The sequence below is a fragment of the Emydura macquarii genome, unplaced genomic scaffold, assembly GCF_026122565.2.
Source record: "Emydura macquarii macquarii isolate MOO-44397 ecotype Brisbane River unplaced genomic scaffold, CSIRO-AGI_Emac_v2 contig_1253, whole genome shotgun sequence".
NCBI lineage: Eukaryota > Metazoa > Chordata > Testudines > Chelidae > Emydura > Emydura macquarii.
Genome location: NW_027131390.1, coordinates 23,978,227 through 24,050,315, shown reverse-complemented (window position 1 = coordinate 24,050,315; position 72,089 = coordinate 23,978,227). Strand labels below are relative to the sequence as shown.

Sequence of the window (72,089 nt, the reverse complement as noted above, 5' to 3'; positions counted from 1 at the left end):
TTTCTACCCCCAGAGTAAAGAGCGATGCATCCAACCCCGAGGGGCAGATTGTCTCTCCAGCGTGGCGGGCACGGGCCGGGGTCGGGCAGCTGCCGGCACGAAGCGCCCCGCACCTCGCTCGGCTGCCCGGGGCGCGCTCTGCCCACGACCCCGCCCCCTCTTGCCGAAGGGTCCCCGTGGCACCGACGTGCGAGTGGGCAATGCCCGGCGCACGGCAGCTCCGAGCGCATCCAAGGGAGCCTCCCGCGCCGCAGGGAGCCCGTGGCGCTCAGGGTCCCTCAGCCCCCCCGGGTCTCCAGCAGCACGCAGGGGGCCGGGCAGACCAGCCTCCCCGCGGCGCTGGGACAAGCACGCGGCGCGCAGCCGGGACTCACCGGGCGGGAAGCGGCGCCTCCGGCTCTCTCCGTCCGCGCTCCCGCTTCCGCCCCGCAGCCGCCTCCGGGCGCGGGAGGCGCGCCCCTCACCGCCCTGTCCGCTCGGGGCTGGCTCAGCCTGCGCCGCGGAGGGCGCCCGTCCCCCGGGGGTGCGGGGAGAGACACGCACAGGCGCCGGGACCCGCCGGCCCCCCCAGCGCCGAAGCGAAGCCGAGCCCGCCGGGGCGAGAAGCCGAGACAGAGTCGCCGCCGCTGCTGTCCGCGGCCAGCCTGGTGCTGAAATGAGCCCCCGCCCCCTCCCCCGGCTCAGCCCTTGTAGCGTAAACCCGTGGCCATGGCAACCCGGCGTCACACAATTTAAGGTAGCCGGCACCGGCGCGTGCCAAGGCAGCCCCCCGCGGGCTGAGCTCCCGCGCGGAGCCCCTGCTGGCCGGGGGCCGCAGAGACCCGGCCGCCCCTTCCCCCGGCGCTGCCCTGGCGGCCAGCGCCGGCATCCTACGCAGCTGCTACTCCCGCACGGCCGAGCCTGAGTTTCCGCCTGTTGGTTATTTTGTCGCCTACCCAGAATAATCCCACCCCCCGCCCCCCAGCCCCAGAGTCATTATTCGCGCTCTCCTGCCTCTAGCAGCAGCGTGGTCTTTAATATGCAAAGGCTCCTGTGTGCCTTGTGCATTCCCATTGCCCGGCGCCAGGATCTGGCCCCCAGGACAACAGAGCAAGGCGTAAGGAGGCAGCGGATTGGAAACTGATGAATGAAACACAGGAATCGCGCAGTCCTGCCTCAGCTGCCTTGTCGGGCAAGGCGAGTAAAGGAGGACTGCAAGAGTTACAGTGCTTGGGACACAGTAAAACGCCTTACAGAGCTTCGGGGCACACATTTTTACCAGCATTTGCTAGCAAAATAAAGGTTCCTGGTGTTACATTTCTTAATGGGGAATTATTTGTAACTATTTAGCTTCTGTTCTGGTCCAGAAAAGGTGTGGGGTTGGTTGGAGAAAGCTGTGAATAGTAAAGGCAATTCTGCTGAGTGGGAGTGCTCATTTGAGCTAAAACCAGAACCCAGCAGCTTCCAAAAAAGATCACTAGAGAGCTGAGGGAGGAACTTCAGACTGGCCACGTTTTCATTGCCAGATATTGCTGCCTTGATAACCACAAAACTTTGTTAAGCTCTGTCTAGTCTTATCTAATTTGTCCCTTGTCAACTTAATTTTAAAATGTAAAATTGGCTGCCTGGGGTGCAATTCATCACAGGGTGCACAGGGCTCTTATAAGGCCTTTCCATAGAGTCCTAGACATGTAGGACTGGAAGGGACCTCAGTAGGTCATTTAGCCCAGTTCCCTACACTCAAGGCAGGACTAAGTAATTCCTGACAGGTGTTTGTCTAACCTGTTCTTAAAAACCTCCAATGAGGGAGACTCCACAACCTCCCTTGGTAATTTGTTCCAGTGCTTAACTACCCTGACAGTTAGGAAATGTTTCCTAATGTCCAACCTAAACCTTTCTTGTTGCAATTTAAACCTATTTGTATAATTTAAGCCCCACCTGGCCTTGAAATCCTTCCGTAGGGCAGAAGGGTGAATTTCACCCATATACAGAGGGCCAGCACAAAGCCTGTGTACCATGTAATTCCTATGTAAGCCTTCAAATAGATCTAAAATAGAATTTATGGGCTAGCTCTCTGGACAGGGGCAAATTTCACCCTTATAGGCAACTTTTCTCCCTGAGAATCCAACCCCAGTAACCGGGCAGTGTGTTGAGGACCTCCACATAGAGAATCCTCCACCCCAAACCATAGAATGGAACAAGCCACTTGACAGAGAAGGACTAATAGAGGCTGGAGTAGTGTCAATATACCCAGCACCTACAAGGAGGGAAAAAATGGAGGACCCACTTAGTAGTAGGTACTCTGGTCTTTCTGCTGCTCATTCCCCCTCTGCACAATGCCATGCAGAGATTCTATGGTTTTGGGGTACTTACTGAACTGAAGGTTTTTGTGTTTGGTTGAGGCCTCTATTTGCTATGGTTATACAAATAATGAAAACAAAGTCAGATTCCCATTGTGCTAGTTATTGTACACACAAGAGACAATCGCTGTCCCAGAGAATTTACAATGTAAATAGACAAGACAGAGAGAAAGTAAGAGGATCATTATCCCAGTTTTACATATGGGGGATTGAGGCCTAGATAGACCAAGTGACTTGCCCAAACTCACACAGGAAATCTGTGTCACAGTCAGGAGCTGAACACAGGTATCACAAGTCCCTGGGCAGCTAGTTGGCCATAAGAGAATCCTGCCTCTCATAGAAGAGATCTCCTGCATGGCTTTGCAAAATCTTGCATTCCTGGTCCCAGTAAATCTTGTCCCACATTGGCTTTGCTGTAAGAGGGCCCCTCTATACATGCAGGATATGCCCCTCTCTTTGATGTAATATGAGATTTGACTTGTTTGATTTCAATTGTAAATGGCAGATTATGAAAATCAGTCTTTCAGCAATGAGTTTATAAATGTTACTATCTATGATCAATTACCTAATTGACTGGATGGAATAAAATCTACACTGAATAAGGTTACAGTATTTGTGCTTTTTAAATTAATCTATATCTGCTATTGTAATATTAAATGTCTTAATTTTGTTGTTGTAACATCTTAGTTTGCTTGTTGAACTACAGGCAACTAAAATGGGAACAATTTATTTTCATGTACTGAGACAACACCAAATAGCTAAGACATAAGTCATGATTGCTTTTGAAAAAAGGCAGATTTAAAACTGCAGTGACTCAGACCAATGGACATACTTGGGGAAAAAAGGTTTCATCGATATATTAAACCATATTTTACTACAACTACTTAAATAATATATTGGACTGCATATGCATTGGTAGACACTTTATCTACTCTTTGGCTGGCTTTTGGGCATAGTACGGAATCATGATTTTCACCTTATATCTCAGCAGCTGCACGGTCCTTTGCAATGAAATCTGGCACATGTTAAACATAAAACCTCCAGATCAACTGTTACTTTTTAGGACCCTTAACAAACAAAATCAATATCTCTTTTCCCTTAACAAACAGTTTTGCACACCCTGTGATAAGTGCTGTTGCAGTAAAACTGCATAATTTTCCAGGAATTTTAAAATATTTCTTGGGAATGGACTTCTTTAACTCTTAAGGTGCCATAAGTAAACAATAAGTGCCCCTCATTACTTTATATTTTTGAGTTGTCCCCATGAAAACAAATTAGAAGTGAGATGTTTTATTGCTTCCAGATATTCTTAAAACTGACATTTAAAGCAATTTTCAGTTTTAAAGTTCTATTTTCCAACAAATTGGACTCTGTAGTAGCTGTCCTGTTGAAGCCTAGTTAGAAGCTAAGTAGTTCTAAATAAACAAACATTTCAGTATTGATGAATTCCATAGCAGTTATTCCACATACCCCCTCAAACCAACCCCTTCATCAGAATGAAGCCTGCAGGTCTGCATAACACAATTATCTTCCATAGAAATCAAGTGATTAATCAGTCAGATTAATTAGTTAATGGTTTTACTGCACTTTGAAAATAAGGAAGTACTAAATAAGGGCTAAGTATTAGTCATTTATGTATTTATTTATTATTTAAATATCATTAGGCAGTTGCCCAAAATGCCAGGTGGCTGGGAGGGAGAGCTCCATTCAAAATATAGGGGTGGGCTTTCTCTGGATGACTGACAGGTCTAATTATGATGTCAGCCAGTCAGAGTGTGTATCTTGGAAATGTGCCTCTACCTTCTTAAGAGTTGTAGAGGAATGGAATGGTTAACTCATTACAAGAAGTAATTGTCACCTCCTAATCAATGGTTGTGAATAGGCCTCAAGTACTCTAACTGAATAGACTTTGCTTATACCTACCTTCCCCATTGTTGTTCCTTACCCTTGGATGTATATATATATCTCCTATCTGATTTCTATTCCTTACATCTGACGAAGTGGGTTACAGCCCACGAAAGCTTACGCCTGCAGAAATTAAATTTGTTCGTCTTTAAAATGCTACAGGACTCTGGTTTTTTTTAAATCTAGGTTTCTGTCCTTTCCCCTCTGATTTAGGAAAGCATTTATACACATGTTTAAGTCTGTCCCTGTTTAGCAAAACACTTAAGCACATGCTTAGTTTACTACTTATGGAGTAAATTACTACTCACTGTGAATTAGAGTGCAAGGATCTAGCTTGACTCCTTATTATTTATATCAATTATTATAACCTCCTTTAGTCATCATTTGGCCAAGTGACACAGGACCTTTGATTTCTTGCTGAATAAAATTTTGGATGTGCAGCCAGTTTCCCACAAAAGCCTAAAATTATATCGTCAGACTGCTTTTATGAATGCACAACTCAAAGTGCCTGCACTGAGGATATAGGGTAATATCTTTGATGATATAACAGCTCTTATGTCGTCCTAAACATTTTCCCTAGTTACAAAGTTTTGGAAACAGCCTCAGTTTCAAATTTTCTCAGATTTCTTGAGGATATAGATGTGGGGATTTTGTTTGAACCACTGTAAAGAGAGGACCCAAATATAAAGGTCAGAGCCTGATATGAACTTCCATAGCGCTCAAGTTTAGATCTTGATTACAAAAAAGCCCTCCCCCCACCCAAATTATGCATACCTATAGTGGAAAAAAAAGTTTATCTTGTTACCTTTTAAAAATTCCACCAAAGAAGTACATTTTACTTCAGAAGCTCCAGGATTCTACATAATATAATGTATTTTCTGTTCCAAAAGTGGTTGTAAGAGGAAATAAACCCCTGACATAAATGCTAAATTAATACAAGAAAAATCAAATGCAGCTTCCAGATTGCAACTTTAGACATTCACTTGCTGCTCCACAAAGCGGTCCAAAACATAAATCAAAGAGATCGTGCTCTCCAGGCTGCCACAATGATGTCATCAGATTCCACACAGTGCTGTCATCCCATTCTATGCTCTCCCTGTTGCTACAGCAGACTTTTTGTTGCTGAGGGCCCTAACCTCAAATTCCAAAGGACAATTTTCACTGTCCTTTCCTGCTCATTATCTGTTTATTTTTTATTTAAATGGCATTGTGTGATAATTAGCTCTCAGTGAGGAAGAATGAGTAGCAGAGAACCATTTAATGTGCACGTCTCTTTTAATGAGAGTGGAAGAAGTGCTGTCCCCTTTGTTTAGAGTTTCTACAACTCCTATTACCTGATTGGACTTCTGTGAAGTTTTGCTTTTCAGGATGAAGAGAAGAGGATGTGGTTTTCCACATTCCCATTTATGTTTATTTGTGTTTCTGTATGCACATCAGATGAGAATGGGAAGGATTAAGGTTATCTTTCAGTTCATTCTAAATGTATGTGCTTTTAAAATTCAGGTTTGTTTTTCTGCTACTGCTGCTTAGAGCGATAGCATGAATGAGAATGTTATGACGAGAGATTAAAAAGACTGGGACTATCCAGCTTGGAAAAGAGATGACTGAAGGGGGATATGATTGAAGTCTATAAAATCATGAATAGAGTAAGAAAGTGAATAAGGAAGTGTTAGTTATCCCTTTACTATCATAAGAACCAGGGATCAACCAATGAAATGAATAGACAACAGGTTTAAAACAAACAAAATGAATACTTCTTCCCACAATGCACAGTCAACCTGTGGAACTCATTGCTAGGGGATTTGTGAAGGCCAACACTATAATTGGATTAAAAAAGAATTAGATAATGGAGGATAGCTCCATTAGTGGCTATTAGCCAAGATGGTCAGGGATGAAACCCCATGCTCTGGGTTTCCCTAAGCTTCTGATTGCCAGATGATGGAACTGGATGACAGGGGATGGATAATTGCTCTGTTCTGGTCATTCCCTTTGAAGCATCTCACTTTGCTCACTGTCAGAAGACAGAATATTGGGCTAGATGAACCATCGGTCTGAGCCAGTGTGGCCATTCTAATGTTCTTATGGTAACAGTTAGACCCTTTGTCTCAAGTCTTTTCCTGCCCAGAGGCTCAAGCTTTGCTCTGTAAGTAGCTAGAGATTTTTGTCATTGTGCTGAAGGGAAAATGTTTGAAAGGCACAAACATAAGCTGTACAAAAAAAATCAGTATTTTAAAACTTCTGCTCAGAAAATTGTATATATATACTGATGCAATTTGCTACCATAACCATTTCAGTTTGAAATAGCTTCTAATTTGTAAGAAAGGGGAAAAGACACATTCAGAGCACTATAGACAACAGGTTTTGCAGATGTAACAGGCAACACACTATAAGGCAATTCAAAGGGTATATGTATAAGGTTTAATTTTAAAGAGAATTTAAATTGGTACGTTCTGCATGAAATATATAAAATATACTTCTATTCAAAGACATGCTGTCTTCAGTCTAGTCCAGTTTGAACAGAATTGGGTTTGGGATGAATACATGAAACCCAGAATAGTGCTGTTTGTTTGAAAGGGCAGGGAGATCCTCTGGCTTGAACTAGAAGAGATTCCCCAACACCTTATTATTCAGAAAGAGGATGAGCAATGTGATAGAAGATGTAGTTCCCTATGCTGTGAGTCAAGTGAGAAGTCCAAGATGCAGGAATGGCTCCAGGAAATTTACCTCTCTTTTTTCCATTTTTTGGGTTTCACAGAGACACACATAATCATAGTTTTTTAAATATAGCTTTAACAATACCCCTTGTCAGGCTACATGCTTGAGAAGGAACTGGATAAAGTTTACTAAAATAGGAAAGAAGCTGATAATTCAAGCACAAAGTGGTCACAATAAGTTCAGTTCTGCTTCATCTGCTCTGGGATGTCTTGAGAAACAGGAAAGAATCTGGGGTCATAAACCTGATTATCCTTCTAAATGCAGCACACATCATTAGATAGTAGTGGAAACACACATAATCCAGTGCAGCATGCACAGTACAGCATATAAACTTAATTACATGGTTACATGAAAAAAGAAAATCCTGAGTCACGTTTTGATTCAAACAGTATGGTATTATGATGAATCAGCAAATTGCTATTGCTTACCTCCTTAAACGTCAACAGTGCGGAAGTCTGGAACAATTTAAACTAATCTGACTACATATATAAATAGAATGAATCCTCACCAGCTGAATTTGAGTTCAGTGGAAACTATTATCCCCCTATGATAAGACAATTGGAGAACTGTTCTATCAGAGGCAAATAAAAGAACTGCTTGGACCTCTAACCTCCTCATGTGTTTATAATATTAGTTCAAGAAAAAAGCGTTAACACTCAAGAAATCCGAGAGAGAGATTTCCATATATTGTCTACTAAACCATTCAGAGTCAAATTTTGGTCTTATTTACAGCTGTACAACCACATGGCAGGAAACGGGACTGCATAGACATAAATGTTTTGCTCTGGTTGTTTTAGCTGTTGGGGTCAAGTCCTCCTTCCTGTGCAAAGCACAAGGAATTTGGTTTTGTGCGAAGGAGGTCCTGTAACAGCTGGGGGAAGAAATGAAATCCTGCCCTGCATGCTGCAGATTGACTGTGGAGTCACTCTGATGCCACTGCTGCCCCCCTGCAGTTATTGGAGCTACATGGTTAGTATTGATTGATCACTCCTAAAACCAAATACAATCCAACATCTTTCCAATATTCCTTCCCAAAATTATAATGGATGGAGCTTGTGATGCTGCCTGGATTAGGGATGACCATTTATAATATTATTGATATCAATATTGCAAAATTACAATAATTCATATGAGAGATGCCATGTCAGGTACCATTGGAAAAGTCATGATTTGCTAAGACTGATAAGCATGTTTATGTGTATGTATCAGTTCTGTATTATAAATTCTAAATATGTATGGTATATTTGTATTTCAAACTTGTTTTGTGTTTCTGAGTGACACCCCAGACAGGATGGCAGCAGTTGCTAATCCTGTTTAATGGCCCATTGAGGGAACTCACAGGTACAATGAGTCCAGTGAAAGACCCATGCCTTATGAGTCACCGGGGCATGTAAGACCATATCTAGGGACAGGGGACTCTGAGGCTTTTCCATGCCATGTGTTGTATGGCTGTGTTTGGGACAAACCACATGACAAAGGGACATAAAAGGCAGCTGCACCATCCCTATCTTGCTTTCATTCCTGCTTCCTACCTCTGGATCAACTCATCTACAACTGAAGCTGTGAAACAGAGGACTGAGACTCATCCAGCTACTGGATGTGCACCAGAGGGACTGTACAAGCCTGCAAACTCCACAGTTCTGCTGAGAATCTGATATATATGAACTTTAAAGCCATTTGTAAATATCTGATTGCTTTGATCATTTAACGTTTAGCTTCTCATTTGTTTCCCTTTATAATAAACCATTAGTTTTAGTTACTAAAGGATTGGCTGTCAATGTGGTATTTTGCATAAGATACAAACTTATAATTATCTGGTAATGTGGCTGACCTTCTGGGGATCAGGAGAACATTTTTGGTGAAGAGAATAGGGTTTTAATAACTGGTCTCTTTACTGGACCTAGCTGCTAATTGGGGGCCAGAGACTGAAATGCAATAAAGGGGACTGTATAACTTCTTATTTTTACCTTCTTGATAACCAGTGTGGGGGATCAGAAGCACTGTTTGTAACTGGGCAGAGAATCTAACTGCAGTGTTAGCCACCAGTTTGGGAGAATCTGCTCTCCTTTTGCAGCCTGTCTTGACCTTGCCATTTTCAGGGGACCTACCCTAGGCACATTCGGGTCACAGAGCTCTCTTGGAGCATAGCTCTGTAGCACAGGGGATGTGGAGCTTTCTGTTGGTTGTCCTCATCTACTTCACACAATATTTCTGCAGTCTGGACCACACAAAGCCACTGACAGGAGGCAGAAGTTTTCATTAAAGAATAAACAGCTTGTTGTAGACTCTGGGCTATATTTACTAGTATGCTCCAGTTTTTTAGTGCTGCTACAGCAATGTAAAGCAGCTGTAAACTCAGGTTAATCAGCCACTGAATGATTACCCTTGCACAGGAGAATCCTCGGGCAACAGAGACTTGTCTTGCTTTCTCCTGGCCCCTGGCACAGGGGGCATATCTGAAGAAGTAAGAGGTGTGGTTGGGATATTCCTGCACCCACCTGATCCCTAGCTGCTGTAGCTGACTCTGGGGCTATCAGCAGATGGTGCAAGACAGAGCAGCCTGAATGCTGCTTTAACATGCTAGGAAGTGGATTGGAAGTAGGATGGCCCCAGAATTGGATTTTCCTGCCCTCTAATCATGTAATGAGTATAGCTCAGCCAAACTGGATAATCTGGCCCACCGTTTGTACAGTAGTTAAGTGAATGCCTCTATCCTTTGCCATGCTAAATAGCTCCAGCTCAATCAAATATACTGAATGTCTTCTTTAAAATAATAATAAAATTTTAGGGAGAAACAATTCTGTTATTTCCTATAGGCACAGAAAATAAAGTATCCCTTACTTTTGGAGGACAGACCTCACTTATGATGTAATGTTTATTAATTACTTTGATTTGCTTTTACTAATTTCCTTTTCAGTGTATATTTTAAGCAGATAGTGACTTCTGTGGAAGAGAGCATCAAGATTTATTGATCTGAGGTATAAATATTGACCAAAGTGAAACTGAAATTGGCATTTAAATTGAGAAACAATAAATCTGGAGGTTCACCGATACACAAAGTCAATACACAGTATGTATTAGCACATGCATGTGTGCATATTCTGAGGGCCAAATCCTCCTCTTAGTTACACACATGAAAATTTGTAAAAACCCACTGAAGTCAACCAGGTTGGGTGAGTGTAAATGAGGGCCAAATTTGGCCACACAACTCTAATTCTGTATTCATGCTATTGGCCAAAAAGTATCAGAGCCTCCTGGTAAGGTGTCACAGGGTGGCTGGCTCCTTTAAGGGGAGATGGGCCCAGCCCTACCTGTCACATAACCAACTTTCCTCCTCCAATGGGGATAATGAGAAGGGTCAGGTGGCCAAATCAGGCTTAGGGTAGACAAGGAATTGGCCTTGAGAGAGAAGGGACTGCAGGGGGTGTTGGCAGATCCCTGCACATAGTGAGAAGGCTCCTGTAGGGAACCCTGAGTCAACGGGGGAAGGATGGGTGCCTGCTGTTCTCTCTCAATCTGGTGAGGAATAAAACAAAGAAATAGGCAATCAGCTAAGGGAAGGCTGCAGCTGATGGGGATTAAAACAGCCTTCAGGAGAAGGACTATGGGGCTACTTTGTGAGGAAGAGAAGATAGCAGAGAACCAAAGAGGATAGTTCCACAGGTAGGGGGAACTGGGCTCTGCTGGGGACTGGGCAAAAGAGACTTTCTTTTGGACTTAAAGTGGACCCCCAAGAAGAGGAGCTTTGTCTACTTTTGGACTCTTTATAGTATTATTAAGGTGCCCTAGGAGAAGCGGAAACTGTTGCCATCCCAGGTCATGAGGGTTTGCAGTGGAGGTGGTGACCATATTTTCATGGGATTTGAAGAGTTTCTTAAGAAAATTACTGAACAGCTGGCAGAGCAGATAACAATTCCTGCTTTTTGAATTCGTCATCCTCTTCATCCGAAGGTACTGTATTAACATCCAAAATTCTAGTCATCGTGCAGCCTGGTATGCATGCCAGTAACTGAGACTTACTCACCCAAGGCCAAATCCTTAAGTGTCCTTTCCAGTCAGCCAAGGTCACAATACAATTGAAAATAAACAATTCTTAGGTAATGATGGTGGGGAGGAGAGGGGAAGACCTCCCAGCTGTAGGGAATCGTGGAGGAGAATTTCACTATGCCCTGTGTACCATACAAGCAACTGATGTCATGGGTGTCCACAAGGAAACATGAAGAGGGATAAAAAGTGGGTGTGTTGCCTGCACATGGGAATGCAAACCGTGGTTCCAAGTATAGTGCAAATCAGCACAGCACAAACTACACAGAGTAAGAGGCAGCAGGTGTTTCCATACCCTGGCCCCCAATATCTAGCAGGATCTATCTGCAAGTCAAGTATCTGAATACTTAGGCAGGCACAACATGTTGGGTCTAAGGATTCTTTTCCTGAGTTCCAACAATCTGCTACAGAATTCCAAGCAGACAAAGCTTTTCTGTTTAGGATTGGGTCCCTACTGAATAAGTGTAACTAGACTGTCACTATGATTTTACTCCTCCAGGATAATGCAACTAAAAATAAAATGGCTGTGATGTGTTTTACTGTAAACGATTTATATACTTTGAATCCAGTGTCACTGAAAAGTGACTGACTACTAAAAGCTACTGTAATCGTGATTTGACTTAAATGTGCCCAAAGTTAAACACAGAGACAGAATATTTTATACAAGTAAAATGTTTAAAAGAATATAGATCTGTGTGGCTGATCATTATATTAAAACAAATGACATTGTATATATTTGGTTAAATCACATACATTTTATCATATCAATGTAGAACTGGTAAATAGTAATAATAATACTTAGCATTTCTATAGTACTTTTCATCAATAGACCTAACAGCACTTTACAGAAGTGGGTAAGTATCACATTCCCCATTTGATGGGGGAAATTGGGGCACTAAGAGTCTTTGTGATTTGCTTATGGTCACACAACAAATTAATGGTTCCCAATTCCAAATCCTTGGCTTTAGCAACTAAACACACTAAGATCAATTTGCTAATCTAATCCATGCCCTTGTCTCTAGTGTTATGTCCAGACTACTCTTAAACATGCTTTGAAATAAAAGTTTTACTTAAGAGTTTTACTTAGTATAGCTTATTCTCATATGGAAAGGGCAATAAGCTACATGGATATAAGGCACCTTTATACCAATATAACTGCATCCATACCAGGGGTTGTATTGGTATAACTGTATCAGTATAAAATCACATCCTTAACTGAAACAGTTATTCTGGTACAAAAACTGGATGTAGACTATGACTTATTTACTTCTTATGGGCAATATCCTGCATTCCTTACTCAGACAAAGTCACTGTTGAAGTCAATGGAAGCTTTGCTGTATTTGGCCCTACAGTAACGGGAAGAAATATTGACATTTTGGGGGCTTTTCTAACATTTGATTGTGATTAAATGTTTAAACATTTCAAGGAATGAGAGGGACCAAACCAGCAGTCTAGCCAGCTCCCTTTAGCTAGTTCCTTTCTCTGTCTACTCAGAAGTTCACAGCAGATCTAGCTGACCTTTCGGTGCCAACACAGATACACAAGTTGGTGCATTGTTTGTCCCCTATGCATACCTATCCAATAGGAATAGAGAAGGAACACAGACCACGTCTGAGACTAATTACCCTTTTAGTTTCCTGGTGAAAATATTGCATAAAACACCTATATAGCATATGTTATTTGAAAAAAAAAGTTTATTAAAATGTTTGACTGTGAGTTTTGCCACTAGTTGTATTCCTTACTACAGAGCTTATTAACAGGAGGGAGAAGGGAAAAAAACCCAGCATACTGACAGATGAATTAATTAATGCTGTGCCATTGTGCCTTCCTCCTTAGCTTTTAGAAGTGAGGGCTTGAGGAAAGGTAGCTGAATGTAAGAGAGGAGTCACCCACATAGTCATAAAAGTAATTCCATACACACATCGAGAGAATAAATGACTGATTTTGATTTTTTTCCCCCCTAAATATCTCTTTAGAAGGGTTAATTTAGGAAATCAGAGGAAAGATACAAATCTGCTGATAGTGATAGACAGCCTGCTTATTATCTCCCTGCACCTTATGCCAATTCTTTGAGACTTACATTTTCAAGTCTACTGCTGAAGTGTAGGACATTTTGCTAGCACTATAGATAGAGGGTTATTGTACTAACTGATCTGATTTAAGTTTCTCCTGCTGAAAAGAAAATTCATCTGACTTTGTGGTTAAAAGCTAGGCAAATACTATCTTGAGGGTACAAGCAATGTTGCCTCTGCTTAAGCTTTCTCCAGTATTGCTCTCTGGAGATGCCTGTGCTTAGCATCCAGGCTCTTCCTGCCTGGTGAAGACCAGTGGAGAAGAACTGGAGCCTACCAGTGGTGTTGACTGTCAAATTCTCCTACCAGCTCAGCTAGTCTGGAAGATCTCTGGCTCTGCCATTAACAATATAATACCTTGCTCTTAAATAGCATTGATTGTTAGGAGAACTCAGTGCTTTAGAAAGGAGGGCTGTACCCTTATCCCCATTTTACAGATGGGGAAGCTGAGACCTGGAGAGGTAAATTACTAGACCAAGGCCACACAACAAAGCAGACCTAGGAATTGAACACTGGTCTCCTGAGTCTGTCTATTGCCTTAGCCACCTAGGCCTTGCTTTTGCTGAGTCAGCCAGAGGCCTGGCAGGTTTCTATGTAAGGTGAGATTTACAAGCAGAGCTCTCAACAATACTACATTGAGCGGTACAAACCGTCCAGTCAGCAGTCCTCATTCCACTGCAGTGGGTCCAGGAGCTCCCCTCCAGAATATGGATTGCTTCCTAGAATGGGAAGGTGGAAATACTTCTTCCTTCTTTAGCTCTGGGTCCTGCCCCTCTTCCCCTTACCAGGGGATGAAGAGAAGCTTCTGAGGGGAGAAGCAGAGTTGCATAGGAACTGGAAAGAGTTTTCAGGCAGGGAGAGAGGTGACAGGAGAAAGGGGCTAGGCTGGCACACTTTACACGAGTGGGGAGAGGAAGAGTGTTTTGTTGCTTATGGTGCAATGCACAATAAACTCTAGGTGTTTCACATTCTGGCTATTTTGATAGCTTGTGTCTATCACTGGCAGGTATTAAGGATGACAGGTATGAATGCAAAGCCTCAAACAGTTCCCTTCCCTCTTCTGCATATCCACAGTCCCTGGCAGACTCCTGCCTGCAACACCCTCCCATGCTCTGGCAACCCTTTCACCTATTTGTGAGGTCTTGGGTCATCTAGTACACTCTGGAGATGCACAGTATATGGATGCCCCTAGAGGAAATATAGGAACATAAGAATTCCCATAATGGATCAGATGTGAGGTCCATCTAGTCTAGTATCCTGTCTCTGACAGCAGCCAGCAACAGATGCTTCAGAGGAAGGTATCAGAAGCCTGTGGGATAATCTGCCCCATACATGGATCTCACCCTGAACTGTAATGAAAGTGCTGCATCAGGGGAATGAGTTGAATCAGTAGATAAAAGGATGACTGGTCTGGACTGGAGGCTAAGTGGACTAAGGCCAGGACAAGAAAGCAACTAGAGATAAGGGAGATCTGTTAAGGAATCTGTGGCTGATATCCTGGATATAATATTGTATATGAGATTCCATCATCCAGCAGATTGTGAAAAGTTCTACCTAAATAAACTATACAAATATAATCTGTAATTCTTTCGCAAGACTGTAGGTTTGACTGCAGGAATAAAACAAGAATAGCTAAGCAAACTTGTGAAATGTCATCTAAGTTCAGTCCATACTTTTAGTACAGACCAATCCTTGCAGGGATAAGGAGAAGAAGAAACAAGCCTTTGTAGCTGAACTTCAGCATGACAGGAACTGGAATATGTAAAGTAATAGGCAATGTCCTGTGCTCTAAATCTTTTATTGGAGGCACACCCAAATGTGACACTTAGCATTCCTTCACGCAGTCGCCAGCAAAATGTGAGAACTCCTAAAATTAATTAGTTGCAAAACCTCATTTTAAGTCAGGTTAAATCTTCATCATCACTGACAATTTCCAAATCTTCCTCTAAATCAAATGACTTTGGGTCAGATTTTGGTTTCCCAGTGTGGGTATGTAAAGAGGAAGATGGTACACAGTGACCTTACCCATTTACACAGCTTCACAGAATCTTGTTGCCCTGGGATCAAGGTATAGAGATTGTTACTATGGCCAGATATGTTCCTGTTATGAAAGGGTAGGTTAAATTTGGACGTTGCCAAGGCCTCCGCTATCTGAGGCAGAGACTAGGAAGAGTGCATACTGCATCTCCAAAATGAGATGCAAGAGTCACTCCTAGCATCACTGCCTCTAGTATGCTCAGAAACATTGTACCTGCCACAACGCCCCACAAGCAGAATGGCTCTGGTCATTGTCTCTGGTGCAGTGCATTTTTGTACGTACACTGCTAGCATGGTTTAATTTGAATTTGTTCCTGGGGCAGGATGTTTCAATAACTGCTCATGTTTAGTGTTAGAAATATGTAAAAATGTATTTGGTCAGATGGGATATGATCAGAGCAATAAATAATTGATTTGACCAACTTAGTGTCTTTTTCTCATTGCTACTTATTCACAAGCAGCTTACAATATTCTTGACATTATTTGCTGTTCAGTATTATTTGCTGAAAAAATTCTGCAAACAACTCTCAGTAAATAGGTTATTTGCAAGCAATTCATTACAGATATTCAATAGTCAAAGTTTGAAATGCAAACTGCCAGTTTTAATCATGGAAAAAAAAAATTGCTAAAGCGGCTTCCAACTAGAGTTGTGCAACACTTGTATTATAAAACCCAGCTACGTGAAACTCTCAAATTCGGATTTATGTAAAAACTCAGTCCAGATTAGTTGAATGGTTTGTGAAGTTTCTTGAACATTCACATGAACCCTATCGTGATATAAATTTCACATTGAAACTAGGTGAATGTTGGTGTTTCAGTTGAGTTTCACTTTGTGTTTGGGGATTTATTTGAATCTGAAACCCAGAGTAAAACTCAATATTGGGACTAATCTTTTGCAGATGAGGACTGAGTAAAAGATCACACAAGGCCCAGTGAGCAGAAATAACCCCATTTTGAATTATCTCCTTATTTCCATATAAATGACAAAGTACCTGATCTTGTAGGTCCAATGGTCAATGGTGCTTGCTCTGGTTCTGAGTCAGAAGATGTTGCTTCTTACAGAATTAAGGCATAAGTTTGGATATGCCAGAATTAAGGCTGCCTAGGCAGACTTAATTTGGCCTGTGTCTATAAGTGCATGTAACTAAAGACTGTATCCTAATGAAAACACTCAAGGGGGCTGAATTAACCTTGTATAGACAGCCTAAATTCTGGCACTTCCAAACTTCTGTGTGCTTGACTTTGCAACCTCAGTGTTCTTTTAACATTTTTAAATGTAATTTCTGGTTTAAAAAATAATGTTTAAATTTTGCATCATGTGAAACTGTGTTCTTAATGTCCACAGCATAGTACTGTATCACTTGGGCTAACAGTAGCTAGTAGAAGTAAGAGGCTCCCATCTTCTATGTGGAGCTGTCATTAGAGGCATATGGAAGCACAACTGTGGTAGTCAAATCTATTTTCTAGACAGCAAGGGAATGTTAAGTCTCAGAAATAATTGGTTCAGCTCCAGGTTTGAGAGGGGAGTGTGGTATAGTAGTTACAATCCCTTCAGTCCATGTTCCCCCAGCCTCTGCCTTTCCTTCCACCCCATGACTCCCGCCTTTCCCTCCACTCTATACTTCCCCCTTGTTTCTATTTCCTCCTGTGCCTGTCCTCACCTCTCAACCCCCACTTGTAACCCCCTTTGTCATTGTTCCTATCCCTCTCCCTTACCCCAGTTCTTCACCCATCGACACTCAAATCAAGCTGCTTGTACAGTGTCTGGGCACCAGCAGGGGAAGCATTGAGAGCACAAGAAAAAGTCACTCAGTTCCTCTGCTCAGTATCACAGTGGCACGTAGGCAGCCCAAAACAATTGTAGAGAAAGTCCTGCTCACCCCCTCCCTAGGAGGGGACATGCCCCATCGGTCTGGGGGGGCGTGGCGCATTTGCAGTCTGGAAAACAGGAAGGAGTTGAGGGCTAAAGCATGCTGGATACATAGCGCTTTCTTGAGTGTCAGAGGGTCACATACATTCACTGGCTATCAGAATTAAATGAGAGAGGGAAAAAGACATGTTAAAAACTGTTCTAAAAGGCTGTGAAGAGCAGATTGGTGGCTATAATTAAGTCATGTGAGAGAAGGCTCAACACCACCCCCTTTTAATGATCAAAGTTCTAATGTGTGTAACAAGACTCTAATTCAGGAACACTATAAAAACACTGCAGGGAGCATAACCTTTGGAACACTACAGATGACTACACCTATCCATAGTGCTTTTTACCATGGAGATTGCTGGACTCCTGTCAATCCTCCTCCCCCTTCCTCGCTCCTTCAGCAGGGAAAGGAATGAGATAAATTGATATTGGTGGGGAAAGGTAACAGTCAAAGGAAAGGAGGGGTACAAGAAGAAAGTAGGAAGGGTAAAGGAAAAGATATGTGAAGTACTGACTAATTGTTGACTGCATGTGCTGATTTGGAACAAGTACCTATAATAAAAACTTTAGCTTTTCCCCATCCGAATAATCCATGTGCCAACTACCATATTGTAAGGAGAAGAAAAGAAGAATTAAGTCCTTGACAAAATTCTCCATATGAGCAACATATGTGCTAGTATTTGGGGGACAGACTCTGCCCTAAATCACATCCAGTGTAGCCCCTCTAGAGTTACTGAGTTCCTTAGGATGTAAGTTAGGGTAGAACTTGGCCCTGGGTGACTCCATCTGCAATCAAATGGAAGATCAATATGACTTGACAGGTATGCAGCTGTGCTGCTCACACTGACTTCAGAGCCCATTTGCTTTTCCTATGCATGACATCAGCAACTCATGAGTCATTCTGAGTAGACAGGAACAACGTTAGTGGTTTTCACATTTATAAATTGGAAAAGCTTGGACCACATTATATAGTATCTCTAACAGAGAAATGGCCTAGAAAAACAGTAAAGCATATACAGTAGGTTTAGTCTCTTCAGGGGAATTCATATATTTAAAAACATTCCATGCATTTTGTGACCATTTACTGTGCTATGTATTACTGTAGCAATCACAGCTGAATAGTCAAAAGATTGCCTTTTGCTCTGTTTGTCAATCTTTTACTGAAGAAACACCCCCAACTGTTTGATCAGTTTTGAGAGAATGTGTTTTCCATATTTTAAATGCTAAGTGAATAACTTCTGAAAGGTATGGGATTGACAGCCCTGCTGACGCACATCCTCTCTTGATTCACAGAGCTGGCAGAGCATGAATCACAGAACTGCGGGCTTCCCCACACTGCTCTGTCAGTGTGTTTGAATTCTAAATTGGAAGGGCCTCCCTGGCTGCTGTGTTGAGGCTGCCAACAAAAGTGCCAACCAGAGACAACTGCGGTGATAGTTTTGAGAGGTTGAAACCACCTGCTCACTTCTAGAGCTGAGCAAAACTCAGTTGTGATTTGCAGAGGTTCCTGCCAGAGCTCTCAGCTGTAGGACATTCCTGCTTCTGTCTGCTGCACAGCATTCTCCTCTGTGTTCCCATGAAGGGATGCTGGCTGACTGGAGGATGGGGGAGAAAAGGTTCTGGCTGCTGCAGCTCTCCTAGGTTTCCTGCGTCTCTCTGCCTCCACTTCCCCCGACTAGGGAAGGGAGCTGCCCAGGCAATGACATCAGATTTTAGGTAGGAGAAAGAGTGAAGCAGCTAGATCTCTGATTCTAAAACTATGGGCTGGGACCCAAAAGTGGGTCTGGGTTGCCAGAGCCAGCATTAGACTTGCTGGGGCCTGAGGCTGAAGCCAAAGCTTGAGGGCTTCTGCCCAGAGCGGTGGGGCTTGGCCCCCCCACCCCCCCACTCCTGGGGTCATGTAGCAATTTTTGTTGTCAGAAGGGGGAGAGGGCAGGGAGGAATGAGATCTGACTCTGAGCTGATAGGCTCTTTTTACTTCCTCCCATCCAAGCATCTGTGTCTCAGGAGGAGATGGAGCTGACAAAGAACCCAGAAAAACTGCAGTAGCAGCAGAATCAACTTCTCCATCATCTCCCTGGAGGGCAGCAGCAGATTAAAGGTCCACAGGCTTCAGTATGTAGTGCAACACTTACACTAGCCCTAAAGTAAGGGTTGGGGTCTGTTTTTGATTGGCAGGTGAGGGGCAGTCAGCAATAATGGGGGATGAGGCAGCTGGAATTAACTACATGTCACTGGGTTGGCATGAGTGGCATAAGTGGCTTACGAAGTGACTTTGGGGACAGTTACAGCAGGGACCCTCCTTTCCCCCTCCAGCTTTTCTTCCGCTGGTGCCCAATGAGACACCTGCATAGGAACCTCTTCCCTAGCAGAGCCTTCCAAATAGCCCCAAAGTGAAACAAGTGTGTTTCTTTGTGCATTGCACCATAAACAGTGGTTTTTGTCTGAAATGTGTTTGGAGACTGCTTTCTCACCTTGAATCAAGACAATCAGGTATGCAATCTGTAAACCTGTTGCAATTAACCGTGTACAGTTTGCAAAACAGCCTTACTTGCTTAAGGCTGTCTTCTCCCTGTGTAAATCAAGTTTTTAATGTAATCTTTCAATTATGGTGCAACATGAAATAAAATACATGGCCACCTTTTGGTCACTTTTTACACATTTCAGTGGCATGTGTCACACACAGGCAGGCTGAGGATTGAGAGGCACAGTTCATGCCAAGCTTCACTTTTGGTTTCAATTCAATGGGCTCACACCGTTGGAGTTTCACCCTGACTTTCAGGTTTAATCAACCCCCAAAAACTGAAAACTAAACAGGCTCAGTTTCATGTGAAAACCCGTGCAAGCTACGCTTCAAACAAAATCATAAACCACGCCTATTGTCATGCAGATTTAGCAAATTGGGGTCTGGTTTGTAACAAAAGCAGGCAAGATGGACATGATTACAAGATTTTAAATGAAAAGTTCATACAGCTCCATTCATCTCATCTTCTATCAAAGAGAATAACTTTAATTCATTTCTGAATGGGGCTGGATTTGGATTGGTAATTTACAGGTGAAAGCCTCATTCTCCATTTACTGACCCATCCAATCCTCATAGTCTCTGTCACATAATTTAATGGCCCAGATCTGTCACACAATCTAACAGTTTTTCACTGCTCAGGCAATGCAAAGTGGCCAGATTCTGGCTGGAAATGGCCAATGAAGAATTTCCCTTTTAGAGACAAACTCCCTTCTAGAATAATGCTGGTGAAGTCAGCTCAACCAGCAGCCTGACCACCCCCAACCCTGGTGGAGGGAGGCTGGTGAGGGAGACGGATATGGCAGAGCTCCATTACACTCATTCTCCACAACCCTTAGCGGCTCTCATTATTACCGGGACTGGCCTGGAACTGAATCAATGAGAACTGAACCCAATATGTAACTCACCCCAAGATTCAAGGTTTGGTACACAGAGACCTCAGCCTACTTAGCGCTATGGCAAATATGTTACACTAAAAATCCTTTCTAACCTTTTATTAAAAACACAGAAAAAACCTAAACATTCGAAATGTAAAATATTAAGGCTTTCATTTTAACCATGTCCTTTGTTCTCTTTCCCTTTAGCGGTAGAGAGTTTTCAGAAGGAAAAACCCACTTGCCTGACAGTTAATTAGATGGTATGAAAGATGGTAATCACTGTCCTTTTGGAGAAAAGAGGGAAAAGTTAGCTGAAATGGGGTGGAGCTGCAGGTGTTAGTCTGATCCTGTTTCCTAAAAGACAAAACAAGACAAACACACTAGGGAAAGAAAAAGAATAACAAAAATAGAAAATCCAGCTTCTGACTCACTTGCAGCCTCACTGCTGAGAAAACACAAGCAAAGCACAAGGTCTTATCGACCACTCATCCAGCCGTTGAGGGCATTGCTTTTTGCAGCCTCTTTCTGGTTACAGCAGTGTTGTAAAATATGCAGTTTTGGCAAGATAAGCCAGACTCTCATTAGACAGAAGGCAAAAAGGTAGGAATTGGAAAGAAATAAGGTGAGGAAGGAAAAGGACACACTAGGTAGGGGGGGTGTGTGACAAAGTCTTATTCTAAGACCCTGTCTACACTTACCTTGGAGATTTGGCGGCAGTCGACAGGAGTTACGCAAGCTACGCAAAAAACTTGCGTAACTCCCGTCGACTTCTCTGCTTCTCTTCTGCGCGCCGTCTTCACTGCACTGCGCTGGCAGGAACCGTGCTCCCGTCGATGCAGCGCCACACCACTGGTGAAGGTGGTCTTAGTACCTCGATTTCTGGATCGACTGAGCGGGTCTTCACTGACCACTCAGTTGATCCAGAGAAATCGATCTGATGCCGCCATCAGTGTAGCCGTAGCCTTAGATAATGCTTGGGAATTAGCCAGAGGTGGTGGAGGTGGCAATGATATGCGGGTCCCTTTCTCTAGCTCAGTCTAGTCACGCCGTCTCTCAGGATCAGGATGACAAAGGCCCAGTGATGTCACAGTGGGTCCAGGAGATGATGGGTGGTGGCAGCCATGATGATGAAACTCACATCTTTCTTGCCTTTAGTCTTTCAGTCACCTAGCATTGCAGTAGCCTTTGTCTGTATTTTCCCCCCAGTCTCTTTCTGAGGACCCCAAAAGGGAGTGATGAGTGGAATAGCCCATCCCTCACTATTTCGTCCATCAATCAGGTCTAATTTCTAACACACCAATTTTGGTTCAGTGATATCTGATCTCACGCTTGTTTACCGGGTATGATCTTAACACAGTTCTTGAATTATATCACTAGGCCTTTTTGTTTGGAATAACGCAAGTCTTTCTGTCTTGCTTTTGCAACTTTTCCCATCAACATTTTTGTTGTAAGTTATCGTGACTTATGAAAAGAGCCCTGCATGTATTTGTATCCGCATCCAATCAGCGATCTGAAAACATGGTCCACAGATATCCTCATCTGCAGATGCAGATATGCACAGATAAAAAGCAGGTATCTGCGATTTGTACAGCTCTACTTATGAATTTTCACTTACTTTTTACAGTTGAACTCACATTTAGAGTAAATCTGTAGGCCCAGGACTCAAGTCCCCGCTCCATCTGATGAGGAGAAGGGATTTGAACAGGGATCTGCTACCTCTCCGGTGCATGCCCTAACCACTAGTTAGAGCACTAGTTGGAACAACTTTAATAGGAGAGATGGAGAGAGACCCACATCAGAATATTACTTAGCTCGGTGGCGAGAGTACTCATCTGGGAGGTGGCCGATCCCTGTTCAAATTCTTCTATTCATCAGGCAGAGGGGGGACTTGAAGTGTGTGTGTGTGGGGGGGGGGTGTCTCTTACCATCCTGGTAGAGTGCCCCAACCACTAAATTATAAAAGGAGCTCCTCCTCCTCCCCACCCCATATCTGTTTTGTGTGAACACACTTGAGGGGCCTGATCCAGAGAGTGGGCACTGAGCATGCCTAGAAGATCGAGCTCCACATAGGACATAGGTGGCCATATGCCTATCTACCTTGGTTTGTGAATCACTCTGTGGCTTAGGAAGGAGATAGGGCCTAGAGGGACTCAGCAGTGTGCATGCACAGTGGCAGGAACATAGGTGCCTAGAGAACTTTTACTGCAAAATCGTAGGAGCTGAATGAGTTTAGGTGCCTACAGGGCTCGGAGGTAGCCTAGCAGGAGTTTTGTGGATCGAAATGGTGCTTAAAAATGGGACTTAGATGCCTAAGCACCTTTGTGGATCTTATCCCTAGGGCTTGGTTTTCCAGAGGCTCTGAGTATCTACAACTCTGACTGAAGTCAATAGGAGCTGAGGGAAGCCAGCATTTCTGGAAATCAGTTCCTGAGAATCCTGTGATAGAGCTGGGAATAGAACACAGACCATGTAACGTTCAGTCCTACACCTTAACTGGAGGAATGCTCCATTTCCGTGAAGAAACCAGTTTAAGATGTCTTAAAATGTATTTTAGAAATACACACAGCACTTCCTTTTTCTTTTTTTATAGAAATGTTAAATAAATAATTGGAAATTAACATTTACTGACACTTAAAAAAATTGGCTAATTTTAGTCAGCTTAGATTTACAGTGTCTTTCACTTTATATTAACAGAGGAGACAGCAGACTGGGAAATTATAACAGCAGCTCTGAAGAAGGGAGACAAAAGTAACTGCTGCACCTGGTTCATTAGCACTATAATTACTTCTTAAAACTCTTCAACTGTTAGCTGACCATCAATAATTAATTTGTATAATAGAGGAAATGAAACAATAGCTTTTTCCTGTTGAAAACATGATTGATTTGTTAATCACTTGCCCGACTGATTAGCATAATTGATAATGTGCATCTTACTGACATCATTACAGTTATTAACAGGACCCTGTACACACAGACCTAAATCCTCTGCCCAGCAATGAGTCCAAGTCACTGGTCGAGGCACAGCAGAGAAATCCTTCCTGAAGTCCTTGAAGTAGCTATGGAGTTGTTTTACAGAGCCTAGTGCTAGCTCAGCCTAATAGATGGAAGTAACTTTTGTAGGCCATTACATGGCACCCTGAAGGGAGAGAATATGGTGGAAGCAAGTCTGAGGCCTCGCCTATACCCCTAACCTACCCATGGCCCCCACCCCTCCTGTTCCATGCTTCCAGCCCCACTCCTGCCCTGCAGTAGTGTGCCAGTTCTACTTTTGCACTCAAGGAGGATGGAGCTGGATTTGTCTCTTAATTATGCTCTGGTTATGGCTGGATTAAGCTTGCCTTGGTTTTCAAGGGTGATATTTGTGGAGGTAATATGATGAATACAGAGGACTCCCTGTTGAGGAAATTCTGGGGAGAACTTCAGCCCAGGGACAATGCCTTTGTGCCATCCTTTCAGAAGGTCATCAGCCCTTCTCTGCTGCACAGGGCCAGTGCTATTAACTAATGTGTAGGGGACTGAGGCCAAAGTCCTGCCTCCTTTAATTCAAGAGAGAGCCAGCAAGTGGAGATTGAACTTCTGAAGTGGTTGCACAGCATTCCCTGAGGGCAAGGACTGGGATGTAGGGTGCAGATCTTGCATGGGGGTATGTGGAATGGTGGGAGAGGTTCCTTGTGCTTTCTTGGCCCTGCCAAGACAGGCACAGTGGGGCCCAGAATTTAACATTCATGGGCATTTTAGTCCATCCGTTTTTATACACACATTGATACCCAATTCTAGTTGACCACAATTATGTAACCTCTTATGTATGTGGTTCCATTCCTAGTCCTACAGGTCACCTGCTAGTCTGTCAGTGAGGGGGGAATAACTCTCTAGAGAGCATATTTTCTATTCTAAAAGAATCATTTTACACTTTTTTCCACATTGGTCTTTCTAATGAGCTATGCCAACTCTGATTGTTCTTTTAGTGTAATACAGCTATGAAGAAAAATAATTTCCCCTCTCAGTTAAAGAAATTTCATATTGTTATTATTTGTGTCATAAACCTTAGCGTTGTTCAGTTGTCCATAGAGTCTTCTAAGGTTCTGGAGCACTAATATTTTTCTTTACAAAAATAAAAAGAGCCATAAATATTTTTGAGGAAAGGATCTTTGTCACCCCCCTCTTAAAAAAGAAAAAAAAATGTTTTCCTCCTTTGAAGGTCACCTCTGAGTCAGGGAACGTTGTGATTGCATTGTGCCCAGACTGGTGCTCCAGCTCACAGTTTCATTTTAAATTGTCTGTACACTCCTGGTTGTAATGTGGGATAACAAATGAGCTGTAGTTATTGATATAATAGACTTGGAATGCTGATCAGTAGGATTGTGCTAATAAATCTAAGGCAAAATTTTCAAACATCCCTAAGTGACTTAAGAGCCTAAGTCCCATTGACTTTCAACAGCTGTGAACAGCTGTTGAAAATGTTACCCATAAATGACTGCTTTGTAAACCCCAACTTTATTTCATTGTCCTTGATATTTAAAATCAAATACAGAACTCCATTTGACTTCAGTGGTGCAGGACTAGACTGTTCATCTCTAAGGGCCCAATCCTGCAAAGTGCTAAGAGGTAAAAAGTTCATTAATTTTATTTTTTTAATTGTTAAAATATAAAATAACTTAAATTTCAAAAAGAAAAACATCTTTACCTGAAAAAAATGGAACTTTTTCATTTAGAAAATGTCAAAATGGTATGTTTCGACAATTTACAAAAAAATTAAATCGGGAAACTTTTCAAAACCAACCCTTTCCTGGGCACAGTTTTGGTTTTGATGAATCAGCACTTTCCAATGACAAAACTCTTAAAAAATTCCCAACCAACTCTAAGTACAGACCCTTTTTGATAACTTAAAACATGATCTTGTAAACACTTCTACATGTGAGAAACTTCACTCATGTGAGAGGCCCTATTGCTCTCAATTACTCGTGTTCCTAAGTGTTTACAGGACTGGACCCACCAAGGCTGGTGGGATTACTCCATTAGCAAACACTGTCATGGAAATTTGACCTCACCCCAGACTTAGGGCTGGCACAATGATAGAGGGAGGTGAGTTGTACTTCCCCTATTCTGGAGCTGCTATGAATGGGATACATTTGGGAACTGGCTTGAGAAGTTCTGAAGGTTGCTCTAACTTGTATCCTTACTGCAGTGGCAGCTGTTGCAGTGGCACACAATGGCTAAGAAATATTACCCTGCAAACTCACTTTCTTGCCCCCCACCAGATCACTCCGGAATGCTCTCTGCACGGGATCCTTGTGTGAGAAGAGAGGGCAGAGGGGGTGCAGAGCTGGCTGTGTGGCTTTCATACAGGGCATCTTGTAATGGGTGTATTCTCTGCGGGAAAGTGCCACCGGATAACCTTGAATCAAGCCCTATGTCTAGTAGTTTTTGCAGGATTGGGTTCTAAGGATCAGATTCTGACCTCAGTTACACCCATGAGGTCATATTAAAGTCAATCGTGTCCCACGGCTTTCAACTATTGGGCAACAAAGTGATTCATGTTGTGTTAGGATTATGGATCAGAATGTAAAGGTATTTATAATACTTCATTTACAAGAAAAGCTATTCATTGTTTGTCTAGAGGGCTGCCGTCAGTGTTCTGGCTGGCTACATGAACAGGTAAATGGAAATCTATACAACTGCTTTTTTAAATAGGAACACAGTTTAGTGCTTTGGTGGTAGGCACCTTTGGCATTTTTTATTATAATTATGCTGCTTGTTATTAAATTAGTACCAGCTGTGCAATGAGCCTCCGCTGCATGACCAATTTAACTCATAAAGCACATCATTAGATTTTTCCTGTTCCCTAATTTATTTTTCCAGTTCTGTATCTTTGCTCTCTCAATTGCTTTTTCCAATACTTTTCAAACATTTGCAAGCAACTCTGTAAAACTCTGAGATGTGCTTTGCCTATATCATCCCTTGTAGCAGATCCATGTATAGATGGGCCCTATGGGCATAGAGCTACCACTGCATATGGGAAAGGGAAGTGACCCATCTCCCCTGTCTCGAGACACCTTAGAGTGCCTTTGCCCCTTGAGCTAAGACAGTACTTTAGCTGCGAGTAAATAGCAGACTCTCAGTTACTGGGTAAGCCATTAGAAAAAAGACATGGTCACGTGCTAAAACAATGTATTACATCAACATCTGTGGCTGTAAAGAGCATAGACTAATGGGGTCTCAATCCTGATTGGAGCAAGATACATATTAAATCCTCATTATTGTCCACCATCCCACACTGATGATGATTGAATCCATGGGAGTTCCTTGACTCAGTCTGAGATTAGGGAATTCCTGATGCAGAAATTAACTTGGAACTATAGGCCATTGAAAACTCAGGGATTAGTTAGGCCTTAGACAACTAGGACACTCAATTTATCTGTACAAAAAAGTGGATTGCTATCACCTCCCCACTTTCAGCCAGGACCAATTGCACTTAGCTACTAACTTTATTAAACCGAATTGAACACCCTGTGGCCTCTAGCCCTTTTCTGTACAAATCTGGTGTGTCCTCATTGTTTCCTAACATAAGCAATTTTCAAGTGTAACTGCATCTGTTTCAGAGACCATCTGCTGTAATGAATATTGCAGCAACTAGTAAAGTAGGAAGTGGGCAAAGATTGAAATGTCTTGTGCCAATGTTCCCTATTAGAGAAGATTTAGGAGGCCAAACTGTCTTACTAACTTAAATGTCCAAAATAATTCAGCTTTATGTAGCCAACTTTTTGCCTCTGAGACTCTTTATAATGCGTTGGTAAAACGATATTCCATTTTTCCTAATGTATGTATTTTTTAAAAATTTCTTATTTATAGATGTTCAATATAACTTGATGTGAAACCTTATATTACTTTTACTCATCAAATGGCAGGAAAATGGTATGTTTTAATCATCACAATGATTCCCACAATGTTCCCCTTGAGTTTTCAGTGGTGTCTATACTGTATGTATACTTATTCTCTTCTCTGGATGTTTGAATCCATCTAGTTACCTTTTTCCACATTCATTTTCTTTAGTTCTTCATGCATGACTGATATGAACGACAATTTAATTGTACTGATTAATTTTTGTAATTCAAATCAGTCCTGTCCTCTTTGCAATCTGCTGTTAGATACTCAGTAGAGAAACCAATGCATGTGTGCACTCTAGTTCTGCCACTGAGTATAGTGGAACTTCTGCTGGAGTAGAAATTGCAATATTGGACCCGTCCATAGGAAATAGTACACATACATGATTTGTTTGGTGTGAGTCTAACAATAAACTGCACATCTGTTTTTAAAAACATCTATAGCATAGAAATATACCATTTTTTCTGTGGCTAGAGTCAGTATTCTGGGGGTTTTATTGCTAGTTCTTCCAGTGGCTTAGTGTGTGACCTCTGCCAACTGGTTTAGCTGATCTGTGCCTCACTCTCTCCTTATATAAAATGTGGATAGTAACACTGTGTGGTCACTCATTGCATCCTCTCATCACCCCGCAGGGAGCCTCTGCAGTGCCCTACCCATCTTCTCCTTCACAGGGTTCCTTAAACGCCACAAAATCCAAAGGAAGATTAAAACATTCCCCACCTGGGATCCACTTTATTCACGCCACACTGGCCTTCCAGGCCCTAATCAATTCAATGTCTCTATCCTTAGTTGGGGGGTTCCCAGTCCTGTTTCCCAGAGCTGGGTCACAGTTCAATTTCTAGTCTCGCTCCTTGCAAAAGTTTCGTTAGCCAGCTAGCTACAGCTTTCAGGCTTTTGTTTTCTGAGCATTCCCCTGGCTTTTTGCCTCTGGCAGTTTCAACAATCCTTTCTCAACCACACCTCTTCTGTGCAGCTTCCTGCTGCCTTTCATACCTGAATGACCTGATTCCCCTCAAGTGAGGCTCATCATCTCGTAATCAGAGCTGGCTTCAGCCCAGGCTCTCCAATCCAAAGGCAAGTTACAACCCATCTTTGCAGTGTGCTTTGAAAGGACTGCAGCCCATGCAAGCTTATGCCTGCAGAAATTAAATTTGTTAGTCTTTGAAGTGTTACAGGACTCTCGTTTTTTCATATAAACACTATTTTTCATACTCTGCTTTGTATGGTTCACCTTGCCAAACAACATGCAGCCAATCCAACATTATTATATTATGGATTTATATCAGGATGGAACCTGTGGGGTTACAAGAAGAGATGAGAGACAATGGTAGAAGAGTAAAGAATACAGATGAAGAAAGGAAATCAGAGCATCAAAGACAAAGTATAAGATGAGAGACATGGGGGGGGGAGGGGAGGAAGTAAGGAGGAATGAACAGGAGAAAGTATGAGAGGGAGAGCAAACAAAAGTGTTGAAAACCATCCTGTCAGAAACCCCTATTGACAGTCACAATACTGCCAACAAAGAAAAACTTGATAGCCAAGGTCTAGGTCAGCTGATCTAAACAATAAATGACTTTTTCATATCAGTTATTTTATGTAAGGAGTAAGAAGAAAAGGGAAACATGTTTCATATCATCTGTTTTTCAGATACCTTAGAGGTAAGGACCCATAGACCTCATGTCAGGTATGTGATTCAAATCCAGTTCCTTGCCTTCACATCTTTGTATTAATAGTATTCTTGAGGGTTCAGTGATAGCTTAAAGGTCTGGTGGTTACTTTCCTGGAATATATCATCTACATCTACAGCTAGCTGCTAATTAGTTGTTTTAAAATGCTGTTATTTTTATAACTGAATTAAAGACGGAGTTCTTTCATACTGTAGGTTTATATTTTATAATATTTTTGTTGTTTTTTTTCACATTTCAGCACTTTCAATAAAATAAGTCATATTTATTGTAGGAACGTTTTAACTCTTGCTACCTTAGCTCATGTCCTGAAAACCACCACCATTTCAGAGTATGTGAGTTAAAATGGCAGGCCTGGCTAAGCCTTTATCACTTTAGGAAACTGAATTCTTCTACTCTAGTTTTCCAGGGTTGTTGTTCAATAATTTGTTTTTCCCATTTTTCATTGAATTTGTTATTCTAGTTCATCCTCTTATGTAGCTTAGTTTGTCAATTTTGTTTCTCAATATTACTGAGCAGATAACGTTATTTCCAATTCAATAAAATGTGAAGAAAAATAAATTGCTATTCCTGCAAAGCTGAGAAAGGGAGGGAAAGTGAGGTGGGAAGAAGAGTTTAGATTTTAAAGAAGAATAAATTGTTTATTTTGGAATGCAGGTGGACAGCATGTTCTTCAGAAGGATTAAAGAGAAGAGGGTTGAGGATCATAGGTGTGTAAGCCAACAATGTAGAGAATGGTGGAGAAATTGAAGCTGTAAAACTTGCTATGGGCATATGAAGAATTAGTTTACAAACGGTAGAACAGCAAAGTATCTCTGGGTAGAGTTAAGATTTTTGCAGGATAAAAATTGAAGTTAATGCGACTACTTGTGTGTGAAGTTAGGCATCTGCTCAAGTAACATGCTGAATTTGGGCCTTAATTTCCTTTGCCCTCTGCTACTATTTAGTTCTATAAATATATTATTTTTAGCTCTCCAATTGACTGACTGTATTACTATTTTTGTTCATAGCACCCATAATAACACAAAAGAAGTCACAATCCATGTGTGTACACACACAAAAAAGGAATTGTCAATAAAAACTGTAAACTAAGAGAAGGGATGGAGAAATATCAAAATTACTTCAATTTTTTTAATTTCCAAAATAGAAAGCACTGTATATGCTAAAATGATCAGAGCACTTAAATAACATTTTTGACTGAAACATATAACTTCAGAACATCAGAATTTCAAGATTTTAGGGTGATTCAGCAAGGCAACTCAAGAAAATAATTTTATCATAATTTACCAAAGTAGTTTTTCATGACTTTACAAACTAGTATCAACTATGCAGGACCTTAACTTTATGCATGTGAGTAGTCCCAATGACTTTAAGACTTTGACTCATGGTCCTGATCCTATACCACTAGAGTCAATAGAAGCTTTTCCATTTACTTCAGTGAGAATCAGATCAAGCCCCTTGTACATAAAGTTAAGCATGTGCCTGTTTACCTTGAGCATATACTTTGATTTCCTTCTTCTGGGTGCAATAAAATCCTGAAACTACTATCTAGCTTGAAAGAGAACATAACGTTTTAAAGTAAAGGTCTTTCATACAAATCTGGTGCCTGATCCTCAATTTATGTAAATTATTTCTGCACAACTGAAACCAATGAAGCTATGACAATTTATGACAACCGATCATTAGATGAAATCCTGACTCCCTTGAAGTCAGTGGAGCCAGAATACCGCCCCTATTGTCCCAAGTCTATTAAGAGTGCTTTTTTCTTCTGTAGTACATTTACAGCATCCATTAAAGATGACTTGTCATTCATAAAGCTAGTTTCCATTTTTTACACCAACCCAATGGTTTGATCAGGATAGTTGGACAAGGTTACCATGAGCAGAAATGGTGAACACTGAAAGTGGCATATAGATTCTGGGAGCATTTTTGAAGTTTGGAAAGATATTCTAAGTAGCTTCTGTTCCAGGAGTTTTGCAGGTTTGTGATTTTGGTATCTCTGGCATGGCCACTTATCTATTAAAAATGAGGAAGTAATCTGCAGTGAATAATTTATTCAGTGAATTTTCCTTTTTTTGTTAAGAAATTATCCACATTGATTTTTTACAAATCAATGCCCTGATCCTACAATATGCTCCATGCAAATGATTTCAACTCGGCTCTGTGCAGGTGTCGGCCCAGGGCAGTTTACAGGATTGGAGTCTTATTTTTTATTCATATTTATTCACTGAATAATTTCAACTGACTATTCTTGATTTGTTGACAGCTCATGAGCAACAACTTGTGAACATCCAATAATCAAATTCAGTGTTGGCTACTTTATATTGGACTTATACAGATCATATAGTATTGTTTCTATTCCCTGTATAGATGACCATAACTCTCATAATAAGATTCTAATACATATTTACCTTTTTGTGCTGGTACTGCACTTTCCTGGTATATTGACTGATATTCAGTTATAATTCACTGACTCAGATTCTCTGCTGGGGTAAATTGGTGCAGCTCCATTGACTTTAATGGAATGCTCCATTTTACACCATCAGAAAATTTGGCTCACTGTTTCCACAAACATTTCTGCTGATGAATATGTTTATGGAAAGCAAACAAACACAACCAAAGAGAATTGAAAAACTTTATTCAAATATTCAGTTTTTTGAGGAATTTGTTCATCTGTTATAAATGTGTCTACTTTACATGCTATGTTTCCAGCATATTCAAATCACATTGTAGAAATTACAAAAATGGTAAATCTGCTCAAATGCAAGGACTCTGTCACTAGAGAAAATGATAATAATTATGTGGGATTTATTTCCCAGCAACATAACCAATGGAACTGTCCATCTTCAGTATAATTTACACAAATTATGTTTATGGTTAACTTAAATCAGTTACATATATTGTGTACCATTGCATTTTAATTACACCAGTTCTATTAGCTATTGACTACTAAAAAATAAAGCAGAAGCAGACACATTTATTGTTTAAAGCTTTCTGCATATTTTTCCAGCAAAGCAGAATTTGCTGTTATTGTCCCATCAAATTTTAAAAATAAACATTACCACTAAAAAGCTTTATGAAAAGATATTACATTTCATTTTTCAAATGAAACATAACACCATATCCTGAAAACAAATAATATACAAGATAGCAAATAAAATTAGGAGAGAATAAATAAATAACATATAGGTAATAAAACCAATAAAAAGCCCTCTGACTGTCCTATCCTTGTCCTTCATATATATTTATATTTATGTGTAAGGAGACTGCATTCAGCTACATATAAAATAGCTATAGCAAAAAGTCCACTAATGGTATAGGCCCCAATTTAGTAAAGTACTTAAACACATGCTTAACTTCAAGCTTGTGAGTAATCCCATTGACTTCAGTGGAACTGTTCACGTCTAAAGTTAAGCATGTGCTTAAAGTGCTTTACTTAATAGAAATCTACATGAGTAAGAATTAATGAACAACAAAAATATTGATTTATCATGCTTGCATACTCTTCTCTGAATATAGCAAAAACAATGAGAGTCCTCTAGCACCTTAAAGACTAACACATTTCTGTGGGCATTACTGTCAGATGCAACGAAGTGGGTTGCAGCCCACGAAAGCTTATGCCCGCAGAAATTTGTTAGTCTTTAAGGTGCTACAAGACTCTTGTTGTTTTTGCTGTATACAGACTAACATGGCTACCCCTCTGGAACTTTCCTCTGAATATAGTCAGTCATAGTGTCATATTACGTTACTGTGGTACTTAGCTCAGCACCTTCATGAGAAAAATCAATCAATCATTTTTTTTTTTTAACATCACCAATCAAAACTTTTTCTGACTTAGAGGTTCTCTGTCTAGAAGTTAGTTTGTATAATTTAGTCAATTGTTCAGTTAATTCTTTTTTCCAAAGGAAATTTGTTCAGCTAATTCTTTGTCTGATTACCTTTTTATGGTCTTCTAGAAAACAACTAAAATTTTGACTTTTGTAAATGTCTCTCTAATACTGTTAAAATTATAGGTCAAATTGTCAGCTAGTATTAATCAGTATCCTTCAATTTTACTATTATGTGCTTAACTTTGCATACTTCAAGTAGTCCCACTGACATCAATAAACGATGCTAAACCCAGCCATGTGTGTCTGCAAGATCAGCATTTTAGATTGCAGGTTCCTCAGGATGGAGACCCTCTATTTTTATAGTTTCTGTACAGCACTAGGTACATTTATAATGCTATATAATTAATAAAGCACAATTATATTGGTTATAATACAGATAAAAAATTTACACTCCAAAAATGGCTTCTTTTAACAAACTCATTGATCTAAAAAGTGGAACTTTTTTGGAAAAATATTTCCTATACACTTTAATCATTTAGTCAACTTTTTTTTTTATTTATTCCCCCCCCCCCCCTTTTAAGATTTATAGATCTCTTATTCCATGAAGTATTCCAGTGACTCTTCTGTGGGTCTATATGAGTACAATTGTCTTAGAGGTGCCCTATATGGCCATAGGACATTAGAGCTAAACTGTTTTTATTTTAAAGTGTGTATCTCCTAATTTAACTAGCTTCATAAATAAAATAAGTAAAGCCATTATTTTTAAATATAAAGTATATGAGAATGGAAGCAAGAGCAGGAAGATGTTTTTTTTTTTTAACAATACTGAATGGTATACTTAGCTAACAGCACAACATACTCTATGCCTACTATGATGAGTGTTGCAATAGAATTCCTATGGACTAGATCCTGCAAAGTGCTGAGCACTCAGGCTCTGATTCTGCAAAGCACTTAAGCATCTGCCTACCTTTAGGTACCTAAATCCCATTGATTTAAAGTTAAGCAAGTGCGTAAGGACTTTGCGGGACCGGATCCTGAGTAGAGCTGTGCAAATAACTGATTCTTTTTTTCTTTGGTTTATTGGCAGTTCTGTAAAATAAAAAAAAAAAGTTTGGGTCAACCTGACATGAACCCTTTCTGACATATTAAGCAAACTGAAATGTTGAAAAACAACTGCCGCAGGTCAAACCCAACTGCTTGGAGTCCTCAACATCGCGTACTGAAGTTCAGGATCCATCCTGCCAGGCGCCGGCCGGCACAGTTCTCCGCTGGCGCCCGACAGTTCCTGAGGGCTCCTCCAGCTCTAGCTGCAATTCGTGCCCTCCAGGCGGTGGAACGGAAGCTGCTGGTGGTGAGTTACTCGGGTAACGGGACTTTTGCTAGTCTGGACACGGTCAGATACCCTCAGTGGAGAACTGGACACCTGGCACCCCTAGGCCGCAGGGGAGGCGCTGCCCCGCCCCCCAGCTGCAAGCCGCGGGCAGGCGAGGGATTTGCTCAACCACCCTGCGCGGCCCAGTTGGCCTGACTGGCATTTCCCTTCCCCCTCCTCCCCCCAGTATAGACGTCAAACTCAGCCAGGCTCCTGAGATTTCACCGCCTGCCGCAAGCTTCAACTGCCGCAGAGAGAGAGAGAGCAGGGGCGGGTGACGGGATAGAGCAGGGAGAGGTAGGGGGAGGGGCAGCGGCTGTGTCAGGACGGACGGACTGGGAGAGGAGAGGTGGGTGTGGGCCGCTGTCAGGATAGAGCGGGCAGTAGTGGTGGGCCGGGCCGGGGACAGGGGGCGCTCCCCGGAACCGGAAGGAACCTATCCCAGGCAGAGGCGGGGGCAGCAGTATCAACTGATTCTCATCCGGGGCTCTCCGCTCCGCTCCGCCTCTCACGTGAATTGCGCCGCGGCGGCGCGCACGTCCCCTCCTTTCTTCCCTCCACCCGGCCGCTCACGCCCCCTCTGTGCGCCACCGCGGAAGCGCTCTGGGTCCCGACCCACCCACCCCCCCCCCCCCGCGCGAGACGCACCACGCACGTGACGCAGCTCGGGGCGGGGAAGGCGGAAGCCGGAAGCTGGGCGGGCGGTGTTACTGGCTCCCAAACAGCAGCAGCCAAGAGAGCCGCCGCCGCCGGGTTACCGGGAACTGCGCTTCTGAGCCGCCCGCGGCCAGAGCGTGAGCGTCCCCCTCCGTCGGCCGGGCCTGAGGAGCCGCCGCCGCCATGTCCAACATGGAGAGTATCCTTTGGGCCGAGGGGCAGCGCGCCCGGGAAGGGCGAGACCTAGTGGGGAGCAGGCGCCAGGAGGGCCGGGGGAAGCCCCCTCGGGTGGGAGGGAGAGGGAGGACCAGGGGAGCCTGTGGGGGGGAAGGGCCCTGCTGGGGCTGCTCACTTCTCCCCTGGAGTTGCGGCTGGCGCTGTCGTTGCCTGTAATGACTCCATTGAGTGACAGACACACCGGACCGGACCGGACCCCCAGCCCGGACAGGCGATGGGCTGCCTCCCTTCCCTGGGGCTGAGCACTGACTGCGGTTGGCTAAAGTGTCAATCCCTTCCCCCACCTCTGGGGGAGGGGCAGAGGCTGGCTGCATTGCAGGGAGCGGCCTGAACCATGTGACAATTTCTGTGATCCTGCAGACCCGTGTTTTATTTAAACATAAAAGCAAAATATTTATTCGGGCCTTGACAAGGGCTCCATTTACCCCATCAGCACTGCTGGAGGCATATGATACAGTGGGGATGTCATAGCAAGTGATCAGGGTGCAGTTGTTCCATCAGTTTTGTTTTGATCTTGGATTGTGGGTCGTGTGGGAAACTGGAAAAGTCTTGAAATGGTGCATAGCAGAAACTAGTAATTTCCCTCAGTGTAAGGCATGATGAAGACAGTGGTTTAATTATAAACTTCATTTTCTGTTAGTACAGCAACAGAAATTGTGTATTGTTCTGTTCTTGGATACAAAGTATAGATGGAAAGAAGGGAATTATGCCATTTCTGCAAGGAAAATAAACCAGTGAGATGGGAGAAGGGAGGACTTCTTTTGCCTCCATGAAATTATTTGGGATTTTTCCTGTATTCATGAATGATACAAGCTTCCTAGATGGGGGTAACATGAATTTACTGCTGCTGGGCTAATAGAAAACTCTTTTTTTTCCCCCTAGAAGCATAAGTTCCCCCCTACCCTTCTTAGTGGGATGTGAACAGGTGAAAGTTATTTTGCTTACAAGAATATATTTTCTTATCTTACACATTATAAAATGTGTTTTGTAATGAGAGTCTTTGGATATAAGAAATCTTGCTTCCATTTGATCTTGTCACTCCTCAGACTCCCTTTCCATTTCAGGTTTGACTCGTTTTATGTAATGGGTCTGATCAATATCCATTTGGCACTGTGACTGAGTAGGGGGACAGGGAGAGGAGCAAAGGTGGCTTTACATCACACTTTCATTCCCCCAGTCATGGGGTGGACTGGGAACCAGTTCAGTCCCTGGTGCAAACTTGCACCTGGCTGCCAGCAGCACCAATGGGGGCTGTTCTATTAGCTAGGAATAGATGAAGTGCCATAGCACTCTGGTCATGCCCTTCTGTCAGTCTGTGACACAGATGGCATAGAATATGCTACTCTAACTTTGTCATTTGGGGTTTTCCCCGCATCACAGGAATCATTAGCTGGCTGGGTAAACTGGCTTTGACGCCATAGCAGGAGCCAGCAACCGGCCCATTTTTTTTTCTAGTAATGACAAATTATACTCAATGTTCTTTGTAAACAAAATAAAATAAACTGTTTCCTGATATATGAAATTATCTTAAATGTAATGTTTTTTTCTGTCTATTTTGCTCAGCGGTATCCCCATCTATAGTTTTAAGGAAGCTGGCAAGATGAAATAAATTATGGTGAATAGAAGTTTCAGTTTCATTTGAATTACCATTTGTTGAGACAGATACGTTTAAAGGTGGGAGCAAGTGTGTGCCCATCGTGTCATGAAAGATCTGTTAGGCAACAGATGATGTATCCAACACAGAAACATCAAGTGAGTAATTGAGGAGGTTTAAAAATAAAATCCTGGTGTGTCATCATGACTCAAAGCCATTGATTTAAGGAAGTGATGTAATACTTTATATGGTTGTTCTGATCATTGACCTGAGTGGATTGCAGTTGGCAACCTGTAGATGAAATACTCTTTAGTTTATTATCAGTCCCTAGGCCAAAGCAATCTAATTTGTGATACAGATTACAGGCCACTATAACATTTAGTCTTGAGAGAGTTGAAAGAGATGGTGGCCTAGCTTTTAGAGCACAGAAAAATGAACGCAAGCAACTATTTCAGTATTATGGGTAGCTATTTCTTTTAAAATATATATATTTTTACAATGAGATTATTGACAGTGGAAAACACAAATCAATCTTGCTGCTGTTTAGTACCTTAGAAAATAAGGATTACATGAGGCAAACATGTCTACAACATTGGCAGTGTCACTGAATTCATCATATGGGGTTGGGGACACACACACACAACAAATTAATTAACAAATTATTCCGGAGTGTTTGAACTAGAACAAGTGTTTAACTTGATGCAAGTACCTCATTTTAACTGTTAATCTTAGTGTTTGTAGACCGAGTGTCTTTATGGTGTAATAAACAAACATGTTTTAAGTGACCTACAAAGAAGCTTTTTGAAAATTGAGCTTGGTCTTTTTTTTGCTGCTTTGATGGTGCAGAAAGAAATCTGAAATGGTTTTCATAAAATGCTTTTTTTCCCTATGTGGGTTTTTTCTTAGAAAATATGAAGTCTAGTTTTTCCTTAGATGCACAAATCAGAGTCTAGTGTATGTGGTTTAGGAAAAAAATTCCTGTCACTGCAGAAAATTATCTTTGCATAAATACTCAGTCTAGTTAACATTTTCTATTAACAATGAAAAACTTGTTCACTAGTGGTCAGTGTGCCAATGAAGAATAATAAGGTGAAGAATTACATAGAAATAATACACAGATGGCTTCAGCAAAATCATTCTTTGCCTCCTAAAAAGAAAATATATCAGTCCCTGAAAGGATGAATAAACATTTATTTACTCCAGAGAACAATTTCTTATTTACATATGATGAATTTTTTTATATTTGGCTAGTAGGGTACTTAATGGCAATGCTATTTCACTAAACAGCATATGTGACAAAATGGTCCATTGTCAGCTAGTAAGAGTAAAGAATTTATAAATGAAGGATGCTGTGCCTCACTTTGTGGCCAGGTGTTATATAGTACATGTGGTAGGGTAAGACTTTCCATTTTTCTTCCTACCTGATAGTGGGATGAGTGAGCTGAAGAAGAATGCCACAGTAGCTTTATTTTCCATTTCAAATTTGCCATAATTTTAAGCTGAACCTCTTTGATTTTTCTGTATGGGTTTATGGCATCATAGTATTCCTTGCAGCAGGAGGTAACATCTTCTTAGCAGGGTTTTAAAATTAAACCTATATAGATGCTGTGTGTGTACTAGGGATGGAATTTTCAGAAGTTCTTAGCATTGCCCTGATTCTGCTCCCACTGATGTCCATGATAAAACTATCATACTCTCCAGATTCCCAGGACTTTGAAATCACGCTACCTGTATGCGCATACATTCTAAAGACCCACATTCTTTATTCCTTTTAACTACTTGAATTGGGTCTTTCATCAAATTAAGCTTATTTTGGTTCTGAACTTGTTTTTTAAAAAATTTCAAACTATAGTTTTAAGCTTTAGAGCTAAGATGGCGAAAGGACATAGGCAACATAAAATTAAAAAAAAAGAAAAGAAAAAGCATCTTTGTTTGCTGGATTTCAGTTTCATGCAAATTAAAGTGGCTGACCTAGCAATATTAACGGTTGTAGAAGGAAATACAGTATGCATGTAGTGGACTATTAAATCCAACGGAAAGCAATGTGTTCTTATTTTAAGTATTGATAGTACTTTGTAGATCCTTAACATGCATTGCAGAACACCTGTTTAACTTGAAGTTTGCTGCAAAAGAGCTCAGCAGGAATGCAAAGAAGTGTGATAAAGAAGAAAAGATTGAAAAGGCTAAAATTAAGAAGGTAAGTAATGAAATTAGGTTGTATATATATATATATATATACTTAATTTTTATATTTTATGCTAGGGAGGTCATTAAGTTTTATTTTGCTATGGTTGTCCTGGTGTGCATTCTAATAAAACAGGATGTGTATGTAGATTGGCAACGTAATAAGTCCTGTTGGCTGTAACATATTTGTGACCTAGTCATAATATTTTTAATATTTTAAAAATATTGTACATGTTTAATGCTGAAATGGAATTTTTCATAACTTTTTCTTCAAAATATTTATGCTCTGTTCTTGTAGTGGAGCTGATAAGTGTTAGGTCCTGGCATTGATCTTTAAAGTACTCATGTTTTGGAATGGTGACATACTCTAAGAATGAGATTCTCACACACACCCCTTCCACTCCCCTCAAAGGTTAATTTTTTTCCTTGACAATGTGTCTAAATTATCTTAATGTTTATCATATACTATTAATGGTGACTTGTAAAGAAGATTTTTTGAAAGAGGGTTCATATCCTTTTTGCTGCTTAAATGTAGCCTGAAGTTGATCTTCTTGTTTTAACCTTTTCAATAAAAAGAATATCAAGTATTGAGTGACTTGATACTTCTGGAGATCTTTTTGAGCATCTTGTGTGAACAGAAGACTCTCTCAGCTCTTAATTGAAGTGCTAGGAGTGTTGAATCTTCAATAAAACCTCTCTAAAACCTCAATAAAACCAAGTGCATGCCAAACATTGGTGTTAAAGCTTGTTCGTAAAGACCTATTAAAATGGGTTTGTATTAAAAAATGGGACCTATTTAAGTGATCAGGCTAAAAACTCAAAGCTCAGTTGCTCTGCTTTCAGTCTCTTGTCTCATATCATAATTCCATTAATTTTCCAGTCCATAAAATTTAAGTGAGACAAGCTGTATTTCAGATGAAAGAAATAAGTGTGGGTAAAACTGTCCAGGGCTTCTCAACATTGTAAAGAAGTGAAAAGGACACAAACCCATTTTTTCTCCATTTGTAACTCTTTAAAATGTGATCTAGAATGATGAACTAGATGAATTCATCATTTTTGGAAGTTCAGACTTTTTTCTTGTTGTTTACAGTCCTGTGACAATAAAAAGAAACTACATTGTGACGTGTTAAAGATACATTTCACTTTTTGTACTGAAGTTCTTTGTGCATGTCTGATTGTGTATCAAATTTACTAAGTACTAGTCTTGCAAACTCACTTGGGATCTGAAAGTTAAACTGGATTCTTTTCTGGTATAGCTAGCTTAAGGTTTTATACCATTGCCCGTCGTCATAGTACCCGAGCATCTTCCACATTAAATCAATAGAGAAGTCCCCAAACCGACTTCATGGAATCTCTGGTACTTCTTCCATTTTGAGGTATAAATTCTGCTTTGGGTAGGGTTTTTAATTTTGATTTTAAATTTTTGTTTACCTTTTTTAGGATTATTTTTTTCTGAGGATTTTAAAATGTTTTTAGTTAGGCCAGATTTTTTAATAGAAAGAGGTGTCGATGTTGACTGTTGATATTGTGGAAAGGCCTTTTCAAAGAGGAAGTTTTTTTTTTTTTTTAAAGCGTTTCTTAAAGACAGTGGCTCATTATTAGCAATAGATCTTGCTTACTAAATTCTGCCTCTTCAATGAAGATTACATGGATATAACAGAGGGCAGAATTTGATCTTTCAGTTTGAATTTAGTTGTCAGTTCTGTTGACCTATGACAATAATAAGGAATGGAGTTCAGCTTCTTATTTCATTGCTGCTCGGTCTTTTTTTGTTGGTTTTCTTTTTTTTTTGATTGGGAGATTTTTTCGTCCACATGCAGAGACTTTCATTTCCCTGTTTGACGAGGTGACAGGGATTATGGGAGCCCGCAAAGAGGCTTCCAGTTCAGCTCTGCCTTTGCATTCTTTGCAGTAGTTTTCTCATAACTAAAATAACAGTATTAAAATTATCCTCTACTATTGGGTTATAATGACAGGATTAATGTGTTTGCAATGCTTTGAGTATGTAAAGCACATCATAAGCCTTATTAATATCTCAGTCGTATACAGTGGATTCTGCATATTAACAACTTCTTGCTGTTACCTGAGAGTTGCCAATAAGTGAAAGGGAACTGCAGCTAGGGGAGGAAGCACTGAGACAAGCCTGCCTGTAGATGGTGCTCAGCATGTCCCAGAGCTTCCTTCGCTGTGCTGGGCTGCAACCAGGGAAGGAAGCTCTGGGATGTGACAACCTATACCCCTGTTGCCAGAGCCAGGTGCAGCCAGAGCATGCAGGTGAAGTTACCATGCAGCTCCAGGGGTCCTCAGTACTACCACTCCCCGTGAAAAGCCCCAGCATCTGCTGCCGCCCTGCCTGCAGCATCCCCTTCCAGCCCAGGATGACAGGAGATCCTGTTGGCTGGGGATGTGGGTGCTGCAGCCCGTTACCTCCTGTGCAGGCAGCAAGTCCTTGGCTACAGGCAGGTTTGTGGCACTGCAGCCAAGGAAGGCACGACCCAGCATTTCTTTCCCTCACCCTATATACCTGCCTGCAGCTGGGGTCTCCCCTCCCCTCCACCCCCACACAAAAGTTATTAAAACATTTTTATGGCCTGCCTGTTGCTGTTATTCGGATGCTATTAACATTGAAATCAATGGGCCTGGATGGTTCCTGGCAAAATCTTATTATTAAACAAAAGTTGTTAATATATGGATTGCTGGTAAGCGGTGTCCAGTGTATACACAATGAGGAAGGGGTACTTTTTGTAACAGCTACTTGTTTTAGAAGTACTAGAAGTAGGAATTTTGGTGGAAAAACTGAATGCTTAATGTGTGTTATTTGTGAGCATATAAATATTCAGAATTCTACTCCATCATACCTCTGTTTCATAGACTTACTGGTATTTAGACTCTGAGAAATGGCTGAAAGTTTCAGGCATATTTTCATATGCATAAAAGATGCCATCTAGTTCACAGCAAAGTCCATTAGAATCCTTCCATTGACCTCAATGGGCGTTGAATTGGACTTAGAGTTCACTTGATTTGCAAGTGAATGTTTTTTGAAGGGCTTATCACTGCTGCATAATTACTGTTAAGAAGAAATAGCAATAATTTGCTTAATTTAAACAGGCAATTCAGAAGGGTAATACTGAAGTTGCAAGAATACATGCAGAAAACGCAATCCGACAGAAGAATCAAGGAATCAATTTCTTGCGCATGAGTGCCAGGGTAGATGCAGTAGCAGCAAGAGTTCAAACTGCAGTAACAATGGGCAAGGTAAGCATGTTTTCATACTTTCATGTAGAACGATAAGACCTCTGATTCTCCTTGAAAGTGTTTTTGTTCTATCCCTAAAAAAGTGAATTAGTAAGCTTACTGGGATGGCTTGGCAGTTTTCAGCCATGGCCCACAGTAAACTAAGTTGTGTAGGAAGTATTGGCTTGTGAGAGTTATGAATTGGGTTAAATGCCACTATACTTCATATGGAATTGATGCTATTTGCATGTTTCTCCTAGTACTTTAGGATACAAATGTTTCCTGTTAGCTAACCAATGTATCCTAATTTAAATCAATGTCTTGTGTCACAAGTTTTTAAAGATAAGTCCATTTTAGAAGTAGATGCACTGGATAAATTGATTTCTTGTGAGTTTCCAAAAAAGCATATAGAATTTCTGTTTTGATCTCTTATAGAGTATGTAAAATAGATATGTAACAATAGTTTAGAAACTTCTATACACTAATACATTTACCTTTTATGCTCCCAGCTCACAACAACCTGTCTAGTGACTGCATTTTTAACAGTAAAAAGACTGTCAATGATATTTCTGCACTCCTGTTATTTTATTAGATCGCATTTGGGTGGATAATCCAAGGAAATCATATGTACTTCAGGAAATTCTTTAAGTGGATCTCTTACTGAGTCAGTGCCCACAAAATGGGCTATCTTTAAGATGAGAAATAAAACGGAGACCCTGAGCATCTATGATCAGTAAAGCTGCGATGATATGGAGCAGTGATGTTATTCCTGGTTTACACTGTGGAAATAGGTGGCATAGAAATACTGAAATTAAACATGCCATTTAACCTAAATTCCCTGTGTAGTTTGTCATATGCTGTTTTTTCTTACTATTGTGCAATTTTCCAGTGCACTGTTAAATACGCCATATGTGGCTACACTTCAGTGGCAAGTGAAATAATTCTTATACATTTGAAGTATGTATCTGTTATAATTTGGAAGAAAAAGTGTTATAGGAATATGATTATTACTGCAAACCAAAGGCCTAAAAAGCTTCTCTAAAAATTAGTTTTCTAAAGTTTTGTGGGCCTGTTTGTGGTGGGCTTGTTTTTAGTGTATCCTGTTGTGTTAGTTTAGATAGAATATATGGGCTTACAGAATTAAAGGTGTTAACATGACTTTGTAACTGTCCAACATTAAATGATGTTAAACAGAATTTGGGGTTTCATATACAGAGACCTCAGCTTGCTTAATACCATGGCAGACACATCATTACATTTTTAAAACAAATTTTGAAAGATACAGAGAAGTAGGAAAAACAGCTGAAATATTAGAAATGTAAAGTATTAAGTAAGACTTTTATTTTGACATGACTTGTTTCCTTTCCCTGTGTCTGGAGAGAGGTTTTTGAAAGGAAAACCCCTTTGTTTGACAGTCTTTTAGATGGTATTAAAGATGGTAATAACTGCCCTTTTTGAGGAAAAGAAGTGAGTTGAAAGGAGCTGTTGCTGCTGTTACAGTCTGATCCTGCCTCCTTTAAGACAAAACAAGACGTGCGCGTGCGCGCACGCACACAGGGAAAACAAAAGAACAGCAAAGATAGAAAATGCAGTCTCTGTCGCTGGTGTTGACTTTTGCTTGCATCATCATTGCTGGAAAAACACAGGCACAATCTATGGTCTTATCAGCCACACTGAGGCCTGGCAAACTTGTACCAGTATTGGGCTGTTTAGAGCATCACATTTAGCTGCCTCTTTCTGGTCACAGACTTACAACTGTGTTGTGAAATATGCAGTCTTGGCCAGAATCTTATTAGACAGAAGGAAAAAGGAGACTAGGAAAGAGAAGAAATAAAGCAAAGAAGGAAAAGGGCACAGGAGTGAGGAGGTGAGGGGTGACAAAGTCTCACATGCCAGATGGTGACAGTGGAGGTGACTGGAGGTCTGGCCCGGAGTGGTCAGGACAGTGAAAGCCCAGTGGTATGACAGTGGATCCTGGAGTCCTGGGCGGTGGGAGGGGAAGAGTGGGGTTATGGCAGCTGTGATGTTAAAGTTCACACCTTCCCCATCTCTATTCTTCATCAACCAGCCTCTACATCCCTGATATACCCAAGTCATTTTTTGAGGACTCCAAAAGGAATCAGAGGGTGGAATAGCCACTTGTAATCTCTTTATTATATTGTTCACCAATTAGACCTAATTTCCAACACAACAGCTTTGGTCCATTGATTTCTTGTTTACCAAGTATGATTTTAACACAGATTTTGAGTTATATTAGCAGGCCTTTTTGTTTATACTACTGCAGTCTGTTGGTCTCCCTTTTACCATCAACATTCATTGTTATAGGTTGTTGTGACTTTTCTGAATTTTTGTCCACTTTCTCATAGTTAGACTCACAACTGAGGTAGGCTTACTAGGCCCCAGTTATCACTACAATCATAACTCAAAAATGCTATATAGATTTCAGTCCCCAGTTATCTGTACAATGTCCTTATATAGAGAGATTCAACTCAGAGCATTTTTTCTAAATTTCTGAAAAACAGGGATTATTATAAAAAGCTTGATAGCTCCTTGAACAGCTATATAAACACCTCTATTACAGAATTGCTCTTTTGACAGAGATGAGAATAAACACGTCTACTTAAGAAACAGAAGGGGTTAACCAAACTAATGATTATGTTCATTATGTGATTTTGTAATAGGTTTATATCTTTTACTTTATCTTTTTTCAGGTAACAAAGTCAATGGCAGGAGTAGTTAAATCTATGGATGCCACATTGAAGAGCATGAACCTTGAAAAGGTAGACATAAATTTAACTGTTTGGAATTCAGAGGTTTTATAGTTTTATAGTTTATACTTTTTGCTTTGACAGTATTTGTTTATCTGCAGATATCTGCCTTAATGGACAAATTTGAGCACCAGTTTGAAACACTAGATGTTCAGACACAACAGATGGAAGACACAATGAGTAACACTACTACATTAACAACACCACAAGTAAGAATAACTGATATTGCAGCAAATAAAATATCATGTTGTTCAATTGTACACAGATGTTGTCACTTTCTCTTTTTTATCTTCTGCCTTTTGAAAGATATAGCAGGAGCTAGGGATTCTCAGTTTAACTTGAGAAATATTTACATGCTTTCTTGTGAGCAAAAGTATAGTTTGAGCTGCTAAATGTTTTTATACAAAATGTACATGTTATGTGTACTGTCCTAAGCTCCCCTCTTACAACTGATGTGTTTGAGTGGTGGTATAGCATGAAATTTTCAGCCTTTCCTTTGAAATGTATGAAACTTTGACCAACTTTTAGTAAACATTTTTAGTCAAAAAACATACCAGTGCCAACTATATCTCAATTAAAAATCTATTAGAAGAATCAGAGATCTGTAGTATTTTAGTGATTTTCTGAAGTTAACAAAATGTATTAGTTACCATAAGGTACAATGATGATGTGTGCCATAGAAAGGTGCATAAATATTTATTTTGGATTTGTGGAGAAATACCTACTAGCAAAAATTTTTGATCAGTAGTAATGTAATGCAGAACCCAAAGTTCATACCCTCTAACAAAAAAGTTTCAAAACAATAAAAAAAAATTTATTCTAAGGGTTATATAAAGAAGTCTGCTGTGGGGGAAGGTGCTGCTTGTGCCCTGAAAAAGTAATTGTTTAATAATAGTGATGACTATAGTAACATTTCTGTAGTTGTGATACTCAAGTAGATGTGATTTTACAGATAGGATTAGAATAATCATATTTGGTAGTATTGCAGATCAATAGTTGAACTTGGAGAACTGATTTGCATGGCATAGTATAAGATGTGCTCCTTGTATTCTGAAAAGTTCCAGAGGGGTAGCCATGTTAGTTTGTATACAGCAAAAACAACGAGAGTCCTGTAGCACTTTAAAGACTAACAAATTTAATTTCTGCATGCATAGGCTTTCGTGGGCTGCAACCCAGCCTATGCCTGCAGAAATTAAATTTGTTAGTCTTTAAAGTGCTACAGGACTCGCGTTGTTTTTCCTTGTATTCTGAATTCCTGTAGCTCCCTCTGGTGGTGAAGTACTATAAATGTTCAAAATCCACAGAAGCTCCTTTCTAAATCAATTTGATAAAGACAGTAGAATTTTTGCTTATTCCAAGTCATACTGTTAGTCTTGCATGAAATACAATAACAAAAACTGATTGTTTTGTTTTCTTGTTCTAGAACCAAGTGGATACACTTCTACAGGAAATGGCAGACGAAGCAGGGTGAGTATAATGTAAAATTATTGAAGAGTAGTAGTATTTATGTACCTTAAGGGCAGTTGCATCTGGCCCTTGTATTTGATTTTAATTAAACTAACATCAGATTTCTCTCACTTTCCCTTGTTGAGCTAGATAATCCAGTGAGCATATATATGCTATGCGTTCACCTTTGGATATCATGACTCAAATCTTTATCATCTCAATCCATTTTCATTCATGAACCTCTACATAATTTAACATACATAATCATGCTAAAAGTCTAGAACTAGAACAGCTCATTTCTATCTTAAAAGCACTTTACAGAAATGGATCATGCTGAGATAGTTAAAGCTATTTAGGGTACACTTCATGTATGTATGAATAAGTTTAACTGTCTCAGCATGATCCATTTCTTTAAAGTGATCTTACAATGGAAATGAGTGAGGGCAAGGCTACATAAAATTTTGAAGTACGGATGTTTAATAATATTGTGCTGTCAGTCTTTTAAAAGGCAGTGAGGGCATCTAGTTTAATACTAAACAATATTTGAGCCAAAGATAGTGCATTGTTTAATCTGAGTTGAAACAATTGCTAGTGATAGCAGAGGACTGGACTTCCCAGAAGGCTCTTTCAGGTCCTTTGTCCTGTGTTCCCATTACACCCCTTTCTTGCCTTCTTTGTAAGGTGGGAGCTGCTTTGCTGCCATCAATGCATTGTCCCATGGGCATGAAAACAATGTCCCTGCTGCTGCATTGGGCTTTACTGGGGACAAGGGAGGGAGAGTGAATTAGTGCACCATACTACTGTTGCTGTGATGTGTACAGTTACCTTTATTTGACAAATTTTTTATTAAAACTGTAATGTACAATTTCAATACGTTATCACCTGTCTGAGCCCTGCTTAACCCATTAGTACTATCCAAATGCATCCCCAGTAAACAGAATTTTTCTAATAATCCTAATTACACAGCAATTATTGCTGTTAACTGTTTAACAAACTCTTTCCTTGATAATCACCCCACTTTCCTGATCAAGCTTGCCTAATTAATTGAGTGCAATGTATCAGGGTGTGCCAGAGACACTGATGGTCACATGCTACATAGAACACCATTTGTCCACTAATGTAAACCCTGATGTGGCCTATTGCTGCATTTATGATATTTGTGATATATATTTGTCTTTTTTTTTTTTTAATTGTAGCCTTGATCTGAACATGGAACTACCCCAGGGGCAAACAGGTTCTGTTGGCACAAGTGTTGCTTCAGCAGAGCAGGTAAATGTTGCTGTGTAGTTTTTCAAATAGATTATATACCACATTTATGTAGAAGGGTTACCGCTGTATTTGATATTTGAAATTGAAAGTAATTTGCAAACTTCTAGGACCATATAATAAATTAGTTTGATCTTTATCAAAATAAATGCAATGTGTAAGTAAAACAAGGTTTGCTTGCAGGCGTGAATGTTTGTGTGTGTTTGTGTTTTTTTAATGAGTCTACCAGTTGTGCACATACTTTAACTTTACCTCTGTTCACTAACTCTGGGCCATCCCACATACACACTGGGTTAAATCAACTTCCCTTGCTAAGGTCCCCTGCACTTCGGAAGTAGTGCAAAGAGGCCTTAAACAAGCTCTGAATGAACAGCTCAGGATTCCTCTGGCCATGGGCAAATACTCAGCTGGTGTAAAACTGGCATAGCTTTTAACACTACCTGCTTCCCCTGCTCTGGCGGAGGAAGATTTGAGGGGCGTAGGTTCAGAGTAATGTTTCAGTGATCCTGCATTGGTGAATGGTCCCTTAAGGAACCATTTTAGCCAAAGTATGTTAGAGCAACAGCAGGGCAGTTCCAGCTTGCACTAAGATCTGATTTGGCCATTGGCTAGTTCTAGGAATGGCGGAGGTACACAGTTGAGTAGAGCCGCCATTCACGCACCGCCTCATCTGTGCTGAGCTTGAGCTTGGTTCATTTGAGGATGCAACCCAATGACTCTGTTATAGTGGAGTCAATTTACATTTGTCTCCTAAAAATGCAAATTCTTATCTGGCTCTTGCTTGTCTTATTTACTGTTGTGTTTGTAGTGTGACCTGGGATATTGCAAGTCTTTGCATTTATCTTTTTTAAAGCTAATACAGAGTAAATAATAACTTTTTATTCTGACATTCTGCAGGATGAGCTGTCACAGAGACTGGCCCGCCTACGTGATCAAGTTTAACTTAAGTAATCAAAGCTGTAGTTCTCTGTATATGCTTCCAAAGCATTCACGCTGTATATATGTTGTTCTGTATGCAGTATGCCTTGGATGTCTAAATATTTGTACTATATGATACTTCACTTTTGGCTTACTATCCTTTCTAAATACATTAAGTAATTCAAAGGTATCACAGCCCTTTGTTTTTCTAGTCCTGTACAGTACATTTTGAAGTTGGGGATATATTTTTGCAATTATCTTTTTCACAGAACCAAGCTAAAATTTTAAGTCAACTAATGTTGGCTCATTCTAGTTGAAGCAAAAGCTGAACACTATTAACATGATATATAATATTTTAAATTATAAAGTGGGTTTTTTAAATTATGAAGAACATGTACAGTTGGGGAACTGATGCATGCAATTCAGATAATGGTTGCAGTTGACTTGCTTTATACAGCAAAATTCATGGAATAGACAGATGGACATGTAGTCTGTTGTAATATGCATATTAAAACAGATAGTTGGACTTGAATTTGTTTTTATGGTCTTTTAAAACTACATTACATGTAGAACAACTTAATGGGCCAGTTTAAAAAACTAGCTGCCAACAGCTGTTTTCACCTAACTGGGAATTTGTATGGTATCCTCCCTTCAGTCTAGGAGGAATAAAATTTATTTTTCAACCTTTTTGTCTAGATTGTTTGATATATGTATATTAGTCAAGCAAAGTGACTCCATGTTATGTTGCGTAAAGAACCCATGTTAAAATATCTTTGAAACTATTATCCTTATATTCTGTAAGAATATGAATTGCATTTTGCAGATGTAACTCCAACACACTTTGTAATGTTTTTGCTATGATAGGTGGTAATCTAATTTAGACTTCACTATCCACTTTAAAAGTAAACCAATTCAAATATATTCTTGCTTACTACGAACTTCAATCTAATATTGTCAGAAGTATCAAACTCTTCATACGGTCCTGATTTACAGAAATAATGACAAAAATTTCTAGTCACAATTAGCTGTGATATGATAAACAATGATTTATGCCAAAAAATTACTCTTCTCTTTTTTTAAATGCCTCTGTACATAAGCTCCTAATTACATTACAGCCTCTTTTGTTGTGGCGACACCTCTTCATTACAGTAAGATATAATGGAATTTTAGATTTTCAGAAGTAGCTTTTAACTGACAGATGTGCAGAGTGCATTAGCTCTGATCTTTCTGATGTTGCAAAAATCCTTGATATAATTCAAAAAGGATTTCTCTGTAAATATATAAAAGTGAAAACATACTGAAAGCCCAATCCATTCATGAAATTGTTTAAATAAAAAGGCACTCCAAGTACAATTAGAGGCTTTCACAAGACAATACGTAACTGATCATTCAATGTTCATACAAAATGTTCGTCACTGAAAATAAGGTTATATTTCAGTGAAGAATGCTTAAACCTCAAATACTGTGTGCAATAAGGTAAACTGCTATTGGTCAAAGCAACAATCTTCGATTCATAAATTTCTTGGCATTTTCTTGCTATAACATGGAAAGCTTACTGACTTTGAGAGAGTCCACCAAGTGGTATTTTCATTTTATTAAAACAGTCCTTTTATTCATCTGTATAAAGCACTTTTATAGTCCTAGGTAGTTGTGGTAGAGATCAAAGCAGGGAGAAATCTTACTTAGAATATTGATTTATCTTTATTTTCCACAATTAAATTGTTTTGAGTGTCTACTGGTTATCATTTTGATGTTTCACTTTTGCTGAAGTGTTAATGTATTGTATATCTTTCTTAAAATGTGAATGCCTCCAATTTAAATAATTAAATAGAAAACAGATGGTTTTTAATCTAAATTAACCTTTAACATTATTTGCTACTTTCAGTAACAAAAGAATTTTTCTTTTTAAAATATTCCAGATAGATTGGAGAATGAGGAGTGACCTTTAACATTTTTATTCTTATGCATTCCTACTAAACATGTAAATATCTTTCCACCCCAACAAAGTTTTAGGAACTAAAGTGGTGGGAGGGCATTAGATAATGCAGTATAGAGACTTTGCTCTCTCATGTCTATAATGACCTAACGTCATTATTTCATGGCTGTTTTTCCCTTAATGTAAAATTACTTGGTGAACTTAGTGCAGCTTTTGGTTTAACTATCCATATGTTCAGAAATTTTTTACCACCAGGGTCATTAATTGGCAGTCTCAAAAAGGCCACTAACTGATTATGCTGGACTATTGTCATTCATAAAAGCGACCCCCTCCAGAAAAAAAGTTCTGGCATGCTGGCCTCTGCACTGCAGCTACATGTGTTCTAACTGTTCTGTCTCTAAACAGAGGCATGAGGTCTTTGTGTCTGTTAATCTGGTACCTTTCATCAGCATGAAACTCACTTCAGGGGTTGGAAACTATATTGTTTTTCTGTGTGTGTTTTTTGCAGTAGGCACCATTTACCAATTTATCAAACAAGATCACTTTAGTGTGAAAAATGAGGGCTGAATGTCAATAGCAATCTGGCTGCTCTTTTTGAATTACACTAGGACTGATCATTTTATTAACTAAAATGTCCTGAAAATTTGTGTTTTCTAAGATACTGTCAAATCTTTCAGATAAGTTTACAGTACATATGAAAATGATCTATTAGAAGTGCACTGTTATCTCTCATTGTCTTCCTCATTCAGAGAAAGCTGTGTTGAAAATTTAAAATATCCTTGAAAGTATGTTGGAGATAACTATATCTGGGAGGAATTAAAACAGTTCATAAGTCCCAAATAAGATATTGGCAGCTGAACACAAGGGGCATTATAGTTAAGTTCTTATACTGTGCCCATCTTGTCTGTGGATAAGCAGAATAACATTTTAAGAAAGATGAATCATAATGGGCTAAATATTTTTTCAGTTTCTTCAGAATGACATTTTAAATCAGTTACATTAATCTGCCACCCAGCTGTTTAGTAGTGGATTTGGATCATTGGTATCAGTTATTAGTTCTTCACCTTACTTGGCCTATGGTAAATCCCACTATTAAATCTTTTTGGTCTGTTGCTGATGTTAAACTTTTCCTGGTTTTTCTTAAGTTAGCCGGAGGCAAGTAATGCATCCTCTGATTTCACTATTTGAGCATGTCGCATTTTGCATTGTGAAATGTGTTTTTAGTTTTCTGTAGCTTTTCAAAAATGGATAAAGAAATAATCGTAACTACAGGTAGCAGCCAGTTAAATATTTTCTTTTGCTAGGATGAACACATAACACATGCTAGATGAACATGTTTATGGCTCTCAAGTCCTTCAAAGAGCCGTGCTAACCAGCCTCTTCAAAATTCTTAGCAGTTTTCTCAGTGTCATTTTTTCAAAGCGATTAATAACAGATAAGTAAATTTCTAGGATTGATTCAAATAACCATTTAGCATTGGTGCTGCTGAATTATGGTCTGGTTGTCTGAAGTGAGCATGCTTTGCTCATTTGAGCAGAAGGTATGTCTTTTTAACACCTAAAATGAAATCCTGGCCCCACTGACCTTAATGTCAAAACTTCATTGACTTTATTGAGGTCAAGATTTCAACCCAGCCTTTTATTTAGCATCTTCTGTGTATCACCTCTCCGCCTCCGCCCCCCCCCCCCCCCAGTAAGTTTCCCCCCACTCAGGAATCAGGGCATGCCTAGATCCCATTCCCAAGCATTCAAACTATCTGGGGTCTGATGCTGCCCCATTTTCTCCAGGGCCTGGACAGGCTATACCCCTAAGTTCGCTGTCCAATACTGACCTGAGTCCTTAACCTGGTGCTCTCCAGGCTGAATGGGAGGGGGCTCCTTTTGAGCCCTTAGCACTGTGGTTCCCAACTTTTTCTCTGCAGTGGCACACCTTGATACCTTTAATTATTTTGAGGCATACCACCACACAGTCTCCAAATGAGCTCATGAATATTCATGAGCCAATCCAGAACTCTTAAAGTAGTTTTAAAAAATGTCCTGCATTAGGACTTGCAAAGGCGCCAGCTCCAGCACTGACTGCGCACTCCATGAGGGCACAGGCCGCCTCGGCATGGTTTCTGGCGCATCTCCCTACACAGGAGATCTGCAGGGCTGCAACATGGTCATCGAGCCACACGGTCACCTCACATTATGCCATCACTCAACAGGCTTGGGATGATGCAGCATTCAGCAGAGCACTACTTCAATCAGCAATTCTGCGAGCGCCGACTCCTGCTGTGTTCAGCTTAGGAGTCATCTACTTGGAATCGACATGAGCAAGCACTCGAAGAAAACACAGTTACCGACCTTTCATAATTGTTGTTCTTCGAGATGTGCTGCTTATGTCTATTCCAAGACCCACCTGCCTTCCCCTTTGTCAGAGCCAGCCAGCAAGGAGGAAGGGAAGAGTCAGCGGGTCAGCAAGGCGTTCTATATGGTGCCATAGAGGTGTAACTCCAGCGGGCGCCTGCACCCACCCAACAGGTACCGCTAGGGGAAAACTGTGCAGGTGGCACGCACAGACTTACTTGGATTGGACATGAGCACCATATCTCAAAGAACAACAGTTAGGAAAGATATCCATCCTTTTCCCTATCTCCTAGTAAGCACAAGTGCACGTATATATGACGAGGGATTTGGATCCAGAAATGTTTAGCATTAGTGGATTTTCTATTGCTAATGAGCCCTTTGAAAGTCCTTAAAACCAGACATTAATGAATTTAAGTTAAAGCAAGTTTTTTTTTCATATTATAAAATTAGGCTTATTTGAGTTCTTTTATGGAGGCTTAGTATATTTTGGTGCTGTTTTGCATGGAAGATTCAACCATCCAATAAGAGATCTTTCATTTCTAGTCTAAGTAAGAATTTATGGTGGGAACGAATTTGAGCTGATCTTCATAGTTGGTGTGTGTGTTGGGGGGGGGGGGGGGGAAGAGGGGAGTGGATAATATTGTGTTCTGCTTATTTCAGGTTATTGAAGAACCTCTGCCAGTGGAATAAAGTGGCTATTAAAACACTCATTGCCATCATAAGTATTCCAGGAGAGGGTTCCTGTTTGTGGATTATAACCAGAGATAGGTGCTGCCCTGCAGTCCAGACTCAGGCACCAAACTTTTTAGAGGGGTGGGGTTTAGGACACGCCCTTCAGTGGCATCTTCCATTGGCAAATGTAGGTGGCTCCCACCTTAACATGTTGGCTTTTGTGGATCGCATTCTTAGATGCCTGTCTTTCCCCATTTATTGTAAGTGGACTGTATGTGCCTAACCCAGTCTTTGTGGATCCCATTTTTGCTCCCAGAATTTTATACGGCCTAAAAGTTAGGTAGTGCTAAACATTGCATATCCCTTTGTGGATCTGGTCCCTAGTTCCTTCTCAGTCCTCCGCTAGTTGTAGGAGGTTGTGGATGTTCTTGATATAAAACGTATTGTCTCTACCACACTTTAACCTTGCTGCCAAATACCACTTCAGCATTTGTGCTTATGTTTGTGAGCAGGCACACCTAAACAGAAATGTAGTTTGAAAAATCACCACCACAACAAAGAAAAAGTCCTTACTATTTATGCTTGATTTTTTTTGGTGTCTGAAGTATCAATATTTTTGTCTGATCATATTTATAAACCATCAAGCTAGCTTTGACCTTCATTCTTTTGAAATTCCTCACTTGAAAGTCATGCAGAGCTTCAGATGAGATGAGTACTTGAGGAAAAACCAGGAAAAATAACTTGCCAGCTGCAATGGTGCAGTTGTTAGGTGTGACTATTATGTTGGGTTAGATGTAGCTATTGTATGGGTAGAGATCAGTACAGAAGATAGCGGGCTTTGTTTAATGGGGGAATATTTATGTGGAAAACTGAAGATGAAAATTTATGAGAGAGACTGATGAAATAGCTAGAGATAGAAGGGAAATCATGATGATTGTACCTCTGCCGCATTTCATTTGGGTGCTGACACTTAAAAAAAAGAAAATAGCCATTTGCAATAACTGAGAGTGAAAATAGCATTTAAATAGCAGTAGCACATCAAACATGCCCCAAGGCTTATAATTTTATTCATTATATCTAGATAGATTTTGTCATGTCATGAATATCTTGAAGTATTTTTTACCCTATCAGAAAATAATTTGGAAAGCAAGCCCTTCTCGGGCAGGATCTCAATGTAATAACTGAGGGAGCTCAGTAGGTGTCGTCCCAAAAGGTTTGGTGCTAATACTTTAGGGATTACTTCTGAATGATTAAGCATAACAAAATGAAAATTAATCCCTTTGAGTTTAAACATTTCTCATAATAAATGATAATGCTCTGAGTAGGCTGTCACTATGCATCAATGGGTCACAGCTGAGAATACCAAATTCAGGCCAGACTGCTGAGAAATAGGGCAGAAGAGCAGACCCCCCCCCCCCCAAACTGGTGGTTATTCTATCATTGCTGTTTACCAGACCAGGAACATAAATGAGTTTTTGTATCACCACACTGGTTAACAAGAAGCCAAACACAAAGTCCCCTTAGGCACTCCAGCCCTTGGCTCACCAGCCTGATACTTGGACTTTATGATGAGTGGTTACTGAAAACCAGTTTCATCAGATAGAGGGTTCTTCCAATCCCTAGGGATTGGCCACCTAGCCAGGTCGAAATATAACTCAGATCTTATTCAGTAACTATGCTGATGCCACTCCTTTCGTAACTAAAAACTAAGAGTTTAATAATAAAGAAGAGAGCTATTGAATGGTTAATCATATACATACAAGTGACTTTCAGTGTTTATAGATCAGGGTCATAGCCGTGATGGAATAAACTGCTAGCTTGCAAAACTCTCTCTGGAATCACCGGAACAGATGGGGGATCATCAGTCCTTGTCCAAAGCTTCCTTGTTATAAATCTAGTCCAAAGAAATGAAGACAAAATGGAGATGTCTCAGGTGTCTTTTTATATCCTTTGCCATGTGCATGGAAAATTACTGTCCCAAACAAAGCCCACAGCCCCTGTATGTGGAAAGTTACTAGCACAAGATGGAGTGCCATACCACATGCCCTTACATGTTTTGCTGAATCACAGAGGAGGTGGCCATTGTCTCCTTGCTGTCTGAGGCATCCCCAGGAAGAGCTATCTGGACAGGATAACTTTCTTCAATGAGCCCAGTGTGAGAGTGAAGTGTCCTTGATAGGCCATCAACACATAGCTGTCTAGCCCTAATGTAAATTCTGTCTGGGGGGTGTCACCCAGGAATACAATACAGGCTTCAGATACAAGCACAAAGCCAATATTCATAATACAGATTCAAGATCATTCAGATACAAGGATGATACATGCATATAAACAGGATAATCATACTTCGCATATCCTAACTTTTCCCCTGACCTCTTACATGACATTTTTTGTACAAGATTTGTTGCAATTGTACAACACTGGTAGCAGCTCTGATACAAATAGTCATTTTTCTTATACACAGAATTACACAGGTGGTTACCCTTTGTGCACCATTCTAGACTGAATTGTGCTTTTAATGTTTCCAGAACCTTCTCATAAAACAGGAGAGGAGCTCATTTGCTATTGATTTTTATCCTCCATATAAAAGCCATTGATGGGTGCTGGCTAAGCAATTTGGCTTTTATTTTAACTTTCTTTTCCTTTGCTTATGCACCAGTAGAGGGAGCCTAAGGCTCTGATTTTTGCAGGGGTCCTACACAAATGGATATCTTAAAGTAAAGACAAATGGTTCAGTGTGTATTGTCCACCAATTTCATACCAGTTGAAGCTACTATACATCAACTCTGGGTCATAACCTACTTGATAGTATCAAAGTTAAAAAGCAGCTACACTTCTTAGTGTTCTTTCTTCAACTGACACCAAAATATTACCCAAAATACAAACTGCAAATATGGTGCATAATGCTTTAAGTAATTTGTATTTATTTAAAATGTTTATCTTTGTCCAAAAGTTAAATGTTTTTGGTATTTTTTCCCTTGCTTGCTCGTAGCTAGGGAGTTAAGTTGTGCCTTGGAGGTCTAGATATTCCTGGTAGGAAGGGGCAGATGGAATTTTTGAAGTGTAATCTTTGATTAAATGATATGCAAATCAGAGCTGGTTAGAAATATATTTTCACTGCCCTCTAGTTTATCCTTTTAACCTGTGACAATAAACGTCAGTCAATATTTTTTATGTAAGGAAATATGATTACATGTTTATTGAGTCAATGGTACGTACTGCAAGCATGAATATATTCTTGCTTGAGAGTGTCACCTATGTTAAAATAGATTTTTCATTTTAAAACGAGGTGGAGGCAGCATGTACCCATTTGCTGTGGGTTCAAGGATTCTCCTAGGCCATGCACTGCATTGTATTTGTTCTTTAGTGTTTGTATTTATCACATGCAGAGGTTTAGCTTTAGCTCCATGGAGCGAGCCGTCCAATTATTTTTTAGGCAACCGATATTTTTTCAGTAAAACCACAAGAAGGGTCAGTGGCCTTACTTGAATCGGAAACAGCTCTCCGTTACCCTTTAAATAAAGGAAAAGACTTATCTGGGCAATCTGCAACTAATTTAAAGTGTCAATTGAACCCTTTTAACTTGGAGGGAGATGCAATAACTGAGTCTAACAGGCTTTAGTTTGACCTTTACTCTTCTTTATTAAGCAAGTCATGCTGAATCTCCAATGACATACCATTTAAGATAGAAAGCCAATGGGACTTAGGCTCTTAAAAGCACCAGAGTGACTTGAAAACGGCATCTGTGGCCTACAAAGGTGCTGGACTTACTCTTATGGCTTTGGACTATTCTTGTCAGATATGTAACAGCATTTTGTCTTGCATGTGGTCAGAGTCCATTTTTCAGCCTTTTCCTTAGATCACAATAATAATTTCTGTGTGACAATCTTTCACTGTTACAGACGTCAATCAAAACAAATCGGCTTCTGTTCGGAAGACCCAAATGTATATTAGGATGAAACAATCATTTTGCAAAACCCTAAAACATAAACGTTACATAAAAGGGATATGATAGGACCATATTTTCCACTTAATATAATGACTACTACTTACTACTAACTAATGGAATTTTATGAGCAAACATTTTGAGGTTATTTTAGAACAAAGCAGCAGTGGGATAAGGGATATTAAGAAAGCACTCAAAAGAGCTTACTTTCCAGTACTTTCTTGAATTTAAAAAAAAATTCTGTTTAAAATTTTAGATGGGGATTTACGTTTTCTATGTAGTTATTCACTTGGCTCTTGTCAATGTAGTGATGGAATTTTTCATCAATTGCTGCAAAACCAGTTACTGTTGGCATGATACAACACATTTCATTACTAAAATCAGTTATTTTCCGGAAAGTTTCAATTATCTGTATAAAGTCCTAACTTTTGAATTGAAACTCATAGGAAAAGCAGACGTTTCCATCATGAGTGTTGTAAATTAGTTCCAGTCTACAGAAGAATGCTGTAACTAATTGATATGACCTGGAAGTTGACAAAGTCCATAACAGTAAAGTCAACCTTTCCTCCAATAACTTGACAAATATAATCTCTTTTAAAATCCCATGTAGACTGCATACCTTGCTCTCTTTTTTGCAATGGGTATTGTTTCAGCACTGAAGTGATAATGATTTTCCAGACTTCTGTTGATTTGTACAGCAGGTGCCCTAGTTTATTAATGCCAGAAGAAAGGAGGGGGGGATATTCAATAACAAAAAGTCTGATCTCTAGCAGAAACTATGTATCAAAGTCATTGTTAATCTGGTTACACTGCCAAAATTGTCTGATCACCATATAATCATTAGATCTATTCAATGCAAAATAACATTTAGAAATATCATCTCTCCTGAAAAAAATCACATAGGTCTGCAAAGATAAAAGGGCTACATTTATATATTAAAGAAAAATAAACTGTTGTGTGCTTAAGAACAATACAGTCTCACTAAAATCTCAAGAGCATACTATACAACAAAGGCCGGTACTGATTCAAGATTGGCTTCATTCTTTGATACCCTCAGAGAAAGGTAAGTTTGTACCATGAAAAACAAATTCAGTGTTACTTTTCCTTTGAACTCATCAGTGGTTAACTTAGAGTGCATTGAGTAGCTTATGGTTACAGTATGATTGCTAAATAGTTTAGTGTTCCAACTAACATTGGCATTTGCTATCTATAATTTCCAGGTAATAAATACATAGGTATTCCGAAGCTCTGGATGCAGTCTATATAGTTTGGTGACCACCTGAATAAGTTTCTTTTGACGTAGAAGAAAAGCTGGATATTTTCATAGTCAAACTGCTATTTATGAAAAAGTAAAAATGATAATTTAGGCCTCATATGGCACGATGAGCCCATTGTTTCCTTACTCATTCCCTATTGGTCTTTTTGCCTCCTTTCTTCTGCCTCTGAACAGAACAGCTTATTACTGGGTGTGGAGCTCGGGAGAGCAGAAGTAACATCCACCTTCTTTTGTTTTCTCCTCATATACTGAAATCCCATTTTAAGAAGCTGCAAGAGTAGGTGTGGGATAAGATAAACAGGGATATTTTTAGATCATTAAGCTTAGGAGACAGGAGTCCTCAGACCCACTTATAACTCATTTTGTAACTACAGGTGTGTCATTTAATCTCTTTGCCAGTTTGCCCATTTGAGAAGGGTATTATGAGGTTTATTATTTGTAGAGTACCTTGAGGTCCTCCATGTATTAAGTATTATTATTATACAGAGATTAATAAGATTGTGAATATGAAATCAGTCTGTGACTGTTTGGTCTGTTTGTGGAATCAGGTCCTAAAAATTAAACCCACACTCAAAGCTTACCCTAGTTTCTGCTGGAATTCCTTGTAGAATGATTGCAAAATTGGGATAAATGTGGCTGATGTTTTTTGCTCCTATAGAGAGCTGTGCAAGTCTATCCATTTAGCTCTGTGAAATTCCATGTGTGGAAGCTGACTTTTGTAAATTGGGCCCATTTCTGCCAGTGAAAACAGATTTACCTGGAGAAAAAAATGGCAAGCTTCCATCTTTTAACAAAACACAATTGTTTTACAAGCTTGCCTCAAGTGAAATGTCACCATTTTCTCAGAAAATACCACCCGTTTGGGTACAGAATTCAGCTTTCCAAAGCAAAGTAGCTGTCTTTCACCTGTAAAAACTGCTTCTCAATTTCATAGGAAATGGTGAAATCTGATGTTTTTCATGAAAATATGATTTTGCTCAGAGGGTTTGCCAGTAGTGAGTATTTTAAATAGTTCTACTTCTAAAAGGCCTCAGTTCAGGAGAATGTCCCTATTCAGGATAGCCATTAAGCATGTGTTTAAGGAAAGAACTAATAACACTGACTTGAATAATACTGGCCAAGATTTTTTTTAAAAGGCTTCATAAACTAGTCTCCTAAGTGCATATTTAGACTCTGATTCTGCAACTCATTCCACACAAGCAAACCCTAAGCCCAGGTGGAAGTCCTTCTGGGTGCAGTGGTTTGCCCATGTGGAACAAATTGAGAACTGGGGCTTTAGACACCTGTATAGAGGAGGTGTTGGATACTCTGCAACTGTGTACCTAAATTAGATTTAGGAGAGTAACCTGGCTACGCTGCAGGTGATTGACTGCACCTTAAGTCTTCTCACAGAATATTGCCAAAGCAGCCCATTCCCAGCCTATAACATCCTTGTCACTACAGGGTCCCCTATGTGCAGAAATGGCTAATTATACTAACCTGTGTAGCAGTCTTATAGTGGCTATAAAATCTCCACTACGCTGAGTCAAACCGACTACAGGCTCCCTATTTACGTGTGACTGGGATGTGAATTAGGTCTCTGAAGGTGAAAGGTTAGGGGATGATGGGGGTGTTTTGTTTACCTGAGCTTTTCAGATTGTTTTCCTTTAATCACTTAGGCAGACACACCATTTTGTCTCATGTCATAGTATGGAATCACTAGTGTAGCATTTAAGTCAGACCAAGCCATATATGATGTGACTGATACAAACAGACATGAAGTGTCAAAACATGATTTGTCAGTTGGAAGGAATTCAGAAAGACATTTACATTTTTTCCTTTTTTAATAGAAACATCATTTCACAGGTGCTTTTACATCTTTCTTATTTACAAAAAAGTTCACCCTTTGAGAGAAATTCATGTTAGGTGACTTCACAATAAACTCAGAGCTAATTATTTATAAGATCAAATACTATTTTACAATGTGCATCCAGAGATACCATATATTTCCAAAGGCTTTAAAAATGCAACTTTGATTCTTTTAAAGATTATAATTTTTAGGCCCCGAGTTAATGTTTTTTCTGAGGCTTTATTCTCTGCTGTCATTGCCTTTGTATAGACATTTGAATTTTATTACATGCTTCAGAAAGTATTTGAACTTATTTTCCAGTGTCACTATAATGCTGTGGTATATTATTAGTTAACTGTGGTACATGACTTGGTCATTTATTATGTTAGGACTGGTTCACAATCACAATAGGATGGGGAAGTTGCTGCAAGGCAGCTGGTAAACATATTTAAGGTTGAATAGTTAGTCACAGTTCTGGAGTTTTAATTGAATTACCTTTGACAATGAACAGCAAACCTTGTGGGTGATCTACTAAATTAAACTGATTAATGGGTTCCCTAAAATCAATTAGTATATAAGGTTGTGAGCATGAACACATCCTGTTGCTCCTTGGGGACCAGAGCAGGATTAGAATGACAGCAACAAATGTGAGACAAAGTGAAAGCATACATCTCTTACTGCTGCTGACCTCTGCTACCACACATGAAAGAAAAACAGGAGTCTAACAGGAGCTGAAAGAATCTGACAGTAAATCATTTAAGCTCTGTTTTGCAGAACTGATATAGGATGCTTCCAAACTGCTTGATTAATGCTGGGCAGTATATTAAAAGACACAGCAAAGAAAGAAGGCAGTTGTGAGGTACCAGTTCCATATCAATGCAACACCAAGTTGCAAGAAATAACATCTGCTGGCTTTTTATTTTAGTTAGAGATGTGTAGGTAGCAAAGAGCCAGTTGGAATAAATTACCTTCTGCTGGGATGATACAATGACAATCCTTTCTGTAGATCCACAGGAAAGTGTTCACTTTCTTTGGATGGCTGTTTGTTATCTGAATAATCAACCTATTACAAAAATAAGAAGATAGGGATTACTCTGACCTTTGCCTTACTGCAACATGATTCCATGCACTACTCAGCTAAAGCATGTAACTAGCTACAGATGCTATTGATAGAACAATTAAATACATAAAAAAGAAAAATTAAGGAACTTTGATTTTGTGACACAAACTGATAAAAGCCAAACAATTCAAAGTTAGGGAGAAAAACAAAATAGAAAACAAGAATAACAGACCACAACAGCAACCTAGCCTTAATTTTACATGTTTTGCATCATAACTGTATGATTACTTACATAGTACCCTTACATTGAAGAGTGCCTTAACTAAGTGGTCCTACTCCAGTCAATGAGTCTATCTGTGGGAAGAGGATATCGGAAGCTATGACCCTCTACTAGTGATTTTTTATCTTAACTTCCTTTTATTTTTTTATAATCTTTACCTTACCCTTTGCCAAATCCCATGATCAGTTTCCAACTCTTGCATTATTTATCCTGCAAGCTGAGAGAAACTGGTCAGCCTTTCAAAGATGCCACCATTGCATTACAGATGTTATAAGCACTTGGGATAAAGAAATAGATGTACTGGGAATAAGTAGTACTGGCTGAAATTTTTCTATCAAAACTATTTTTAGATGGCAAATTTAGGTTTTCATTATATGGAATTTTTTGAACAAAGTGTCTGCTTTCCTCACAATTTTTCAATTTTTAGCTAGAAAACTAAAAGACTGAAAATTCTCAGGTTTATGTTTTTAATTAAAAAAAAAATCAATTTTTGGCAGAAAAGTTGAAAATTTTCACGGGGGCAGGGATGACTGCTATTTCTGACCAGGTCTAGAAATAAATGTAGCTTATAAAAATATCCTCCTTATAAAATTGTTAAATGTATGGGGCCAAATTCTGCTTCAGGCTAAATGTGCACCCAAGAGGGGACATGCAGGCTACGCCTTTTCCTTTACACTTGGTCCTGGTTCCCACAAAACCTATTGCATTAGTACTCTACAGCCTGCCTCACGGGTCTTTCATCCTTGAAGCTACAGAAAGCTATTCTAAGGTGTGAGTTAGTGGTGGGAGTAAAAGTTAGGGACCCCTGATTTGCCACATACCCCCTTGCTATCATCTCCTCCATTAAAATATGACCTTGGCACAAATAATTTGCATGAGTCACCCTTATGCTGGCCTATGGATTTTAAGGAAAGACCTGTAGAATTTCATATGGTTGAAACCAGTAAGGTTTTATAGAAGTTTAATCTCAAACATAAAAAATGTAATAAAATGGTAGCCTTTCTGTAGGTTTGGGTGTTTTTAACCATCCTGTAGAATTCTATAGAAGAGAGAGAGAATTCTGTGTTAAATTCTATAATCTATAGAAATTCTATAATCTGTAAATTCTATAATCTATCTGCCTGGTACGTGCCCTTTCTCCTTCTCTTTTATCTAACTCTTTTCTGAAGGGATGCTCTTTTCCGCTTTTAATCTTTGCCTCCATTGGATAAATAGTTGTATTGGCTGTCATTGTATCAAATACAGCAATGTACCATTATGTGAAAGAAAGTTCCAGTGCATAGGTCGTGCACAAGGACAAACAATCTGCAAGGTTGTCAATTATTTATTTTTGGTCGCCTAGGAGTCCCAGTCGTGCATACTTTTAAAACATTACACTGTTGATTTGGTGTAAATCACTGGTGATAAATAGGTTAGTTCACTTGATATTTAAGTATCTGGGCAAATGGTAGTGTTGCTTTAAACCTCCATGTACAGGTCCTATATTATTTCCAAAGGACCTGGGAGAGCCTTTAACTCTGTGTGTTATCTTTTCCAGAGTTAAAGAAGCAGTAGTACTATTCTTCCAGTCTCTTAAATTAGGCACAGAGTCTTGCAGCAATGACACATAATATGTGTTTCTGCTATAGAAGGTACAACAGCAAGAGATCCAATTTTATACCCAGCAAGAGAAAGTATAGATGTGTTATTAAGAAGACATATCAGTGGCAGAAGACCATTTTAGACATTTAAATTATCTGGAAGATATTTCAATCCAGATCTTTTGGATTTCCTGACAGTCTCACAGTGGTCTTCATGAAGTCAGTGTAAAACTGCCATTGACTTAAATGGAAATTGTGTTGGGCCCATATGTGTCAGCAGTTACCAGCTTCATGCCTAAAACTTTGGAAATGTATCAGTATAATTGTTTTTTTGGAGCCAAAATTGTGCATGTATCTATAAGCTACCAGACTGTGTGCATACACAGGTGGTCTTTTTTATGAATAAAGTTCATGGCACCTAAATAATGTGGTGATAGGTGCATTAGAAACACTGAGACAGAGTAGATTAGTTAACACAAAGCATCTTGTGTTTCATGTTAATAGACATGGGACCAGATTCTGCTCTCAGCTACATCTGTGCATCCCCAACTCCACAAAAGTCACTGCGGTTGCATGATTTGGTTGCTAAGATCTGTCCATTTTCCATTTTTATTGTTCAGTGACTGTGTTCAAAGTTTTAAATAAATTTGCTTTGTCCATATTTGACATCCCTTTTTCTGTTCATTTATCACGAACATTTAAGTGATTCTGTTTTACTAGCTAAAAAACATATGCAGAAAGGAAATTTCAAATTTGCACCCATGTACTTGCAGTGGCTGAAGGATAAATTTACATGAGCAAATATTTTGCACTGGGATGCCAGTGTGCTCATCTAACCAGGACACAGAAATAATCCTATGTGACTACTCTGACCAATCCCAATGAAGAAATATAGCTTGAATTTTGGATATTCATGATCAATCTGCAAAGCAAAATATTTGAAAAGTTATTACTCAATTAATTAACGAATACATTTGAGGAAATTTCAATCTGTTACTAGATGCTGCGTGAGCAGAAGAGAAGTTAAATGCATCAAGTGAATTTTTTTCCAAATTATCACAGTTCTCTTTTCAGCCATAGCTTTTTCATTCTGGCCTTCATGCTTCTCAAATAAAGTTGAGATAAATTGATATCACGTTTCAAATTGGCTCCATATCTGTGAATTGGTGTAATAACTAATGTAATCCAGTTACTTAAATATTTAGTTAATTATTTCTGTAATCAAATATCTGAGTTGGAGATATGTGTTAGACTTTGGGCTCAACTATACAGATAATTTCCTTGAAGTCTAGGGTGTTATGTCATATGAGTGAGAGCTGAATTGGGCCGCGTATGTTTGTCTTCTATGTCATTCCTTCTTTTCTGCTTTCCCAGCAAGTCTTATTTTCTGTATGTGTCTCCCTTAGACAGGAAACTGTTCTTGGCAAGGACTGTCTTTATTTTTATTATGCAGGGCTGGATATATCATCTGTACTCTTATTTACTTGTGCTCTTCCAAATGTTGGGATTACCTCTAACATCCTCAGTCATATAAGTGTTCTATAACAATCTGCACAGGAAATACATGTTGAGGTTTAGAATGTCTGAAGATGTGCAAAAAGTGCTATCTGGCTAGTGCAGGCCTCAGGCCTCCTTGTAGAAGATATTCCCCTGGGCCCACGCGTTATCTTTTCCTGAGGTCTGGAAACAAAAAAAGAAAAAAAAAAGGAACTCTAACTTCTTGAAGCCATGTTTCCAAAAGTGTAGATGAGACTGGTCTCTTTGATAGGTCAGGAAAAGCCATGTTAATATGGATGGATAATAATCAACACTTCCTTTTTCCAGTGAAAAAGAGACATGTCCCTCCAAATTCCATTCTTGCCTTTGCTGGGGAAAACATGATATAGTCAATATTTCTCAAGTTCAGGGCCCGCCTAATTCCTGCAAAGCTTTCATGCCACTTTTGAATTCCACTAAACATAGGGTAGAGCCCTGCCAAATAATTTAGCCCAAAGATCAGGTTGCCCAGGAAAAGATGTCTGTATCAGGGTAATGAACATAGCTCAGGATTATTGCTCTTTCTGAATGATTTGACACTGGCTGTGAGAGAGGGTGTTAAGTGACCTATCAGTGATGTGTAGTGAAGGAAAGGTTTTGGGCTCCAGGAGTTCAACAAGCAAGTCCTGCAAACTGTTTTCCATGGTGCCAGGCCCTAAGCCCTCCGAGAATCACAGGAGCATCCTGTTACTGTTATTCAGATCATCTAAATTTTCTCTACATGGGGTGGATTCCTGTATAAAAGCAGCCATCTCTTGTTTTATGACTTGAGAACCCTCCAACGTGCTGATACCAGGTTCTATGCAGTAAGCCCAGACAGTCTAGTTTTCCGGAAGTGCTTGCACTGTCTCTGTGAACGTACTCACTTGTGTTTTTAGGTTCCGAATTGTCTTGTCTTAGGTTGAATTCAGAGAACCCTCTGCAGCTCAGTTTCAGTTTCCATCCCCATTTCTCCCTCAGAGTCAGGCTGCTATGTGAGAAGGAAGAGAAGACTGTGTCTGTGCCTCTGAAATAGGACTTTTCTGATCGTTTCCCGTCTTTGATTTGGTGATGCTGGTGAGTCTGAAGGGCACAGCAATGCCCTCAGGACTCCAAGTGAATTCCTGCCATTTCTGACAGCCAGTTAGAGGGGCAACAGGCAAGAGGCAATGTTGGTGAGATGAGGAGGAAAGCTTAGAAATATGTCTTGCTAAATCTACTACATTATGTGATTCCCTTCCCCTTTTTGAAAGGATTGTTATTTAAAAATAACAACAACACAGACACAAGTAGACAAAATGATCTATGAAACAGATCCAGCAATGCATTCAAGAATGAACCTTTCAGCTCTAGTAGGTGGAGTTTATTTGCTTACACACGCTCAGAGATCCTTGATTAGGTCACTTAATTTTTCAGGAACAAAATAGGAAAAAGAAAAAACAATTTCCAAGGCCAAGAGACACGTGCTTCCCTATTCTGTTGCACAGCTACTATCCCTTAGAGGTTGCCCTGTTGTGTATTATGTGAGCTTAGTAAATATATTAACTTTATCATTACCTTCTTAGAAAGTGTGTGGTACTCTTTCTGCTATTACTCTCTCTCCACTTGTAACCGTTGAAGGCACGCCAAATAGACCAATATTCCCCTGCTTTAATGAAACCCGTCCCTGATGGAGGGCTTGAAGATTCCCTGGTCTTCCTGGCTAACTCATTAGACCAGACCCTCATTTGGTGTAAATTGGTACAGCTTCAGTGGCGCTATGCCAATTTACACCAGCTGAGGATCAGGTCAGCAAAGAGAAGTTACAGCCTGGAGCAGGCTGCAAGCCAGGAGGCTGTTTATGAGACAACCTAGAGGAGAATCACTTGGAGGGAACTACTGGGAAAGACAAGGAAGGAGATATTTGAACTGAGCTGCTGGTGATTCTGAGTTCATAGATGATACTAATAGGTAAAAGGTTTGTGTGTCTCATTTCCTTAATATGTCTGTAGGGTATAATCTAGTGGTTAGAGTCGGACAATGGTAGTCAGAAGTCCTGAGTACCCTTTCTGGTTTTGCCACTGAGTTGCTATGTGACTTTAGGGATGTCACCTAACCTCTCTGTGACCTAGGTGATCCATGTGTAGAATGGATACAATTACTCTAACCTACTCCACAAGACATTGTGAGGCTTAATTAACATTTCTAAAGTATTTCAAGATCTGTGGATGAAAGGTAACCAGTTAATGCAAAGTATCATTGTGAATTTAAATAGCATCACTGCGCACACACAGGAACAGTCTTCAGTTTTTGAAGCCATTTTCAGCAGATTGGAAAAATGCATAAGCTCATCTAGAGTGACACCGTTAGACAATGAAGTGGTTATAACACCAATGCCCTTTCAATGCTAGCATTGTCACTGCATTAAGGGTAGGAACAGGGGCCCAGATCCTCCAAGGTATTCAGGCAGCTATGGCTGGAGTTTAGGCACCGAAGTCCCAGTTTTAGGGTCTATTGAGATCCCCAATATTCCCACTTGGCTGCTGCTGATCCCTGTAGGCACCTATACTCACTTGACACCTAACTTGTCAAGAAAGACTTGTATATGGCATCTCCATTTCTGCCTCTGGGCACACACGTTGGTGCCTCATTTTAGGCACTAAGACACCTATTTCCTGCCTCAGCGGTCTATGAGTTGGGGGAACATAGGTGTTTGTCCACATACCTCGCCTACAGGTCCTGATCCAGTAGACGTGCTCAGAGGTCACCTACTAGATCTGGTCCCATTCAAAGTGTAGCCGAAGGAGAAGTGATGGTGGTTGTGACACAGGGACCCATTAGTGCCAAGTGGCAAAGGGTTCACTGTATTTTACAAGCAACTCCTCTCTCAGACCTTATGAACTCTCTCTACCTAATGTAACACTTTCATGGTGTTTATCCATAAAGGCTGGCATGTGGGGTCTCTACTGAAAGCTTGTAACTTTTTAGTACTCATAATCATTGTAAGATGTGTGTTTGGGTAATATTTAAGGAATAAAGTGACTATATTGAAAATAAGGCCCTTTTGGTCTTGGAGTGAAGATGAGTCACCAGGGAATCATATGTCTCAGTGATGGCCCACTCAAGCAGTTGTTACCACTCCTTGGCTATCTGATTATGTAATGTATTGTTCAATTGTCCACCGCTGCAACAACTCAGAAAAGTCAATGGAAAACTATCAAAGATAAACTATAAATATCAAAACCACTTAGGGGTGCAAAGGGAACCATGTGACATGAGGGGATGGCCTGTGAATAAAGACAAAAAACTGAATCAGTATAGTACAGGGTGGAGAAAGACATTCTGGATCCATTTACTGAGGAGGGACCTTGAAACAACAGGGGGGGGCTTCATGAAAGGTCAGGTCCTGGCTCCTTGGGGCTAGCAAGAGCTGCAAAAGTCTGAACTTGGGGTGAGTCTAATCTGTTGGGTAGGAAAGGTAACGGTTGGGCCCTAGTTCGTGATATATGATTTTGTTTTGTATGTACCTATTAGTTTCCATCACTCACTTGTGTCAGTTTGAATTTCTATTCTTTCTTAACTAAATTTCCTTTTGTTTGACTATGCCTGAACTCAAGTGCTATGTGTGATACAGGAGTGGTGATCTCAGGTAAATCTGGGGTACACTGCTCCTTTGGGAACAGAGGAGCTGGGATTTCTCTGGGTACCCAGTGGTTGGGGCTGGATACCACAGAGGGACACTTCGAAGGGACTCAGGGGCTGGAGTGCATCTATTGTCACCCTGAAGGGCAAATGCAGGGATGCTGTAACCCAGAGGGGAGTGTTTGAATTTTATGACAGGCTGGTTGTGTTAGGGAACTAATGCTCAGTTGGTACGGGCAAGACTCCCTTTCACTGGAGTACACCCAAGTGCCCTGAGAAGTGTCACAGTTGTGCCCGCTTATAACTTTTAGCCCAGTGGTTAGAGCACTCAACTAGGATGTGGGAAACCTAGCGGTTCAATTCCCCCTTCTGGCAGAGAGGAAGAAAGGATTTGAACAGGGATGTCCCCCACCTCAGGTGAGTGCTCTAACTACCAGGCTAAACGTTATAGGGTGACCACCAACACCACCTCATCCTCCTTCAGCCTTTTGTGTGGAGTGAGGCAAACACCTGACTCATTCTCGCAAGGAATGACTTAGGCATCTAAGCCACCTGACTCCAGGAGAGGAGTTCCCATTTCATGGATAGCAAGCAGAGATAGGCACCTCCCTGCAGCTCGGACTTAAGCAGCTACCTCTCTGAAAGGAGTGGGGCGTTAGACATACCGCTCTTGTCAGCATCTCCCATTGGCTACTTTAGGCCGCTCCCTGCCTAGCTTGCTGGCTTTGTAGATTGCATTCTTAGGTGCCTGTCTCTCCCTGTTCAGTGCACAGGCCGGGGTGCCTAACTCAGGCTTTGTGGATTGCACTTTTCTTCCTGTGATTTTCTAGGTGCCTAAAAGTTAGGTGTTAGACTCATAGAAGATTAGAGTTAGAAGGGACCTCAGGAGGTCATCTAGTCCAACACTAGTTGCAACACTCAGCCCCTGCGTCCCAATTTGAAACCCCTAGTCCAACTAAATCCTACCTTCCCAAAAGTCTGAGTCCATGCAGGGTTGACATCTGTGCTGCAGAATACAATTTAGAACATAAATTGAAGCCCATCCAAGTATTTGGGTTTAAAGGAAGGATATAAATGAGCACAGGCACAAAAAATCAGATTTGGGTCCTTCGGTAAGATTTCAAGTATTTTTTCAAGCACTATCTTTCCTGGGGGAAAAACACACCACAACGCCCCCAGCACACAAAAGTAAGAAATGTGGCTTTAATTTACACAACTAGTTGCTTCCAGCTGAACCAGCCGTTAAAAGCAGTCGAAAAATTACAATGTAAATAGATTAATGCAGACAAAGCAACATGTGGACTATGCTGTGTCTTCTTGTTAGCTGTAGAATACTTCAGCAGTGACATACTATTAGTCTAAGGGACTTCTTAGGTTCTGTGCGAATCAGTTGAAATTAAGTAAACATGACTGATAAAAATGAATGTTGTGTTTGAAAATTGAGGCACCAACAGATTTTATTTCAGGAGCTAATTATGTGTGATCAAGTGACAAAAAGAATGAGCTTCTGTAGCAAAGGAAAAAATCCGTTAGCGTAGAAAAGGGTCCTTTCCTCAGATGCCTTTCATTGCTTGTTGGCTGAGGGCTATGATCTAAGTGAACCACCGCTAGTGGGCAGGTGGCACATGAGTATGTGATTAGTGTAGGCACCTGTCTATCCCCAGAGCATCCCCTGGTAGATTAAAAAAGGACTGAACAGATCAGAAAATCTGGATCCCCTACTTGGAAGAGGGGGATCCCTAATTATTTCCCCCCCCCAGCATCACCCCGGTTTCTTCTCAAGAATTTTTTTTTGTATTGTTTTGACTTACACTTAGTCTTAATCCAACCTTAGTGGGATCCAAACACTCCTATAGTTGAAGGTTTGCTAAACTCAACAAAGCAGTTCAATTCATTTCCACTCATGTTAGTGTATTTGGCAATATAATTTGCTTCTTTTTAGATATGAATAGTCAAGTGATAGGACCAATCCCATGCTAAAGACTGTGTTTTAAGTGATGATACCTGGCTTATGTGAAGCTGATTTTTGTTGGTTGCGTTGGGGTTTTTTGGTTGTTTGTCTGTAATTTTCTGCTCACCTTTAGAAGACAGGAAAATGCATAAAGAAAATGTGTGAGAAATTACACTGATAGGATTGTATTGGTTACTTGTGATCAGCTCTTTTATTATTATTATTATTATTATTATGGGATTTCTAACGAATGTGCCAATTCTGAATAGCCCCTCACCCATTGAACTAAATGAAGTCACCCTGATTAGGCCCATATTACCTGAGCTAATGTCAATGAGAGTCTTTCCAGTTTACTTGGGAAGTTGGATCAGGCCTGTAGTCAGAGAGAGAGAAGGTGGGACTGCCGAAACACCCTCCTCCAATGCCAGCACGTTTCCTATATGCGCCAACAGTGCTTGATTGAAAGCTCTTTGGGGGAAGGACTGTTATATACTCTATGGTGCCTGCTACAATGTGCCTAACTAGTTGTTGACACTGCCATCATATAAATGATAAATAAATATAATAATACGTGTTTTCAAACAACATTGAATTTCCAAGAACAAAGTAAATATAGCAGGAGTGGGTGGGTGAGGTCTGTGGCCTGAGATGTGCAGGAGGCCAAGCCAGATGATCATGATGGTTTCTTCTGGTCTATCAAGTCTATAAGTACATCTTCCTGGACACTATCAAATAACAAACCCCTGAACATAATCCTTTAGAACAGTGTTTCCCAACCGTTTTGGCATGAGGGCCACAGATATGATTTTTACAAACCTAAAGGGCCACCAGTCTCTGCCAGCAGGCCTCCCACCCACTGCAGCCAGATGAAAGGCTTTCAGCAAGGAGGCTGCCTCTTCACTGATCTCCTGTACCCCTGGCTGCAGCAGGGAAACTGCGTGCGTCCTATAGCCCCGTGTGCTCCACCAGGGTCCCTAGGCAGTGGCTCCCTTCTGCAGCTAGGGGACGGGAGATCAGTGCTCCCCTCCCTCTGGCTCCAGCAGGGACCCCAGTGCCCATGGACACAGGTGGAGCATTTTGCCATGCTCTCTGCAACAGCCAGTGGGAGGGGAGCGTGGATCTCCCATCCCCTTGGCTGCAGCAAGGAGCCTGCACCGGTGTGTTGCCTCGTGGCAATTCGCTTCGGCTGGGACCTTAGGCAGCGGCTCCCTTCTGCAGCCAGTGGGAGAGGCCACTTTAAAAGATCCCGCAGGCCACCTTTGGCCCCGGACCACAGGTTGGGAACCACTGCTTTAGAATATTCATTCTGTAAAGTGTGTTAAGTTTCTTAGCATATTTGACTTATGGACCGGAAGGCATAATGAAGGGTGTGGTTTTATGAAATGAAGACCAAATAGCTACTTTTTAAATTCCTTTTCTCCACAGGCTGCACTGATACCAGCATTACAGTACTAAAGAAACTGAAATGGTTTTCAGGATGTCCTATAAAAACAAACAATAAAAGGAATAGTTTGTAAGCATGGGGAGTTCAAGCATCTGAGCGAAAAGGCTCCCTTAGTCATAAGTGATCATTA

The 72,089-nt window shown here is 40.3% G+C and overlaps 1 protein-coding gene across 1 annotated transcript; it reads left to right on the top strand.

Annotated features, from left to right (window-relative positions):
* Window positions 1-34,857: 34,857 nt before the first annotated feature.
* On the top strand, window positions 34,858-51,550 carry CHMP1B (charged multivesicular body protein 1B). The gene is made up of 8 exons (XM_067548359.1): window positions 34,858-35,054; window positions 38,786-38,883; window positions 41,979-42,125; window positions 44,816-44,884; window positions 44,974-45,081; window positions 46,296-46,339; window positions 47,515-47,587; window positions 48,482-51,550. The coding sequence occupies exons 1-8, from the start codon at window positions 35,039-35,041 to the stop codon at window positions 48,524-48,526; spliced, it is 600 nt and encodes a 199-aa protein (XP_067404460.1). The 5' UTR covers window positions 34,858-35,038; the 3' UTR covers window positions 48,527-51,550.
* The last annotated feature ends 20,539 nt before the right edge of the window (window positions 51,551-72,089 follow it).

What these genes read in the sequence shown, in the direction of transcription:
- CHMP1B (XM_067548359.1), top strand. An exon ending in CTGCAGTAACAATGGGCAAG is followed by an intron (nt 42,126 to 44,815) that starts GTAAGCATGTTT and finishes ATCTTTTTTCAG; the next exon opens with GTAACAAAGTCAATGGCAGG. An exon ending in GTGTTGCTTCAGCAGAGCAG is followed by an intron (nt 47,588 to 48,481) that starts GTAAATGTTGCT and finishes GACATTCTGCAG; the next exon opens with GATGAGCTGTCACAGAGACT.